This window comes from Gymnodraco acuticeps, unplaced genomic scaffold, assembly GCF_902827175.1.
Source record: "Gymnodraco acuticeps unplaced genomic scaffold, fGymAcu1.1, whole genome shotgun sequence".
NCBI lineage: Eukaryota > Metazoa > Chordata > Actinopteri > Perciformes > Bathydraconidae > Gymnodraco > Gymnodraco acuticeps.
Genome location: NW_022990424.1, coordinates 36 through 71,869, shown reverse-complemented (window position 1 = coordinate 71,869; position 71,834 = coordinate 36). Strand labels below are relative to the sequence as shown.

Sequence of the window (71,834 nt, the reverse complement as noted above, 5' to 3'; positions counted from 1 at the left end):
GATAACAAATGATGTTCACATGTTTAAAAAGGAAGATATTTTTGGTCTGTTAATATTCAATTATTTGTGTGTGTATCATGTTATACTGAGAGCTGCCTCCTTTCTTTACTGTTATATTGTTTTACTGTTATATATATATATATATATATATATATATATATATATATATATATATATATATATATATAATGTTGGTTGTTTACAGGAGAAAAGCAGAACTTGCAATATATTTTCATTAGATCAACATCTACTGTAGTTTCATATAGTTTATATTCTGCAGCAAGCTTGGTCGTTATACCAAAATTAACCAAATTGTCGGTATCGATGAGAAGAAACCAGTTTTTTGTGTCTTATCTTCCACAGTATAGACACTGATCCTGTTTTTAATGAATTTCCATAATGTTTTCATCCCTTTTTGTTCTCTTCATATCTTTTAATAATAATTTCAATTTTATAGCACCTTTCACGAAACCCAAGGACGCTTTACAATGGGAAGTAACGAAACAAAACAAAACAAAAAGTAATAATAATCATACAGATACATAGGCTGAAGAAAACAAAACAGGAACAGGTTGCTGAGTACTGTATATTAGTTTGATTGATTGATTGAAAAGTTTATTAACAGCTTGTAGCCCTATATTGGGTACATACAGTACAGTACAGCTCAAAACATACAATTGTTAAGGGGATGCAGATCAGAGAAAGACTTTCGTCTTGTTTACATCAGGGTCCCCCATTTCCAATTCATCATATAGTTGAGGCCAAAGGCCTGAGTGAACAGAATAGAGGCTTCTCAATACTCAAATTTCGATAACATATTTGATCCTTCAGTGTTAATGGGGAGACGATCCGAGTCCAAAAGGACCTTTTTTTTTCAACCAGCTGCTTATTTGTAGTTAAATAGAGTTTCTTATTTGTCAGGGGAAAATAATAATAGATTTTTTGTTTCAACAGAACATAAGTTGTATTCGACAATAGTGTTTACTGCATTGAATCGACTAATTGTCACAAAATGTTTATATTTATTGCTTTTTTTTCTGACAAAGTGTTTGTGAGGATGCTGCACCACTGAGGCATGTGGCCTTATTGACCGATGATTGTAAAGAAAACTACTAGTCTTTTTCTGACTGAAGACTGGATCATAGGAGAATGTTTTTGAAAAGTGTTTTTTATTTGAATGAAAGTGGGCTGTACTCTATTTTTGTACAGAACACCAGAGGGCTGCATTGAGAGGTACAGGGTTAAATGTTCATGTTTAAATGTGGGTAGAGTACACTACCAGATATTTTCATTGTTAAGGGAAATAATGTATGTTTTGCAAAGTCATTGTTTGAAAATAAGGATTCGTTTTACTTGGGACTTGACAAGACAAATAAAAGAAAACAATTGCAAAATGATCCCACGGATGGCTTCTCTTTTTCTTAGTTTTTTTCTTCACAATTTGGGCTGTGGAAGTAGATTTACTTGAAGACTATATTTAAATGTCATTTATTCTACCTTGTAATCAGGATGTACCAGGATTCCTTTAACAGTTTTTGATTTTTTCATTCTTCAGTTTTTTTAAAACCAGGTGTGCAGCCATGCTCACAAACCCCATATTATCTTGTCAGTTTCCACAATTCTAACAAAACTAAGATAATTTATAAAAAAATACTGACAGTCCTTTGTTTTCTTTCACATATAACTCTCAAATTAATCATGAAAATTAATAATACATAATAATACTAGATTTATTTTGTAAGCGCTTTTACAGGTGCTCAAAGTCGCTTTACAGAGATAGTGAAAAACAACAACATAATCTAATATATCATAAAAGATGATTGTGAAACAATGAAAAACAAGTGAAAATGTGTCTGTTTTAGATCCTTACAAAACACTTGTACAATTATATATTTTATGGACATTTTTGTGATTATTTAATATAATTATACTATAAAAAATGCAATATTTGATATACAAATAAGAACAATTAAAAAAACAATGAATAATAAGGCATTTAAAACTAATTGTGTATTTAACAAATATTTAATCTGAAATATCAAAATCTATTTTAATAGTGCTAATATATTGTTTTCTATCTGTTCACTGTGTTTTATGCATGGATGTATGGGTTGAGGTCTACGCATTAAAAGCGTCACTACGTTGTTACGTTTAGGCGTTACCCATTACGTCCTTACGTCATCAGATCGCTTCTTCCGCTGCCGGGTAGAGTGAACGTGAGGAGCTGCCTGAGACGAAAAGCAGAAGTGCCTAAAAACGTCGCAACAATTGCAGATACATATTTTTAGGAAACCGAGTGACAGCCAAGAAAAATACTAACACCACTGTGTCCAAGATCTGTTAAAGCCAATCCACTAAAGGTAGGTGTAACTTCGCTGAAACAAGGAGTTATTTAGCGTTATTAGCCACCGGCATGTGAAAGGTGGCTAAGCCCTTTTCAGCTAAGATGCTAGCAAGAACATAACCGTCTGATCCCGAACGGAATAAGCCAGCTAGGGCGAGGCTACCAATGAATATAAACAGCTACTGCTGCATCTGTTTGATTAAATTGCAGACGCATCTAGCGCCTTTGAGCTTCGGTACTTAACGTTTGCCGCATCAGCCCACAGTGAGAAGCTAACTCAAGATAGCGGGGTGCTTGGTGAGTTCAGGGCGGGGAAAACGACTCTGTAATGTCCGCCGGAGCCAGTGGTCGAGATTAGCCGGTGACAGAAACCTAGCTACGTTATTACCAACGTTATATATCGTTAATATGTAAATCGACTACTCATTTGATTAATTCCATTGTGTAGCTTGTTGGTACGTGCTTAAACAGTATGTAGGATAGCCGCATAGCTGGTCAGTTGGCTGCAGCTACCGTTAGCCTTGAAGTTTCTAACCGGGCCCTGTTGCGTTTGCTAACCGTTACTTGCTATCTACTGGAATGTCCAAGTTGCCTAGAGCTGCAACCAACGTTTATTCATTTTGACAATCTTACACATTTTGTTTATCATTTATCAATTGGCCGATGAAACAACAAATGTTGACCAACTGTCAACACATATTAAATTCAGTGCTTTCATTTAGGTATGAGCAGGTGCCACTATGTCAAAAATACTCTGTTAAAGGACTGCATTCAAGCTATTGACGTACTTCAATAGAAATATTAGCATCAAAATAAATCTTATTAAGGAAAAGTATTCACAGTACAGAGTAACCCATTTCAAATATTTACAGAAATTATTAATGTAATAATTGTTTAATGTTGCAGCTGTTAAAGGTAGAGATACTTTTTTGAAATACTTTTATATACTGCCAGGCAACTTCAATTACAATACATCATATTTATAGGTTTATTAATAGTATTAATCTTGCAAATCTAAAAAAGAAATAAAAGCTCTAGAAAGTTGTTATTATAATTAAATACCTGCACTTTATATTGTAAATTGTGTGCTATTTATTAAGTACAGAAGCGTATAGTTAGACATTGCATCCGTGAATGTGTGGCAATGACATTAGTACATTTCAACAGTTTTATTTCATGAATCTGCAACAAACCCTGCATTAAGAACCTACCTAATATGGTGGGTTTTTAATATAAGATTGTTGTTGTTTTTTTACCAACACATGACAAAATATTCTCATTTATGGTGTCATTTCTCATTTACTTGTGAAACCATCTACCAGGATCAGATTGTTGTTAACACAATAGTCAACCATGTCAGAAGGGACCTGTTATTTTTACAGGCTCGCTATATATTACTTTCAGCTGTTGAGGAAATAACTGGATATGAGCCACACCAGTGAATGTGGATGAGCGTTTCGTCTGTAACTGGAGACATTTTTTAAATTATTTATTTATAGAGACATATCATTGTCTGTAATGATTGTAGTGCGTACACGATGACTTGAAGCCTCACTTGCTCTGTTTTTAATAACTTATGTAACTGACAACACTGGTTATAAGAAAATAATGACTGGTTGATGTTGAAGTGAAACTATAAATCATGCTGATAATAAGAATATTCTTTTGGAAGCCAGCATATCGGGGTGTGCCTATGGTGCAGCAGTTCTCCTGTCCAAAAGCCACAGGCTCTGTTGACTAGAAGGTTTTTAACTAAAAGCAAACCTGAAATATGTCAACTTGGATGCCAAGTTTCATGTTCAATGTGATTTATATTACAATAAATCTAAATTCGGTACATATTATGTTTCTGTGTTGCCTAAAGCTGTAAGTTAATTCATCCATTTAGTGCTAGTACTGGTTCAACTTTTCTAATGTTAATATTGTATGCTTTTCTCTTTCTTATATGGTACTAAACTTATGTTGTTGAATAGTCATTTTTGATATTGTAATGAAATGGTACCTTACTAATGGTCACTCAAGAAAATACTTTGAAGATGAATTGATAATGAAAATAATCAGGAATTAAGTTTTGCCTCAAAATAAAAAGTACATTATTTAAAGGCAATTGTTTATCTGAGAACATACAAATAATGTATTAATCAATAACCACAGTTGCATGTATCTGTGCTTTATACAGTTCTTAGTCATATTATTTACAAAGTCTATAGTTAAAAATTCCACCCATTGACGACACAGCATTTATCATGCGTTAACTCGTTGACACCAGCTCTGTTTCTGTGTTGGCTGTGACCAGTCACTGTCACTCTGACCAGTAAACCAGTCATGTAAATCTTTCTCACACTTGCTCTCTCGTCTGTCAGCAGGTGACCGACAATGGCTGTGAACGTGCACTCCACCTCAGTGACCAGTGAAAACTTAAGTCGTCATGACATGTTGATCTGGATCAATGAATCTCTACAGATGAACCTCACCAAGATAGAAATGTTGTGTACAGGTAAGAAATGTCTCATATTGGGGGGACCCGATCCGTCATGACTGTGTGTGTGATTGTACTGGTGCTATGGTGCAGTAAGTCAGTGGTGCTGTCAGTTATCTAAAGAGCACACCAACATATGCATAACTGGCTAAAAGAACTTTAGTGCCATTATCCCTGTAACATAGCATTACATGATAGGGTGTACATTTGCAAATGAAATTAAGAATTGACTGAGTTATTGGTGTAGTCTGAAAGGGTTAAATGTCTGTGCTGAATTTGTACTATCGCTATATGCTACCTTAAGCAGCTTTTCCATCACTATTTAAGATCAACTTTTAATGTGGATAATTGTAATCGTCCAGGTGCTGCCTACTGCCAGTTCATGGACATGCTGTTTCCCAACTCTGTGCCTCTGAAGAAAGTTAAATTTGCTGCCAAGCTGGAGCACGAATACATTCATAACTTCAAGCTTCTGCAAGTTTCCTTCAAAAAGATGGGAGTCGATAAAGTAAGTAACCACACATCTACTGCACCTTACACATTGGAATTACATGAGGCATCCAAGAGATCCTAAGATCATTTCTGATATTGAAGTGTGTGACTTGTTGTTGGTTCAGTCTCGAGCACTTTGATGTTAAAAAGAGACATGTTTTTTAAGAGGCAGAGTAGTTAAAGGAAACAAAAAAGGGCAGCCCATTTTTGTTTTGTTTTTCCTTGTCCTTTATTTTGTTATTTTGAATTGCATAAAATATTGTGACGGTATTTGTAAAGAAGATGTTTGTTCTTTTGTTACATTACACCTGAGCAACATGGCTCATTGCTGCTAGCTTGAAGGCCTCTCATGGAAATGGTTGCAGGCAAACCATCCAACAGAGGATGACAAGAAGACTACAGTTGTCAATGAACATAACTTCCACTATAAGACTACAATAAGTAATATACTGGAAAATGACATAGATGCAACCTTCCAACTGTCATTGAAACTTCCAATGGGTTACTAAGCTTTCATCATGGAGCAGAAGTGGGAAGGGTTTGCATATCATGAATAGTGTCTCAAGTTCTTAACAGCTGTCGTCAGAAGTCCCTGGAAATGAGTCATGTTGCCTTGTTGAGGATTAGTTTGCATTTTATCTGGATTACTGGCAACTTCCTCTTTCTTGTGTAAAAACACTACACCTATACTTACTAAACTCCCCTGTCTTTTGACACTGTAATGAAGACGCGTCCATAGAGCGACAATGGTGTATAAAGGCGTGCCAAATGAATATTATAAATGTTTGTAGAGTAACCTCACTCTAAAGTTTCTTACTGGTATCAGGGCTCGACAGTAACGGTTGCCAGGTTGCCATTGGCAACCATTCAGAAAAAATGTCAACCACTTCTTGGCCTTTGGTTGCCATCAGTGGCAACCAGTTTTTAACATAAAGAAATAAGGACAGCAAACAGCTAAATATGCTCCCCAAAATAGATCAATGTTAAATATTTGTTGTATTAAGAGTGATATTTAATTATTGTTGTGACCAGTCGCAACCTGATACTTAAGTTGCACGTGCATTGGTGTGATTACGGAGCCAGAAAGCAATGCACGTTTACTCGCGTGCGCGGTGCGCCGTGTTTGTTTTACAAAAAATGGCGACGCAAATTAAGTTGTTTGACTGTGGGGTAAAAAGTTCAGCCAACCCGTCAACATCTCAAACGAATGTTCAAAGTGATTCAACTGATGAAGCGCAAGGTAAACCCGAACGAAAGCAAAGAGGAAATGTGTAAAGTCTTGGGAGGCGAAATATATATGTACATTCTGCTCAGTTGTGCATTCACTTCCGCTAAAAGTTCCTTCAAAATAAGAGTCCCGATCTTATTACTACCAAAATAAAAGTGCTAAATGAAACTTTACCATAGAAAAATATTGGCATACAAATATAATCACTTCTATAAAAAGGTAACACATTATAAATATAGTTAGACATATTAAAGGTAATTTACAGCATTAATAATTAATATCTAATTCTTAACTGTGAATGGTTTTCATTTATTTAACATTAGAAATGTATTAGTCTGGCCAATCCAAGACTTCAATGCTGAAGGGCCAGTGGGTCTATGGTGGGGGTCAGCACAAAGGTCAAGAAAACCCACATTTGAAAGGGAGACGACGGATGACGAACCTAGTGACTTGCTCAATTCATTTGTGAGGGATCTGTGAAGAACGTGACAACAGCTGCACTACTGGTATTTTGTATACCAGCAATTGAGGGTGGACAAGTTTACTACCTCTTAGGTTTCAAATAATTGTGTTAATTACCTATTGTAAAGCATTTGAACATTCTTTTGTGTCACATTTTCATTATTAAGTTGATGTATAACTGTATAGTATCTTAATTATTTAAAATATAAGGTGACTAAAAATGGCAACCGTATTTTCAGTTTTGGAAACCAAAAGCGGATGCCTAGTTGCCATCCTGGCAACCACTTTTAAAAGTTAGCGTTGAGCCCTGTGGTATGCAAACTGAACCTCCTGTCGCTCCCTCCCAACCAGCTGAGCTGCTGATCTGGTCATGAGTCATGCTGTTTGTTTCTCTGCACTTTGTGTCACCTTTTGGATATGATTTACTCTCTTTTCATCCGTTACAAATCAATGAGACACCTATTCATAGGCAGATTTACCAATGCTCTACTGTCATTTTCTCAGGGATGTAAGTCAATTAATCTTGGTTTAGTTGACCTAATATGAGCGTAATGGTGTAACACACATTGTTCAGCTGCTGCCATATGAAAAGGCATGAGTTAGACTTTGCTAAGTTTTTAGATATATTCCTTATTTATACACTTTTTAATATAAAGTGCATTTAATAATTGCTTTGAGAACTTCTTGATGCCTCATAATGTCTTGATCTTGCTGACAGAGATTAAAAGGGGCAGGGCAGATGTAGCTGAGTCATATGTTTGCAGACTGAACATGCAGCAGCTTGCAGGACTATCGACAAAGCAGTCATCATTTATTCATGTTTCAACTTCCTGTTTGCCGCCCATTTGTTTGAACTCGCTACTGTCCATCTGCGCTCCGTTTGAAATGCCTGCAGTGTTGATTTATAGATCAGTGTAAGAGATGCTTGAACATGTAGCACACATCAGTATTCATGGCTGTTCAGGGTTATAATCCCCGGCATTGTGCCTGCATTGTGAACTTTGCTCTCGTTCAGGCTCTGTGTATTGTCCACTGATGTCAGCTTCCTGTATCGCCGAGTAATTTGTTTTACTGCTGACGTCGATTTATTTTTATTTTTACGGCTGCTCTCTTTTCCTTTCTGTGGATTTGTTCCCAGCTAAATTTGTGTTTAATGTATGTGTAATCAATGCATTTGCAGAGCTTAGCATCCTCTGATGTCTATACAGTTTTTATTTGTTGTGCTTTCTGTGCTGGTTTCACCTTTTTTAGTAGAGCAAAGTATGAACCCTTGGTATATTTTGGCTTCAGATTCAAGCCATATTATTATTTTTTCTTTTTATTAAAACATAAAGTGTGAACTACGAAGGGATGTTGAATTTTAAAAACTCATTATATATGCATTGTATTTATTTTTAAAGCTAAATGACAGCAACAAATTGAACTGATATCAGATGGACTCAGAAGGGAATCAGGATGTCATTTGTATCTGCAATTTAGCAACTGGCTAACACATATACCTATTTGCTTCCTGGTCTTTACTCTGGTCTCTTTTTGCTTTCAGATCATTCCTGTAGACAAACTGGTGAAGGGCAAGTTCCAGGACAACTTTGAGTTTGTCCAGTGGTTTAAGAAGTTCTTTGATGCCAACTACAATGGGACGGAGTACGACCCCGTGGAGGCGAGGCAGGGTCAGGACACCATGCCCATTCCCAACCCCTCCATGTCGGCTCTCTCCAAACCACCTAAAAAGGCCATCAGTCAAAGTCAGTCACAGTGTGAAAATAAATAGAAAAATGCTGCTGAGTTAAAGTTTGTCTCTTGTTTAAACTTTATTTTCTTGCCTCTTCAGCTACTCAGAGGCCACCCGTTGCAAAGGTAGCACCCAAGTTGTCTAACGTCAGCGCGAGGAAGACGGTTCTTGGTGGAGGGGACGAGGAGAGGGCGGAGCTCATGAATGAGGTCAGCACACCGACGGTTTTTATGTTCTGTAAAATTTAGTTGCCTTAACCTGTTAAGCAGCGGGGGCATGACGCAACATCTTGCAAGAAACTGCGTCTGAGGGCTTCTTAACATTTAAAAACTATGAATTTGCTAAATGAGCCCTGAGCGAAAAAATGCTAACGCACTTAGCACAGAACTCTAGGTATAAATAATTTATTACTTATCTGCACAAACAATATATTAGCTAGCAAGCTGAGATTCCACAGATTCCAGAAATATAAGTATCATCACTGAGAGATCAAAACTCAACAGGAGAAGCAAAGCCAGACAACACACGACGTTGCTTTATGGAGCAAAATCGGGACATTTGTCTTTTGCTGTTTCTAATCAAAAGTTGTGTTCAATAGCATTAAAACGATCCATAGGTTAATCCAGTGTGTGTGTGTGTGTGTGTGTGTGTGTGTGTGTGTGTGTGTGTGTGTGTGTGTGTGTGTGTGTGTGTGTGTGTGTGTGTGTGTGTGTGTGTGTGTGTGTGTGTGTGTGTGTGTGTGTGTGTGTGTGTGTGTGTGTGTGTGTGTGTGTGTGTGTGTGTGTGTGTGTGTGTGTGTGTGTGTGTGTGTGTGTGTGCTGTGTGTGGTGTGTGTGTGTTGTGTGGTGTGTGTGTGTGTGTGTGTGTGTGTGTGTGTGTGTGTGTGTGTGTGTGTGTGTGTGTGTGTGTGTGTGGCCATTTTGTGTGCGAGAGAGAGAGCGCACCGGTACCGGAGATCGTTGTTGTTAGCTTCTGGTGCTAGCGAGCTACGCTAACGGATATAAGGAGTTTTTTCAACAACAAAGTGGAGGAGAGTCCTCTCCTGTCAGACTGAGAGGCTCAGTGAGCTAAAGGACTCTCTCAGTGTTATCTCAGTGGGTCTCAAACGTTTTGGTCACCATTAATGTAAACAATTATTTCCGAGGCACACGTTTATAATGATCATTATAGTTATAAAAAAATAAGAGAATAAATAAAAAAACAGCTATGAAATACTATATGACAGTGAAACAAGAATAAAGTTTAAAAGGGTGATTTGTAAAAGATCCAAAAAGTAAATCTGTTTACAGTTCTGTTTCAAATGGGTGTTGAGAGATGTATCCATAGATCTCTTCATTTTGCTCTAAAAGTGCACCAGATTGATGCTTTTAACTTATATAAATAATAATAAATAAATCCTTGCCCCCGGACCCCCCTATGTGAGGTCCACACGCCACCTATAAAAATAGCACTTGACCCCTGCTTACACCTATATGCCGTGAGCTGATTATCGAGCCTTCATTGTAACAGTTGCGGGTACACTGTGTATTTGCGTGGGGAGTGTTGCAGTAGAAAATTCCACTGTAGCGCCCGGTACATTAATGGGAAACCCTAAATGTTTGAGCACCCTCTATGAAACGTCAAGCTACCCCACAGCACCCCCAAAATAAATCTCTGGCGCCGCCACTGAGCTTGACTTGTGTTGGGGGGGGCCCGACTTTTTTTTTTCTCCAAAGGGGGGGCCTGACAGAAAAAGTTTGAGAACCACTGGGTTAATCCAATGTGTCTGTCACTTTGAAATGATTACTGATAATCGTTCATTCCATTTTGATGTCAATAACGGAGATTTCATATTAGCTGCCTGCTACTAGAGTGTATGACAGCTTCCGATTTTGGGCATTCTGGCTACGCATCACTCATTCACCAATGGGTAATGTTTAGATGGATTTTAGGAACCTCCCCTCGATTCTATTGGCTCTAACGGTTAAAAAGAGGTGTCAATCATCAAAATCGACCGAGGGGGGGCCAGAGATATGGAAAATGCACCCAAATGACCCCAGAAGTTTTTTATATCTCTCTAAAAAGGTCACATGTCACTTGTTTTGCATCAATCTTGATACAGGGTACTTATTATGTTATAGTTTGGATTCCTAAAGCTTTTAGTCTGCCATCCCATCATTCAAGGGTGGTTTTCACTATAAGTAATGGTTTATTTTTGGACGGACACTATAATATACATTTTCTTTACTATGTTCAATCTGAATTTACTTTAAAATAAAAAAAAATCTATATTGATTCTGACTTTTCTACATCCAACTCACAGGTTTATCATTGCTTTGAGAAAAAAGATTATTAATTTACCCCTTTTTAGAAGTGAAGATATAGTCATTTGTTCTGGGAATGTCATTTTCGAGCCTGAGACCTGAAAAACAGGCTCGGGGCTTAACTGGTTAAAAGAAAGGAAAGTAATGTTTTCTGACCGTTTTCCCCCCCAGGTTGAGCTCCTGAAATCTACCATTCAGGACATGGAGAAGGAGAGAGACTTTTATTTTGGAAAGCTGCGGAACATTGAGCTGATTTGCCAGGAGAAGGATGGAGAGGGCGACCCCACAATGCAGAGGATCATCGACATCCTCTACGCCACAGACGTGAGTTAATCTGCTGTTCTTCATAACATTCACAGGGTTCCCGCGGGGTCTTAAAGAAACTTACATTTGATAATCAGAATTTAAGGCCTTAAAAAGTCTTAAGTATGATCAAAAAAAATAAGAAAGGTCTTAAATATGATTTAGAACTTAAAAATGATCGGATTTGAAAGGTACTTCTGTGTTGCGATTGCGTCTAAATGTGTTTTGGGGCAAATGTCTGGGCTGCAAAGTAACCAGTATGGTAATGGCCTTTCAGTTCCCCTAAACAATTTGTATTGAAATAAATCAACATGGAACCAGTAATCACTAACTTTGTTTCCCCCGGCCCCTTATCGGAGAACACCCAGCTAGTAACCTAGCAACCAAGCTTCAGCTAGTGGCAGTCATAAACTCAGGTATCTTCTAATCTACTTACAAATAAATATGGGGAAGTGTAAGTTCAACCGTATTTGGTAGAAAAACGAATTCAGTGCTTGGTTGAAACCAGTGAAGGGGAACGTGTTTGAAGCCCGCTGCACCCTTTGCACAAAAAAAATTGCGTTTGTTTTGCTAATGCAGCGTTAGCTAATGCAGCGTTAGCTAATGCAGCGTTAGCTAATGCAGCGTTAGCTAATGCAGCGTTTGCTAATGCAGCGTTTGCTAATGCAGCGTTAGCTAATGCAGCGTTTGCTAATGCAGCGTTTGCTAATGCAGCGTTTGCTAATGCAGCGTTTGCTAATGCAGCGTTTGCTAATGCAGCGTTTGCTAATGCAGCGTTTGCTAATGCAGCGTTTGCTAATGCAACGTTAGCTAATGCAGCGTTTGCTAATGCAGCGTTTGCTAATGCAGCGTTTGCTAATGCAGCGTTTGCTAATGCAGCGTTTGCTAGTGAAGCATTTCCCGCAACAACACCGGGGGACCTCCGGGCGATGTTTGAGTCTACGTCAACCCTAAAAGCTGAGGTGCTGTGGACGCTAAATACCGTAGCTAAACACCAATCATACAACAACATTAAGACAGCAGAGCTCTGACTATAGCTCTTGTGACACACACACACACACACACACACACACACACACACACACACACACACACACACACACTTTTTGTCTAACACACTGACACAGTTCTGTGTACTGTTATGTTCAGTCATCGTTCTTATGTTGAACATGAATACATTTACTTTGAAAGTAATTATGGGACGTATTTCTTCTTTCCTAGCAATTTTCCTTCATACTTTCTTGCCGTGAAATAGGTCTTAAATTCTATTCAAAGTGGTCTTAAAAAGTCTTAAATTTGAGTTGGTGGAACGTTGCATTCAGTGGAGCTGTATTTGGATCCAAAGTCCAAGGAGTTTATGGATATAAAAACTTGTCTGTCATTTAGTCAGACTATTTAACAGAATTTTTAAAACTGCCATCATTAAAAAAAACATTTAGACAGTTACATTTTCTTAATCTTAACCATAGAACATTACATATACGTAAAGCAGATTTTAAACAATAATAAAAAATATTCTTCTACACATTTTCTTTTTTAATAAATCAACAAAGACCAAAACTAACAGTATCTACCAACAAGTTTGTGCGTGTTCATTAAAGCCTGACCGGATAGTCACTAGGGCACCAACTGTAGATAAATCTGCTGCCGAAAATAGTCTTTAGTCCTTAAGTTTGAGAGATGGTTTGACAATAACGACTATCTGCACTTAGCCAGGCTTATGCTTTTAACATTTGCCCTAAAATAAACCATTATTTTTAATAAATGTATTTTGACTTCAATGCCAGATTAAAGCCCATTTGCTCTGCTGTTAACAACTGCTGACTCCATTGTAAATTCCTGCAGAGGAATGGCATGCAGCTCACTGCTCACTGAGGATAGAAGCTTTACTGGTACTGGCTGCTATTTACTACACCATTATGTCACTTTGCTCGTGGGTGGGTGTAGCTGGCCTTTGACCGTGTTGGTATAACACATTCTCTAAAAAGGTGTGATTGTTTGTTTGAACATTCAATAAAAAATGACTCTTTATAATACTGGACAGTGAAAACAACAGGCTAAATAATACAAATGTTGTCGCTCAGTCATGGTTTAAATATGAATATATCATTTTATGTAATGAAGATTTCTGCTGACTTAGTTGTTTACTCAAAGTAAATGTAAGTAATGTAAAAACCACAGGCTTTCTTTTGCACTCCCATTGACAGAATGAGTTGTACTAAATCTATTGGATGTTAACACAGGGGGTCCGCGGGGTCTTAAAAGGTATTAAAAGTTGATAAATCTATTTAGCAAAAAGTATTAAACGGCATTTTCCAAGGCATTACATTTTGTAGCTTGTTTTCAATAAGTATATAAATTGTCCAAAGAGGTTGTATTCTACAGTCTGCCTGAATGTAATCATTGCGTAGGTGTGTAGTGTGATTCTGTGTAGTTTATTTGTGGCATCCCGTTGGATTTGACGTCATCTGAACAGGACATCGCACGCTCACTGCTTGATAGCGCGTGAAGGTCCGTTTACGCCGGTTGTTAAACATCGTTATGGGGAAATGCAAGTTTGCGTCCAAATGGTTGGAAGATAAGGAGGAAGGACAATCAATAGGCCCTGTATATAGCAGGGGTGCCCAATAGGGGTGTAACGGTATCCGTATTCGTCACGGTTCGGCACACGCAGTCACACGACGAATACGCCTTTTTTTATGAGTGGGAAAAAAGTGTCATTCAGGGCAGTATCCACTACACTATTTATAATCTAGGGGGTGGTATTGCGCCTAAAAGCTGTTTGCCAGCCGCCCTTAAACAACAAATGAAGAACAAGAAGAAACACAACAACAAAACGAACAAAATACAAGAAGAAGAAAAGTTAGTATGGCGATTTCAGATAACACAGGAGCTAGAACCCACCTGCTTCTTTTAAATCAGCTGTGTGGGAACATTTCGGGTTCCCTGTGGACTACAATAACGATGAAGTGTACGAGTGGTGGATCGGAAGAGCACGGTGTGTCGCCGTTGTTCTACAGTGGTGCGGTATGCTAATGGTACACACGCCAAACATGCTAAATCATATCAGAAGCATAGACTGTATATATAGATCAGAAGGCATCACCCAGATTTGCCAATCACCGGAGCCCAGCAAAGACAACAGCAGTTCAACAGCTGAATGCCGGTGTCGGACAGACACAAGCACACCGAACACACAGAGCTGAGCACACACACACACACACACACACACACACACACACACACACATCATGCGCCTTGGTGACTGGACATCTCCTTCATAAAACGAATAAAAGGGGGAGTAATCGGGCAGTTCGATGTGTCACTCTGCAGTCACTCTTAAGCTGTTCTGATGAAGGTAAACACAGCGAAGGCGGTGCGTAAAAATGCACTTCTTTACCCGCTGGTGCTGCACTTCTCAGAGGCGGAGTTACACGTCCCGCTGCCTCCTGATGCTGCAGCCATTTCCTGAAGTGAAGGAGGTTTTCCTTCTAAAAAACAGCTGCGGGCAAATACTGTGAGAGTCCCGGACATGAATTCATAGATCAAGGCAGACTGGTTTACTCTCCTGTTTTGCCAATCCGGTGCTTAAACAAATAGCTCTACACCCCTGGCCGACATGTCCTTAAAATGAAGTCAGAGTTTGAAATATATCTCAAATAATGTATGCACTGCCATTTCCCTACATCAACATAACAGTCTGCAATTAAACGGTTGTCTCCTGTGCGCTCCTCTTCCTACTTTCTCGTGCGCACGAGAGGCTGAGACCAGGCTGAGCCGCCGAATCCCTCGGAACATCATAAAAGCCATTTTCAATGGTTTTCTGGTGAAAGATTAACTAGGCTACTGGATGAAATAATATGACTGGTATAGGTGCGGAAATTAATTAAAATATTTTTATATATTTATAATTCTGCAAATATTACGATAAACTCACAGCTATTTCGCGGACCGGGGGTTGGGAACCCCTGGACTAGAGTGCTGACGGAGAGCACCGGAATGCCGCTCCAGCTCTTCAAATATTGCAGTACCCATAAGGAGCCGTACACATGCTGCAGTGTTTGCGTGGCTGTGTCTTTAGTTGTAAGCACAGTGGCGATCTGTTGTTGTTAGCATCTGGTTAGCTAGCTATGCTAACGAATTTAAAGAGCTTTTATACAACCAGGTGGAAGAGAGCTCTCTCCTGAGAGGCTCAAATAACCTCAGCTCAGTGAGGTTAAGGCACACCTTGATATCATTACAGTTATTAATGAGACATTAGAGACTAAATGAAAAACAGGAATAAAATACTATATGACAGTAACAAAAAAGTTGTTAAAAATAACAAGAATAGAGTTTAAAAGGGTGATTTGTAAAATATCCAAAAAGAAAAATCTGCTTACAGTTCTGTTTCATGTGGGTGTTTAAAGATGTATCCATAGATCTCTTCATGTTGCTCTCAAAGTGCACCAGATTGATGCTTTTAATTTCAATATTAAAAAAAAATCTTCCCAGGGGAGCATGCCCCCGGACTCCCCTAGAGGAAGTTAGGTTCCCCCCACACTTAAATCATGTTCAAGTTTTTTTAAGCAGGTTGAGTTCAATAATTTTCACGGCCCTCGGAGGATGTTGTAAGAATTGAAAGGAAAAAGGTTCCCCACCCCTGCTGTAAATAATAATAAAACCCTTGATTTATAACTTAACATCTCTGTCTCCTATTGATCTGAGTATATTATAAAGATTAGCCAGTTAATTGAAGCATTATAGCACAGGCCTTTGTCAGACGGTATATTACGCTGTCTTTTTTCTGCTTCGAATAGTTCTCTCTTTTCACCATACGTGTGTTTGCATCACTGTAAAAGGCATTACATTTGACTTCAGGATTCCTGCATATACCCTGTAACAGGGAAATGTCTCAGCTTTAACCTTTATATAAGTTACAATGTCAGTTTGACATGTTAATCTGTATCCCAGCAAACACTTGCTGCATTTTTGAAGTCGCAAAATATCTTGGCGTTGGGATCACTTTAATTTCTGGTGTAATAGTTGAGGATGAGTAATGAGACCAAACATGGTGCTGCACGATCGTTTTGGTTGTGTCTCATTGTCTTTCACTGTTTTTTAGAATAGTTCTCCTTCCTCTTTGTCTTTTCTGCATGTTCTCCTCTTCTTGAGGAACTATTAAGCCTCTTAAAGGTCCTCAGTGTTTCCCATTAGGAGCTTTAATAAGGGCTTTAGAAGTAACTTCTTCAAAGTCACTTTCTGTGATGGTAAAGCTGTTTGTTGTGCTGCTCATTCACCCCCCCCCCCCCCCCCTCTCTGTGTCTGCAGGAGGGTTTCGTGATACCGGATGCCGAGGAGCAGGAGGAGTTTTAATATTCAAGACTGCAAGCAACTTTTCACTCGGATGCCCAGGTCTACAAACCACCTCGAGATCCTTCTTCAATTCAAGACAGCCAGTTTGGTTTAACGTCCAACAGCAAACCTGATCTCGACATGCCCCCCCCCCCTGTACCCATCCTCAACCCAAATCCCAACCTGCCGGACTTCTAGCAGACGTACAGCTCCCTCTGTCCTGAACCATCTTTTATCAATAATCTACAAAGCCTCGGTCACTGCCTCGCAACCAGCCCCCCCCCCCCTGTAACCCCACCCACCCTTAAAACCAGATTGTGCAGAACATATCTGGTTTCTGTAACGAACTTGAGTGTGGAAAGCGCGGTGATGTTCTCTGTGTGAGTGTGTATTTGTGTGCGTGTGCGTGTGTGTGATTGTATGTGTTTAATAATCCATTTGAAACAAATCAAACATGAAGAACCTCCTCTGAAGACCCGGCTGTCCCTCTGTCCCAAACTAACACACACTTTTTGTTTGTGTTTAAAGACACTGCAGCCATTTTGTGCCTTCCTGTTGACACTGATTTGTATTCAATTGGAGGAAAATGGAAAAGCTGTAGTTTTGCATAATTTCAAACCAAATCTGAGGTGTACTTTTTGCTAACTGTTGCCAATTTTAGTCATTTGAGTTGTGTTTTTTGAAATAAAAAATGTAACTTCAAGCCTGTAGGCATTTAGAAAAAACCTAGAATTCCAGTTTTATGTAGCTGGTATATTTCTAAGATAATGAAATGAGGAAAAGCAACTTGTGACGCCAACGGGCTCTGGGTTTAGTCTGGGACAAGGCAGCAGTCGGTCTTCTCATGGCCTTTTTTGTTTCCACCAGGGACATCATCCTGATTTTGTCCCGTTGAGCTTCAGAAGCTTTTGTAAATGTATGCTACTGTTTTATCTCATTTTCCCGTCAACTCTCTTTTGACCTTTTTTCAGGCACCTGTCCGTCATTGTCTCAGCTTTATACAACTGTTTTCTGTTACGGTTTAGTTTACTTCTCACAATAACTTAAGATTTTGGTTTTTGCTCCCTCAACCTGGGTGTCGATGTGAGATGGCCGCCTTTTGATCAACATGCCAATTAGTAAAAAGTGGAATGACTGTATGATCAACGGCGTTCTGTAGGTCTCTGTTTTATATCAGTGGCCCTTACTAAGACCTGCAGAGCCTCCTGTGCTTCTTTCAGGCTGTGTGATCAATGAATACTTTGCTGATTGCTAAAGTTGGATCTTTTTTGTCCCCTGAATCTGTTAAAAGAAAAAATTGCACGATCAATGAGTTGCCACCGTGAAGGCATATTCCTCTGGGAATGCAAGTCGGGTGTCGTCTTCCTCTTTTCTTTTCCAATCTCCACTCCTTGATTGACCAATTTTAATACTAATAACATGATGTATTGTGGATCTGAATTAAGACCAGTTTGTTCCACTGTACTCTAAGTGCTTAATCTGAAACAACACATTACTGTTAATGCCACACAAACTGTTAACAGCAATGTGTTATTCGAGTACTAAACTATCAATGGCCTTATTCATAGCATTTTCTTTCATAAGAAAACATTGTTCTTAACTTCTTATTTTATATTTTTCTTTAATGTAAGTTGCTGCTGTTTGGGCAAATGTTTGTACTGTTAGTCATATTTTAATGTGTTCTGAAAATAAACAACATTGGAGGTATTTTTGGACGAAGATGTGTCGGGGTGCAGCAGAGTCTCATAAAGCAGAAACATTTATGGTGTTTCGCAGTAGCAGATTTTAAATCAAGGATTTCCAGTAAATGATTTGTTTTTCTTGCAACAAGTTGAGCAGAAAATGCATCACTACGACTACTGCACAATATTCTGCAGAAGTCAATTAAAGATGAAATACTGAGTTGAGCGTTTTTCTCTGTGGACAAACGGATCAGCTGATCAGTCATTTTAGACGTGCAGATATTTGATATTTAAGTGTTTAATTTCACTATCTTACAAACACTGCCGTGAGGGTTGAATGTTGCACATAATCAAAGGGTGCCTGGGTATTTCATTTGTATTTTCTGATAGTTGCCTTCATTAAGACCATCTAAAAAGAAACATCTTTCTTTGACTTTTAGAAATAAAGCTCACTTTTTATAGAATGTATTATTTTCTACTCTACATCCGTTCTAAGACTTAATTGAACTTAGGATCCGCTTTTCTTCTAAGCACAGACAACCTTGGCCGTGCGCTGAGCTGCAAGAATGCAGTACACTTGCAGTATTTTGGGTTTTGAATCCAACTATGAGGTTAAAGTTCGGGCTGACTTTCAGCTTTAATTTAGGAGCTTTTACGTCGAATGTGTGTGAACACTGTCAGACTTGTAGCCTGTTTTACTCGCAGCCACCCAGTTCTTGGGGTACACTGCAGGAAACTGATCATACTGACGACGAGTCAAAATGGTTTGTGGCCTCTTCGGTCTTATCGTTCAAATTCTAAAGAAATAAGCTGGAAGTGAATCCGGCTTGTGGTGAAGGCCTGATAAAGCATAATCACCTTAAATCTGATCTTCATATGAAACATTTTGGGCACTGAAATAATGAAAACCTTCTTCCTCTATTTTTTTAGACAAAATCTTTTAAGTTCATATGTGCAGTACTCAAAAACTGCTCCTTACTGTCAGGGTCTTTGGCCCTGTTAGAGTTTAAAGGCAAGGCAAGTTTATTTATATAGCACTTTTCAACACAAGGCAATTCAAAGTGCTTTACAAAAAATGAAAGACATTAAGAAAATGGCATTTAAAATCAGTCATTAAAAAGAAAAGATAATAAAATAAACATTAAAAGAAAAAATACATGGATAAAAGTTACAGTGCAGTCTAAGATATGAATAGTTCAATTAAATGCAGCGACAAAAAGAAAAGTCTTCAGCCTGGATTTAAAAGTAGTCAGAGTTGCAGCGGACCTGCAGGTTTCTGGGAGTTTGTTCCAGATATTTGGAGCATAATAACTGAACGCTGCTTTACCATGTTTAGTTCGGACTCTTAAAGATTTACTTTAACTTAAAATCTACTATTGGATAAGAGACACAGCTGAAACTGAGCTTTTTTTAATGAGTTTCTACAATTTATAAACATTGTTTTATGGCTTAATCTGCTGGATAGTTTTTTCATCGATAAAGTGGCAACATAACTTTTCTGATAATTGGAAAGTTGAATATTTTGTTTGACCAACAGTCCAACCAGAAAAATGTTGGGTTTATATTTTCATTGAATTCCTAACAATTCAAGCTTTTTGGAAATGTTTTGTTGACCATGACTTAAAGAAAACAATTGTTTATCAAAACAGTTTACATAGGGTGCTTTAATTGCAGAAACGCAACCAAACTAAACGGTTGACAAGTCACATTTGATATTGGTAAAATCCCACTAAGCTGGTGCTACATGCAACTTAAAATACATGCTCCCAATAAATTACAAATGCTGTTTTACTTACACCATCCACTCCAGGCCTCACATATGTTACACAAGTCATATTGAATGACTTTGAAGCTCCATATTAACCAGTTTCTGAGGAAACCGATTCATTCGTTAGGTGTTTTTGATGCCAAGACAAATCGTAGCACACTAAGGACAAACACTGCGTGACGTAAACACTTCCTCCTCTCTGCATACTGTGAGCCAGAACAGCAGCTTTCCTACCATTTGTTTTATTTCCTCAAGCAGTGTGTTTGGTCGGGCCTTAGTGAATAAGTGCTTTTTGTTATGCAATGTTGAAGAGGAAAAGGATGTCCCTCTTTTATAGTGGCCTCTGTACCGAACCCAGCGCCAATGTAACCTCCGAACTCCCTAAAAGTTTTTTATAGAGTCCAAAAACAAACTGTTACAATTAAATCACCTGTCAGGGGTCGGTGGTTTTCCTGACAAGTATTTGAGGTCGTGTGTTGACTCCAGTCTGGTTGTAAAAATGTATTCTTGTAAGTGTTACTGAGGAGGAGGACTGTGTGTTGTATCAAACTTTGGTACAAGACGTTTTTCTGGATGTTTTTCAGTCACACACGCCTGAAGGAGTTCATGCTCAGGACGTTTAACGGCGCTTTGGGGATCCATATTATCTCTAAGTACTTGTGCATGATTACATTGAAAATACATGTTGTCTGAAGTCATGCAGGTGTATGTGTTTATGGTGTGTGTTTGAAGGTAATGGTGGTGCTTGTGTGACCTCTGACCTTTTCCCTCTCAACAATCAGTGGTGAAAAGCGTGTTCACTGTGAGTCTCTTTCCTCTCATCTACAGTTTTTGCTAGACTTTAATGTGTTTGTTATACTCTTGAAAACAAAACAAAAGTTTGGTACAGACAATAAAAAAACAGTATTCCACGTCAACACGGTTCCGCTCATTTTTTTACAAGTCTGCTTTGTACATATTTTCAAACACATGAGGTTCCCAACTCCCCGTAGATATACAGTTTATGTTTTCTATATTCAAAGAACATTTCAGATAATCTGCATTAGTGAAATAACTAACAGTTGGGAATCCTCCACTAGAAGTAAACGCTTTACAATCAAAACCTTACTTAAGTCAAAGTATGAAAGTATTACTAGCAATTTTCCTTGTAAGTTTTGCTTTAACTTTACAAATTATGTTTTTGATTTATACTAACTGCTGAATTAATGTGTGAGTTGCATTTACTGCAGTAGGTTAGGGCTGCACGATGTAAGAAAAATATCGTATTTGCATAAAAGTAACTGAATATTTTGATAATATTAAGAGTTGCGATAAATCAAACCCGTATAAAAGTGTACTCAGTTCTGCTTTTTTCTGCTGCTTTCCAAAGTAATGGACAATTATACTTTGGACCTGATAATCAAGCTAAATTAAATATGAGTATCAAGAACTTTATTACAAATGATCCTGATAAGAATATAAATATTTGTACAACATTTAAGGGAAATTAATCCCGTAGTTGTCAAAGTGTCAAACAAAAGTTGTTATTTTCTGCTGCACTTTTGAAATAGTCCTTGTCCATTGTAAATATGAAACATGCAGCAAATCAGAGAAACTTCAAGAAAACCACGTTGAACACAGAAAACAAAGCAGTCTTTGTGAATCATGCATGATCCTTCAGTCCGGGCCTGAGGTTGACCTTTGACCTTCAGCGCTCCAGAGCTTTGACATCAGAGATGGCCGGAGGGACTTCCAGAGTGTGGAAAAGATGAAGTAAAAGAGCAAAAAACTATTTAATGATGACACTCAGTGGTAAAATACTACACATTTTGAGTTGCTGGTATTTGAGTTGCTGGTATTGAGTATTCTTAACTGAGATATTTCCTTTTAACTTTAACTCATCCATCAGACAGCTTGAGTTACTTAAAACAATTGATTTGTATTGTATGCAAGCCAACCATTTACAAATGTACAAGAAAAACTGAAACTGAGAATGAGTAATCTCCTGGATTAATTGGACGATGTTTGTCCATTATGCCTCAATTTCCCTTCCAAAATTGAACAATATCGCCACCTGCTGTTTGTAGGGGCAAACGTCACTTCCTTACAGTACTGTACAAAGACTACTGTCAACACGCCCCGTATCACAGCGTTAGATCGATCGATAGTTATTTAACATGTATATATATATCGATGTTTGCGGAGACGAAGATAAATTCTATGCAGAAGTGGAAGAAGTTTTCTACTCAGATATTTAATAAAGTGTAAGTAGTTTAGTTATACATCAGCTAAAAATGCTTTGTTACAAGTAGAAGTGTTGCATTCAAAGTCTTATTAAGTTAAACGTTATATTATAATATAACCCTGTTAAAGGTTAAATATGCTTGTCATGTCTTGGAGATAAAGTGGCCTGTTAAAGGAAGTTAGGGTTAATGGCTGTTTTTCACCATTAAGTATTTACGACAACCGTGACCACTTGAACGCAACGAGGGGTCGCATTTACCATTGTTAAAAGTGTGAATGCGGAGCGTTTGTGGAGTACGCGAAGGCACCGTGCGCTCTGATTGGCTGGCGGTCTGAGCCAAACAGAGTTCATCGTTGTCAAAAGAAAAGAAGAAGAAGAAGGAAAGGAGACGAAGAAGAAGAAGTGTCACCGCTGGGACAAAAACAGTTCAATTCAGCCTCCAGGGCATTATTAGAAACCCCTCTGCTGACTGAGTGAATATCTTAATTTGATAATTAAAAACACGTAGAGTCTGAAAAGCTAATACAGAAGGGCCTCGTCTCAGCGCGTGTCCACCTTCTACTGGTGTGAGATAGCTTAGCCTGTTAGCTTCACTGGACACCCACTCAGCCGTGTCCTTGTTTGCGGGACTTCACACGAGAAATCCACCGGAGCTGCACGCAAACTAATCCGGACTTTGCTTCACAACTGCAGCTGCACGTGTTGTGTCCAAACGCGGCTTTTGCACGTAAAGTATTACGGAAATCAACAAGGAAACATCCTGCAAAACAAGGAAGTCTGAATGAACTTTGATGCAGCTGCATTGCTTCATTGTGCTGCTCGCTCCTGCAGCTCCTGCTCTCCCGTCCTGCATTGCTGATATTGATTATCTGTGACAGCGTCTGTGCGTGCAGTCAATATATCGATTGACATTCAAACGAAGCTGGGCTGCAAGCGTGCTAGAGCCAACGTGGAAAAGTATCAAACAAGCGTTTCAGAGATGATTCCCGAAAAAGTGCCGAAGGAAGACGTCTTCCACGGGTCTGAGGAGCTGAAGAAGGAAGCTCACATCCCCAGCTTTGAGAAATATAAGGAGCTCTACTTAAAGTCCATAGAGAATCCTGATGGTAAGTCAATGCTGTCATAATGTAATTAAGTTGTTAAAGTGGTAAAAGTACCTTTACTGTACTTAGAATTGAGATATTTTTACTTTACTGGATTATCCTATATTTTCTGCTCCGATTTACTGTATCCACGATAAGTACTTATTTTTGATTTATTGGCCCTGAAATAATTATAATTTAACTATATTATTGTCATTTTAAGAACATTGTATGCCTTTGATTTGATGATAGTATAATAACAAACTACATATTTTAAAAGAGATATTACGTTGTAATTCTTAAGAATAATCAGGCTTTGGAATAAGATTTTTTAAAACAGTATTGTCACATTGTTGTTAACAAACTATTTTATTTTTCTGCACAAAATGTTGTTGATACATTTATTAACTATTAGACTGATACAAACTAATCAACTACACCAATACAAGATAATTTGTAGATAAATAACTAAGACTTAATTGTTATCCAGGATAACTATAATCAATAATATAATACAGTGTTCTGAAATGAGCCGTTTTTCATAAGTCTTATGTATTTGATTTAAAAATATAATAGGTCTATGTCAGAGGTGCCCTAACCCCTAAAGCAGGGGTGTCAAACTCAATTTAATCGCGGGCCACATCAGCATTATGGTTGCACTCAAAGGGCCGGTTGTGACTTTATAACCAGGGGTGCACATAACTTGTTTGCCCTGGTTCTCAAAGGAGCACCTGGAGATGTTGCTTGGTGCTCATCTTTAAATTGAAATAAATAAACCGGTCTTTATTTGTCAGACACACGGCACAGAACACACAGAGGTGAACACAGAACACACATGCAGAGGTGAACACAGAACACACAGAGGTGAACACAGAACACACAGAGGTGAACACAGAACACACATGCAGAGGTGAACACAGAACACACAGGCAGAGGTGAACACAAGACAACATTAGCACGAGCAGTAATCCTACAAGCTGTCATCACTACCCTCCTCACTGTTCTCCTCACTGTCTTCCTCTCTGTCAGACATGGTAGCTGATGATGTAGGCCTACTTCTTCCTCTCTGGTTGAGTCTGCGATTAGCTGCTTGCATCCACAAGTCAACAGCTGGTTTTGGGTCGAAAGTCCAGTTTTAAAAGGATATGTTTGGTTACTGTCCTATAGTATACATTGGAATTATTTCAAACCTGTTTATCCCAATAATTATAAAGGAGTGGAAAATATGTGTTTACATAAATTGTGACCAAACCGTTTGAACTTAGACTAAAGTTAACTATCTAAACACTCAGAGTCCTTTACCTCACTGAGCTGTAGTTATCAGCCTCTCAGTCTGACTGGAGAGGACTCTCCCTCCACATCATTGTAGAAACATCTTCTTCTTCCGTTAGAGCAGCTAGCACCAGATGCTAATAACAACAGCTCTCTCCCTCGCTCTCTCCCTCGCTCATTCGCATTTTGGCTGTGAGCTGCGGGCGCCAGATAAGCCAACATCCCCCATTTTCATCACTTACAGCGCCCATCGTACAGGGCAAATGAAAAGTGTAACCGGGGTGAAAAGGGTGTTACATTTACTTAATTATAATGTTGTTACATCAAGGCCGAAAATTAGGATGAGCACCAACGGTCAAAAATGTTTTTTTCCCTCCCAGAGCTGCCAGCGCAGCGCCTCCACAGATCTGGCGCCCTAGGCGAAAATCAACGCCAGCGCTACGGGCCGGCCCTGAGTTCATATGTCTCTCTCTCTCTCTCTCTCTCTCTCTCTCTCTCTCTCTCTCTCGCTCTCGCTCTCGCTCTCGCTCTCGCTCTCGCTCTCGCTCTCTCTCTCTCTCTCTCTCTCTCTCTCTCTCTCTCTCTCAATGTTGGTACGCAAATGCGCCTTTTTTCAAATGACCCGGTGCTCTTTTTTTGGCCGAGGTGCGCATGCGCACCAGTTATGTGCAGCCCTGTGTATATATATATATATATATAAAATAATGTATTATAATACATAACTTCCTGTGCATTGGATTATTATCGGATAGGGTAATAACTTCATAATTAACTACGTCTGAAAGCAGAAGTCCAGGGCAAATAATTGCAAGTCTCTTCAGTGCGCATGTCACAAAACAAGATGCATTGTGGGACATGTAGTTTATGGGCAACGTGCTCCTGTAAAGTGGCGTGTAACCGTATAATAAACGTATTATATTCTTTGCATGCTCTTGCGGGCCACATTGAATTAATTCGCGGGCCGGATTTGGCCCCCGGGCCTTGAGTTTGACACCCCTGCCCTAAAGTATACAGAGCAGAAACCCTCCACAGTGTTTTTTCAGCCGAGGAAAAGGCATTCAAGTTATTCAGACTTTACTCAGACTGTGACTTAAAGCTGCATTTCAGAATATTATTATTTTAGGGGTTGTGCCAAGCCCTCAGGCTCAGCCCTAAATTAACAGTGTAAAAAAATCCAATTGAAGATATCTCTATTCCGGCCACTTTTGTCGATGTTACATGTTGACATGTTATGGAAAAAAACAACAATTCAGGAGTAAAATCAACATAATAATAATCATTAAATCAAAAATAACTTACATTTTAAGCCCTGAAAACCTATAAGTATGGCTTGTCAAAATATTCATTCATTGTTTTCCTGCAGACAAACGTGTACGGCTGGATTATGTCAGGGTTTTCTGGTCCTTTGGGCGGGACATGTCTCTGCTGAACTTACCAGACCAGATTCCATATCTGTGCAGTTATTGTTAATCAAACACTAGCTAATTTCATTTCCTTGTGAAGTGGAGTCTATGTGTAAAGTATGTAAGAGACATTACACAAGTTTTTCCTGCAGGTGGAATCTGATCTCTGGCTCTGGGCTCAGGAGTTTATAAACAACCGTTATTGCATTCTCCATAGCTGTGCCATGATGAAATAACCATGCTGGGTTATCATGCCTTATCTATGTTAATGATATACAGAGAAGGCTAGCCCATAAACGTTTCGCAAAAGGAACTTCAACAAGTGGGACAAGTTACAGTGAGATGATTATTAACCACCTTGAGTTGCAAACACATATGTTGGCAGGTTTTGTTTTTGTTGAATGCTGAAATAAATATTGTATTTAGCTCTTCATGAGCTCTGCTGGTGGTTCAGTGAAACACTCAGTCTTTCAAAAGCTTTTATCTGGTTGCATTTTCCCTGAAGGGAAGGTTTGCTGCCTTTCTGTTTGAAATGATGACCTTTGAAGCACCTTGGTAACTCAACTGGTTAAACGAGCAGCACTAATGTAGCAAAGCTCAGTCCTTTCCACAGTGGCCTGGGTTTTTAAAGAAGCAACAAATACAATCATCTTTTAAATGTAATTGCTCAAAACAAGACATTTCAGAGCTTTAGGAAATTGACTTTCCAAACATTTCTTGCAATTCATAGACAAACTGCTTAACTTATAAACTGAGAAACAATCTGTGTTATAACGAAAATCATTTTGAGGTGTAGTTTTTAAATTGAACACATAATCAATTAATTTCACCTTGTTCTGGTGATTTTTGGTGGACCTCTGTTGTTGTTTTTGGACTTTTTTAAGTAAATTCTAAAAGTGGTTGCCACAATCCGAATCCTCTTTCAACCAAATGCATCTTGCAACATGTGTGGCCTGACTGCAAGAGCCACACAGGCCAACAACATACAAGCTGTGATTTGCAACATAACTGTCTTTCCTGCTAAATCTGAAGCATTGCATTAAATAAGACGATACGTGAGACCTGTAACTTACAAATGTATCTGAGATGAAGGCAAGTTTATTTATATAGCACTTTTCAACACAAGGTAATTCAAAGTGCTTTACAAAAAATTAAAGACATTAAGAAAATGGCATCTAAAATCAGTCATTAAAAAGAAAAGCTAATAAAAGAAACATTAAAAGAAAAAATACATGAATAAAGGTTTCAGTGCAGTCTAAGATATGAATAGTTCAATTAAAAGCAGCGACAAAAAGAAAAGTCTTCAGCCTGGATTTAAAAGTAGTAAGAGTTGCAGCGGACCTGCAGGTTTCTGGGAGTTTGTTCCAGATATTTGGAGCATAATAACTGAACGCTGCTTCTCCATGTTTAGTTCTGACTCTGGGGACAGAAAGCTGACCAGTTCCTGAAGACCTGAGAGATCTGGATGGTTCATAATTTAGCAGGAGGTCAGAAATGTATTTTGGGCCTAAACCATTCAAAGCTTTATAAACCAGCAGCAGTATTTTGAAATCTATTCTTTGACACACAGGAAGCCAGTGTAAAGACTTCAGAACAGGAGTGATGTGATCCACTTTCTTAGTGTTAGTGAGGACTCGAGCAGCGGCGTTCTGAATTAGCTGCAGCTTCCTAATAGATTTTTTAGTGAGACCTGTGAAGACACCATTGCAGTAGTCGAGTCTACTGAAGATAAAAGCATGGACAAGTTTTTCTAAATCCTGCTGTGACATTAGTCTTTTAATCCTAGATATATTCTTTAGGTGATAGTAGGCTGATTAGTAACTGTTTTAATGTGACTGTTGAAACTCAGGTCAGAGTCCATGACTACACCTAGATTTCTGGCTTTATCTGTTGTTTTGAACATTGCAGACTGAAGCTCAGCGCTAACTTTTATACGTTCTGACTTGGCTCCAAAAACCATTACCTCAGTTTTATCTTTGTTTAATTGGAGAAAGTTCTGACACATCCAGTCATTGATTTGTTCAATGCACTTACTCAGTGTTTGAATTGGAGCATAGTCTCCTGGTGAAATTGTTACGTAAATTTGTGTGTCATCTGCATAGCTATGGTAACTTATTTTGTTGTTCATTATCTGAGCCAGTGGTAGCATGTAGATATTAAAGAGAAGAGGCCCCAAGATGGAGCCTTGAGGAACCCCACATGTCATATTTGTCAACTCAGATGTGTATTACCTATAGAAACAAAGTTGTTTCTGTCCTTTAAGTAGGATTCAAACCAATTTAGAACTATTTCCGAAAGTCCCACCCAGTTTTCCAGTCGGTCTAGTAATATGTTGTGGTCAACAGTGTCAAACGCAGCACTGAGATCTAATAATACTAACACTGAAGTTCTGCCACTGTCTGTGTTTAAGTGGATGTCATTAAAGACCTTTACAAGAGCAGTCTCAGTGCTGTGGTTTGGACGAAAGCCTGACTGGAACACATCGAAACAGTTATTTAAATGCAAGAAATGACTCAACTGTTCAAAAACAACTTTTTCAATGATTTTACCTAGAAATGGCAGGTTTGATATGGGCCTGTAATTGTTCATTACTGAAGCATCTAGATTATTCTTTTTTAAGAGCGGTTTAATGACTGCAGTTTTCAGGGCCTGTGGAAAAATACCTGAGTAAAGAGATTTGTTTACTATATGAAGTAGATCTGAGGCCATGCAAGGAAAAACGTCTTTGAAAAATCCTGTTGGAATAATATCAAGGCAGCAGGAGGAGGATTTCAGAAGTTGTATAATGTCCTCTAGGTTTTTATCATTAATCTGATGGAATTGTGTCATGATGTCTGAATTGATTTTAAGTGGACATCTGACAACACATTTGCTGTTCCTGATGCATTTTGTCAGTGAAAAAGAAGGCAAAATCATTGCACGCCCTGGTGGATAGAAATTCAGAGGCTACTGACACTGGGGGGTTAGTTAGTCTGTCGATGGTAGCAAACAAGGCACGTGCGTTGTTTTTGGTAATGATGTCAGAGAAGAACGATTGTCGTGCGTTTTTCAATTCCAAATTATAAAGGCCAAGTCTCTCTTTATAGATTTCAAAGTGAACCTGGAGATTTGTTTTTCGCCACCTACGTTCAGCTTTTGGGACACTCTCTTTTTTCTGCTCTCACGGTCATGGCCTTTCTGCATGGAGATATTTTCTTGCCAGACACTTCCTTTACCTTAGTTGGAGCAATGGCATCTATAACATTTTTGAATTTTTGAATTATTGTGCGTGGGCTCCGTCACATGCTGAGTCAGTCCATAGCTATCAAGAACACAAAACCGTTCTTTTGCCCAGTATGAAGACGTATATTTACTATTTTGTGTCTTCTCCCGTCCTGCAGAGTTTTGGGGCGACATTGCTAAAGATTTCTTCTGGAAGACCAAACACTCGGGTCCGTTCCTCGAATACAACTTCGATGTGACTAAAGGAGAAATATTCACCAAGTTCATGGAAGGAGCTTCAACCAACATCTGCTACAATCTGCTCGACCGCAACGTCCACGAGAGGAAGCTCGGAGATAAAGTGGCCTTCTACTGGTGAGTGTGTGTGTGTGTGTGTTTGCGTGTGTGTGTTCACAACAAGTTCACAACACAACCTCTCCATCTCTTCCTCTTGGCTGACCCTCTTTACTGAAACACTGCACGTGTTCCTGTTTGTCTTGAAAGGCTCCTCTTCTCGCTCTGCAGCATCACTTATTTTCTTTCACTCTCTCTTCTCCCTCTTTGTGCCTCTTGCCTCCGGGCTCTGATGTGTCCTCATGTGAATGCTGAGGCCACAGGGAGGAATGCAGTCAGGCCACACAAGGCTTTTTAAAGCGGTGCCATCCAGGGAGAGGATGGGGAAAGTGGGAACGTGTGATTAAAATGTAGCGGAGATACCAGAACATGTGAGCCCTCGCTGACTTTAATGTGCAGGACCATCTCTGAAAGCAGTGCTGCAACTTATCATTATTTTCATTAATATTAGGTCATTTTCTCTGTAAGATGTCTTGTAGTGTAACATCTTGACTACAGTTTCCCTGAGCAAAAGGGACATTTTTTACACAAACAAACAAAAGCTAAACCAGTAAATGTAGACTTGTATTGATTAAATCCAACTTATGCCAATCTTTTTGCCGATCCACTAATCATACTATCTGCTAAATGTTTCCTCTGTAACAAACAGTTATTCTTATTCAGATTTGACTGCAGATTATTTTAGCCATTTAGCAAATATTTAATTTATTAACACATTTGACAAGGAAAAGCAGAACACCTGCATTCATGTTAGCATTTTGCTTGAACAATACAACAATGAACAGATTGTCAATATTGTTTTTGGATTTAATCTGCTACTTCTTAAGCTTTATAAAAGCCTCTTAGATCAGCTAAAAAATGCATCTTTTAAAATCTGAAAACAAGGATTCTTTTGGAGAAAAGCTGATTCTTTTACAGATTTTTGGTTCTCACAGAACAAAGCTACAAACATATGATCATCTATTAGATTAAACTAACCAACAGTATATTGAGGAGTTAAAATGAGAAGAACTTAAAATATCTACTGGAGTAAAAACCAGTTATCCATAAAGGGACTTCTTACATTTCGGTCAAAAAATTCAAAATGTGTTTTAGCACATGACGTTCAGTGTTCAATTTATGGCTTTGAATAAAAATGAGTTGTTCTTTATTTAGTTTTATCACTATGAATGAAATGATGAACTAAGCCACTTTAACTAGGGATGCACGATATTGGTTTTTTGAAACCGATACCGATAACTTCCTGCTTCTCAAGACCGATACCGATAATAATATATATATATATATATATATATTAAATGTACCTGTAGTTTTTGCACACCTGGTGGTAAAAAAAAGACTAGTAGTGAACAAATGACATGAGCATTACTACTATGAACAAAACTAACCCTGGGGTCGTCTCTGGCAAACTTCTTGCCTTTTTCAAAAGCCTCGTCGATAGGTAAAAGCCCCGGTGCCTTTGCAGCTGGCTTTGGATTTGCCGCTAGTTTAGCAGCGCAGGCGTCTTCCTACGCTTTTAACACACCATCGTAGCGATGGCGATGTTTCAGGTCACTAATCAGGTTGGAAGTATTATAGCTCGTTGCCTTTTTCCCTCCTCGTGGAACTTCTGCATTGCATTTGTTAATACAAATAGCAAGCGAACTATCTAACTCTGAAACTTTGAAATAGTCCCATACTACCGGCGACATGTTTGTTTACTGTCCTGGCTTCACGGCCGCACACCATTTACGTCAGCCAGGCAGTTAGGGAGCGCTGGATTTGTGAAAAACTCCCCTCTTCCTAAACCACTAATACCACAGTACTGGCAAAACGGGAGGAGCCGAGTGAAAAACAAGCGCCCCTCATCCCAATCCACCCACACCGCAGTATTTTTTTCTTTTTTTTACCCCAAAAATATATTGTATATTATCGGGGCTATTAATACTGTTATCGGGTTTATCGGGATGACGTCATAATTCCTAATATCGGACCGATAATTATCGGGCCGTTAATTATCGTGCACCACTAACTTTAACTCAAACTAAACGCTGATACTGTTTTCACCCTGACCTCGAGAAGTCACTTGTTCCATTAAGAACATATAAAAGAAAGCAGTTTTAAAATGTTCATGTGTTTATTATCATTTGATACGCTGGCCTTTTTTAGTTTTAAGTGATGTCGTCATACTAAAGAACCATTTTGTCCTCCTCGGTCCCTGACATTCAAACCCACAGTGTTGAAGATGTGTGTCATTGTTTATTTATAGGCGTGTGTGTGTGTGTTTATTAACGTGTGTACGTGCTATTATCGCTCTTAACATTTGCAGTAAGGATAGCCGGGCCAACTTGTCTGATGACCTTCAGCGAAGTGTTTGTTACCAGCATGCAAAACATGTTTCTCCTGCATGCTCAACTCATTTATTTATAAAGTGTTTTAAAAAAGTAGTTGGCTTGTTTTGTCTTACCAACAGTCTAACACGAATACAAGTTTTTAGTTGTTTTTAGTATTCTAGTATAACCAATTGATCTGCCACACTTATATAACAATGTATATCATCTAATGTCAGATATCTCTGCAGTTGCATTTCAGCCTATACGTTACAATGAGCTGCGAAAACAAACAAAGGTGTGAGTTAATGAAGATACAGTACAGAGTTTTTTCTCCAAAGAGCACTGACAACATGATTTTACTCTGTCCTGTTAATAATAATAATAATAGATTTATTTTGTTAGCGCTTTTACAGGTGCTTAAATACGCTTTACAGATATAGTGAAAAGAACAACAAATAAATATATATAGTTAAAGTCAAATAATACAAAAACAATCGCACATTAAAAGCCAGATTGAAGAGGTCAGTGCAGTCTCTGATGGGTTGTGGGAGTGAGTTCCAGAGGGAGGGGGCAGCGACGGAGAAGGCTCTGTCCCCCCAGGTCCGGTGAATGATGCGGGTGGGGATGGATAGGAGGTTGGCTTCTGATGAGCGGAGGCATGAGGGATTATACAAGGGTTCTTATCAGGATTGTATGTATGTAAAAAAAAAAAAAAACATTAATATATTTGATTTGGTTATCTCTTACATATCTGTCAGTGTCTAAACTATATAACCGCTGTCTTTATTGTGTCCTGATTACACACACACACACACACACACACACACACACACACACACACACACACACACACACACACACACACACACACACACACACACACACACACTGCAGCTCAGATGTCGTATTGTAAATGATTATCGATGTCAGAGCTCTAAAACAGTATCAGTCATTCTGTGAACTCCCATTAGCGCTCGGTGCCAAGCGGGTCACAGAGACCTTTCAGCTCTGCCAGCTCCCCACACACACATATACACACTATACTGGAAGAACCTAAAGAAACAGTGTGTGCCACTATTGAGACACTCCACTGATGGCAGCAGTGTGTTTCTGGATCAGTTGCTCACTGCTGCTTAAAGAGGTTGTTTTGCAACAGTTTCATACGCTGGATGCCAGGGGAGGGCGGGGCTTATGTTTGTGTGTGTTCCTTTTTAATGCTGGTCTTATCAGCCTCAATCAGTTGGGCAATAAAAAGAGAGACCGAGTGTGACACAGTCATTTTGGATTTAACGCAACACATCTGAAAGTGATTTTACTCTGCTCATTAAAGTTATGTGACTCTAATGTCAAACAAGTTGCACAAAAACAGCTCGGTTTCCTTCTGGGATTTAAACTGTGCAGCTTTGTATATGTGTTCTACTTTATGGTCCATGTACACATGTTGGTAGACTGAGAACACATTTAAACTTCAGGGAAGGAACCTTTTGTGACGTGTTTAAGCTTGTATTCAATGCTCATAAACGTGCGTGTTCATGCTTACATATTTTATAATGTTGCTCAAGATTTGCAACAGTTTTGTCCCCATGGTGGATTTAAAGTCCTCCGAAGATTGCACTCTAGAAAAACAGTCTTTCATAATGCTCTCTCATTTCTCGGTCATGTCTTTTTTATTTACTTCTCCTCATCTCTTACTTGTTGACGGATGTTTTTCCCTCAGGTGTTTTTTACTTTTACTCCTTGAGCTGTGTCCGAGTTCCACGGCACATTACTATCTCATATGAAAAGTATTCAAAAGTGAAAATGTGTGAAATAATATGTGTGTTTTTATAAATGTGCACTTGTTGTCCCCTCTTACACATTATATTGCAAAAGGGGAATAGAGCTTTTAAAGCAAAAAACAGACAGACTTGAAGGAGTACATTTGTGACATTTAGTTTGCATTGGGATAAAGAAGTTGCAGGTTGATTGACGTCAGTCGGAAAATGTTATTGCATCATTTTCCTGTTAACACAAAATGGTAAAGTACATTGCCTCAAACCTGGCTACAATGACATTTGTTAAACTATACTGTACACAAAGGCCTTAAAACTTTGTCAACGTCTTTGTCAAAATAAGTATTTGTCAACGTCGCCTCGCACATTGAGATGGTTATCTTTTCCAGACATATTTTCAAACTATTATTTGGTTGACAAATGAATTGTAAAACATATTTTCTGCAGTGATGCTGCAACTGACGATTATTCCCTCAATTAACTGAGTAACTGTTTGATCTGAAATGTAAAAGAAATAAAGTCCTATTTTCCTGAAGCCTAATGTTTCCTAACCCATTCATTATTCTAGCTCTAATTGTTCAATAAATTAATAACGACAATATTCCAGAGTTGAACCCCGTCCCTATGAAACTCATTTGGTCTAATTAAAAGCTTTTATTCGAAAGGTTCTGTATTGTTGGTTTTGCATAAATGATCTATCCAAGAATGTAAAGGGTTAACAGTATGACAATAAGAGGCTTAAGTAGAGATGAATTTAATTATCGTGATTCGTGATTCATTAATATAAATGTAATAATAGTGCAGAGTTGGGTCCCAGCTCTCCTCTCCATCACTAACTGTGTGTCTCGTCTCTGTAGACTCAGCTGTGACTCCGAGAGACGAGATTCAGGACACGGCTTAATTTAATAATCTGGAGAGGGCAGCGCTGTCACAAACTCATTCATCTCTCTGTGCTCTCGAGACAATGCTATTCATCTAGAAGCCTTAGTCCAGCTGTGTGTGTGTGTGTGTGTGTGTGTGTGTGTGTGTGTGTGTGTGTGTGTGTGTGTGTGTGTGTGTGTGTGTGTGTGTGTGTGTGTGTGTGTGTGTGTGTGTGTGTGTGTGTGTGTTGTGTGTGTGTGTGTGTGTAGTGTGTGTGTGTGTGTGTGTGTGTGTGTGTGTGTGTGTGTGTGTGTGTGTGTGTGTGTGTGTGTGTGTGTGTGTGTGTGTGTGTGTGTGTGTGTGTGTGTGTGTGTGTGTGTGTGTGTGTGTGTGTGTGTGTGTGTGTGTGTGTGTGTGTGTGTGTGTGTGTGTGTGTGTGTGTGTGTGTGTGTGTGTGTGTGTGTGTGTGTGTGTGTGTGTGTGTGTTCCTTCAACGCCCAGGGTGTAACTGTGTTGTGAAAAAGGGGAAAGTTTAAATCTTTCACAACTGGGCTGAAGTTCTGCTGATCAAAATCTGACTGTGATAAAAGTTCCGGTTTTTAGATCTTTATTTTAGTACCGAAGGAGTGACAGACCGGGGTGGTGGTTCCCCTTTTCAAAAAGGGGGATCAGAGGGTGTGTGCCAATTACAGAGGCATCACACTACTCAGCCTCCCCGGGAAAGTTGACTCTAAGGTACTCGAAAGGAGGGTCAGGGCCGATTGTCGAACCTCAGATTGAGGAGGAACAATGCGGATTCCGTCCTGGTCGTGGAACGACGGATCAGCTTTTTACTCTCGCAAGGATCCTGGAGGGGGCCTGGGAGTACGCTTATCCGGTCTACATGTGTTTTGTAGACTTGGAGAAGGCATATGACCGGGTTCCCAGGGAGTTACTGTGGGAGGTGCTGCAGGAGTATGGGGTGAGGGGGGTCTCTACTCAGGGCCATCCAATCTCTGTACTCCCAAAGCGAGAGCTGTGTCCGGGTCCTCGGCAGTAAGTCGGACCCATTTCCGGTGAGGGTTGGCCTCCGCCAGGGCTGCGCTTTGTCACCAATCCTGTTTGTAATATACATGGATAGGATTTTGAGGCATAGTCATGGGGGAGGGGGTCTCCAGTTCGGTGGACTAAGGATTGCACCACTGCTTTTTGCAGATGATGTGGTTCTAATGGCTTCATCGGTCTGCAACCTTCAGCACTCACTGGATCGGTTCGCAACCGAGTGTGAAGCGGCTGGGATGAGGATCAGCACCTCCAAATCTGAGGCCATGGTTCTCAGCAGGAAACCGATGGACTTTAAACTCCAAGTAGGGAATGAGTCCTTACCCCAAGTGAAGGAGTTCAAGTATCTCGGGGTCTTGTTCTTGAGTGAGGGAACAATGGAGTGTGAGATGGGCCGGAGAATCGGAGCAGCGGGAGCGGTACTGCAGTCGCTTTACCGCACCGTTGTGACGAAAAGGGAGCTGAGCCAGAAGGCAAAGCTCTCTGTCTTCCGGGCCATTTTCGTTCCTACCCTCACCTATGGTCATGAAGGATGGGTCATGACCGAAAGAACGAGATCGCGGATACAAGCGGCCGAGATGGGTTTTCTCCGCAGGGTGGCTGGTGTCTCCCTTAGGGATAAGGTGAGAAGTTCAGTCATCCGGGAGGGACTCGGAGTTGAACCGTTCCTCCTTCGCGTCGAAAGGCGCCAGTTGAGGTGGTTCGGGGCACCTAGTAAGGATGCCACCTAGGCGCCTCCCTAGGGAAGTGTTCCAGGCACGTCCAGCTGGGAAGAGACCAAGGGGTAGACCTAGGACCAGGTGGAGGGATTATATCTCTTCGCTGGCCTGGGAGCGCCTTGGGATCCCCCAGTCAGAGCTGGTTGATGTCGCCAGGGAAAAGAAAGTTTGGGGCTCTCTGCTGGAACTGCTACCCCCGTGACCCGACCACGGATAAGTGGAGAAGATGGATGGATGGATGGTTAAATTGAGAAAAAGTGGTGACTCGGCTGGATAAACCTGCTTCGAAATATGTACACCTCCCATGCTGGAACATTAGTTATTTGGTTAAACGTAATATGCATCATATACACACACACAGCAATAATAATGTACATCTCTGTCTAATGAGATGAGATTTCACCCCCTGCTTGTAAAACATACAGTATGACGTAAGAAATGATTAAGCATAACATGTAACTCATAATTAGGGATGCTCCTATCGCCAATTTTGGGGCCGATCGCCGGAATCAGTATCGCCCGATACCGATCACCGATCGAGTGGGCGGGGCCTATGGGGATCTTCCATTTAAAGTGATGTTTACAACTCAGTTAATGGGGCTCATTCACTGGTGCTTCCACAAACAAAAACCAACATCATTATTACTTTCAAATGAAGTAAATTATTCAAGTTTACATTAACTTTGGATAATAACACAGGAGAAATTAGCGGATAGCGCTCTCTTTTCCTCTCTCCCTCTCTCTCCCCCTCCCCCTCCCCTCTCCCCCTCCCTCTCCTGACAGCCTGTCAGTATCTCATGCAGCTCGCTGATCCAGTAATGAGTGACCCGACAGTGAAGAATAAATATATTTAACTAGTTTAGCTTGTTCCAGAGGCAGATAAAATAGCTAAGTGTGTTAGGTCTAAGTCTGTGTGTTTTGCTCACCGGTCCGTCACAGCGGGCGGAGTTGCAGGATTTCTGCTTCACACACGTTGCATAGCGCTATTTTATTGTCATTTTCGGACACCTTAAAATAATGCCAGACCGGTGAAGCCATTTTGGAGAGCTTGTTTTGCCGCGCACAGAGAAAAGTGTCATGTATTTTACGTCATGTGATCGGCTCTCTCGATCGGCCTTTATAGAGAGCACCGATCGATCGGCCGAGAGTGAATATCGGCCGATATCGATCGGCGGACAGATCGATCGGAGCATCCCTGCTTATAATAATTGGGATGTATCAGAAACCCTTTGTAAGAAATGAATAAGCAAAAGTGGCTTGAACTGAGTATAAATTGAGTATAAGAATGCAATGATGTATAATGATTGTTTTAAATTGGCATCATTTTAGCAAAAGGAGTTTGAATTGAATATAGATTCATTATAATTAGGGATGATTAACGAGTGGGATTATGTTAGCAGTAGAAAACCAGTGTCAGAAAGGATTAGGCAATAGTGTTTTTAATTGAGTATTGATTGATTATATGAATGAAGAAGGAGCTGTAAACCCATGCACCTCCATGTACAGCAGTAACAGTCAGTTTACTACTTTTGTTTGTTAAAATAAGATGTTTTTTCTCACACATTTCTCTTTATGTTTGATGTGTTTTCAGGGATGGCAACGAGCCGGGGGATGAGCTGACGGTGACGTACAGAGAGCTGCTGCAGAGGGTCTGCCAGTTCGCCAACGTCCTGAAGTCTCAGGGTACGTCAACCTGTTAAATCTACCGGATTTATAAATACAACTGTGTAATTAAATAGGGCTGTGAAGACTTTGCTGATCCTCTAGCAAAACAGGAGTAAATGTGATTTCTCCTTTTATTCAGCATTTAATAATCATAACAATCTTTATTTATTTAGCACTTTTCAAAAAATGAGTTTACAAAGTGCTTCACAGAAACAAGTAAAATAAAAAACTATTAAGAACAAATCAGGATTGCTCCTTTTATTTAATATAACACTCAATACAACTCTATTCATATCACAGAAACATCACAATTAGATAAAGTACAATGAGAACAAATATTTGGAATAAAATAATAGAGAAGAAAACACAACCTCTGATAAAAAACACTTTTATAAAATACATTTTTAAAGAGGACACTTAAGAAGCCTGTCTGATACTAAAAGGAAGGTTACTCCACAGTTGTTGGCCCCTTAAGGCAAACTTCAGTTGTATTTGACCTGATCGCACTGCGTCTTGGTGTCTGTAGGAGTGAAGAAGGGCGACCGTGTCTCCATCTACATGCCCATGGTGGTGGAGCTGGTGATGGCCATGTTGGCCTGCGTCCGCATCGGAGCTGTTCACTCCATCGTGGTGAGTTAGAGAAGCAAGATTGCAGAATAATCCAACACTACATGAATGCAGCACAAAAGACCTATCTCACATTTAATGAAAGTCAAAGATAATGCTTGTATCCGCTCCATTATTCGGATCCACTTCACACTAAATGAAATGACTTAAACACCCTTTACATTTTCACAAGGTTTTAAAAGACCGTTATTTTCTGTTCACTCCATCGTGGGTAGGGATGGGTACCGAGCCCCGGTATTAAACGGGCCCCGGGGCTGAATTATTAAAGACCGTGGTACCGTTATTAAGCTCCGACGTTATCGGTCTTTTTTTAGCGGTACTGGAGACATGTAAAAATATGTCATGTGTTATTGCTACACAAACATTATATTGCAGTTTTAGTGTCGCCAACTCCGTTTTTAATATGCAAAATGCGTCTATGATTATTTTAGATCTTTCCATCCAGACGAGAGATCTCTCTCCCCCGCCTGCTTGCGAGGGGGCGGGGACAGTTTACACACACGCAGCTGCTACATGCAGCAACACACACAACACGGAGGAGATGGCGGAGAGAACGCACTCCGAGGGGTGGTTAAACTTTACCCATCTCGATGTGGAGAATGCTCGTTACCAAAAGTGCAATAAGAGTTTAGCATGTAAGGGCGGTAACACGAGCAATTTGTCTAAACATTTAGCAAAAGTGCTCCACATTCAGACGGAGGAGGAATGCACCGGGTTCGACTGTCTTTCTAGTAGCTCTGTAGCCCCGTCCACGAGTAACGTTTCCACGTCAGGTGTTATGTATGCTAGCAGCAAACACACGGAGTTAACTCAATTAGATTAGAGGTAACTGAGTTACTCTTTATTTAGTTAAAGTTTCAGCTATTCTGTTTACAGTTCTGTCATCACATTATTAATACGATTTGTTAAAACGTTGTTGTTTCTTTTGATGTGAAATATTATGTATTTAATTTAAATAAAAAGCAATGTTAGTTTTGTTCACAATTTGTTTAGTTAGTTTTACCGTATTTTTTTCTCCAAAAGAACCGATAAAAGTACCGTTAAAAGGCCGGATCGATAAGCGGTATCGATAAAAGTAGTAGTACCGTTAAAACCTTAACGATACCCATCCCTAATCGTGAGTGAGTTAGAAATACAACTTAGAAGAGGGCACATATCCCAGAGAGCTCACTTGCTCCTTCGATGGTCTTATTTCCAGAGAAGGAAAAGTTGTACTACTGACTTTGTTGTCTTCTTGAACAGTCAAGTCTCAGTAGAGAAACAACATGGATGCTACAAAGAATATTTGTTGCATCAGAGCGTTTAAACATCCCATTGGTAGCTGATAGTTTACACAAATACTAATCCTTGTATCCGCTTCCTGATTTGGATCCACTTCACACAAAATGAAATGCCTTCAACACCCTTTAAACAAATATAAATAGTGCATAAAAACATATTTTTCCTTAGCAGAGAAAAACATGTTAACATAGTAAATTATGGTTTAAGATACAGTTTGTATTTGTAATACTTTAACACTGTGTGTGTGGGGTTTTGTTTCCAGTTTGCAGGTTTCTCAGCAGAGTCTCTGTGTGAGAGGATCCTGGACTCGGAGTGTTCGCTGCTCATCACAGCAGGTGGGTTTTAAAAACACTAAAACAAATCTACACGGCAGAATATCTGAAAGGCCTTTTGGGGTACAGGGAATGAAAAAAATACACCACTGGATAGATAAGCAAATTGTTGTGGATCTATTCTGCTACCTTATCAAAAAACGACAAATGTATCATCAAATTACTACTGGGTCATTGGGGTTGTAACCATTCTTATTCTTTTTTCATGACATTTTTTCAGTCTCTCAAACATGGAGATTTCCTGCATCTCTGTTTTTTGGTACAGCAAATATCTTCTGGTTTTGGACTAACAAAACAAGCTATTTTAAAACATTATTTGAACGCTGACAAACTCGGATGTACGTCTTTCAAAATGTTCTGACATTTTAAAAATCAATGTATTTATATACAATATCATTTGCAATGAAAATAAACTTCAGTTCCACTCTCGGCAGCTTTAGAAGTGAAATGACAGGAGAGATAACATCTGAGAAATTGAAATGGCGTTAAAATGTTTCAGGTCCCTGAACGCGCCTTAGTGAAGCTGAAAGCAAATGCAGAATAAGTTGAGACGAGCTGTTGCGCTGAGCCCAGTAATCAAAGTCTTATTAGCCGGATTAAAGTCTGGGTAGATTAATCCTGTAAATCTGCAGTTGGTTGGAGTTCACACATTACTCATTCATAGAAGTCGTGTAATTGGATCAGAGGCCTTTCCTTCTGACCGGCATGTGTACTCTGAGAGTTTTAGTAGCTTGTTAAGAACGTAATTAGAGCGTGGATGTTAAAACAGCTCTATTCTTCACTGGGTGTCGTTGAGTTTTACTACCCATGGTAAAAGTTTAGTGAACTATCTCAACTACCTTTGAAACTGCAGAGGGGTGAGGCCCATGCTGTAAAACACGAGTGCTTAACATTAAAAAGCATGACATTGAAATGTAACCAATGCCTGTGCACCAAATGATGTGAGCCTAAAAGAGACTTAGTATCAGATAGTGTACGTATTACATTAAAAAAAAAAAGCTACCTCCAGACATTGATGGGGAAAAAAAAGTGCATTTACTTCAGTACAATTTTTAGGAACTTGTATTTAATGTGAGAAATTACATTTTCTCTTTCTTTATACTTTTATTTCATTACAATCCAGGGACGAGTATTGTATTTTGTTTTATTTGAGAGCTAAAGTTACTTCAATCAAATATAATCAATACATAAATTAGGTTGCGTAATTAAATGTTAAGAAAAGACGTCTTTAGACTTCATTTATGTATCGATAGGCTCCACTTTATAATTGAATGCACATTATTGAAATGGAAATTCTTCATGGTGACTTCTTTACTTTTAGTACTTTAAGTATATTTTGATTCTTATGACATTGCAGTTTTAATATAGATTTTGAATTCAGGACTTTTAACAAACTAAGTAGTACACTGAAGTACAATCCATGAGTTAACTTCTTCCACTTCCAGCAGCTTATGTTCATAACTCCTGCTCGTACTGTATATCCAGTCCCGCCCGAAGTTAGCTGCCGTTATCAGTTCTTTCTTGCTCAATCTGGTCTGAATCCAGATGTATTTCTTTATCTTCTCTTCCTCCTCCCTCTCTTCATCACCTGTCACTCTCTCTTTGTCCAACTCATTTGCTCAGATGGTTTTCTACCGAGGAGATAAGCTGATCAACCTGAAGCTCATAGCTGACGAAGCACTGCAGGAAATGCAGAGCCAAGTAAGATGTCACACACACACACACACACACACACACACACACACACACACACATACACACACACACATACACATACACATACACACACACACACACACATATATCTATTAATATAATAGTATACAGTACTTTAGTATTATAAGGTTAATAATGATTGTTAATGCTGCAAATAATATCTTTAAGCATACAGCGCATTCAGAGAAACATGTCTGTTATGCTCAGTGTGTATGACGTGGTGATGATCTAAACTAAGTCTCTGTGTGTGTGTGTTTGTGTGCACAGGGGTTTCCCTATACAGAAGTGTATAATGTTGAAGCACTTGTCTAAAGAAGCAGAAGAGACTCCTCTGGGCTCTCAGTCTCCTCCTGCCAAACGCTCCTGTCCTGATCTGCAGGTAAACCATAAACTAAACCATAAACTAAAAGATGAAAACCCAAACCGGGCCGTTCCAGACCGGGCCAAAGAGTTCCTGCAGCGCTAGATCGATCCTCTACGGTCATACTGTCTTATCATATCATGCAGTCCCATCATGGTGTGTCCTTTTATGTGTTTATATTTTAATTTTAAGTTTCACATTTCCCTAAGAAAACATAATTGCTTTGCTACTCCCTTTTTTGGCAGAAAACTTAAAAGGGGTCAATTTGACTAACTTGTGAATAATACCACACTAATTACATTTCTCAGTATTTTTTTAAGAAAACGGGTGGTGGTATTCTGTATTTTTCTAACTTGTCAATAAATCTCACTAAAAGCTGAAAATAACACGGGTCGTTTGGACACAAGTGTTTCTTTTGGACATCACGGTTTGCAAATAATTTTGCATAATCCTTTTTTTTAAATGAGAAATAAAAGAAATGTAATCAATTTCCCCTGCTGATGGTGTAAGAACAAACTACATTTAAACTACACTACCACTACAATACAACCTGATTGTTTGGTTAAATACTACACTTTCAAGCAGCAAAAGTAGATAAATTAGATTTATCATTTTAAACAGTCTTTCTAATTGTAATCCTTACATCCATTATATTAACAAAGTAAGACACCTATAAAGACTTTTACTGACTTCTCTATAACTGGTTTTGTGGTTTGGGTCTTTTTTTCAAAAACTACAATTGTTTTAAACTTGAAAAGCTCCCAAATCCTCTCTCCATATCAACTTTTGGTGACGTTATGGACCCTGGTTTTTCTTTTAATTTTGTGTTTTTTTAATTTGTTTTTAATAACCACTCTCTCTCATTAACTTCTCCTTCCTCCTCCTCCTGCTCTCCCTCCTTTCCTTTCCTCCGCCCAGCAGAAGAAACAGGACAGGGAGGGTAAAGAAAACTCGTCCTGTTCCGCAGGTATTTTCATTCCCTCCTCCCTCCACTAAACCCCCGTAACACCCTTTCTTCTTTTGGCTTTTTAGAAGAATATTTGTCCCACAAGTAGACCTGTCATATTGCTGCTGCAGAGTGAAAGCAATAAACGAAGAAAGAAAAATCTTACTCAAGTACATTTTTTGTTGGCTTCATAAATTATTGGCATTTTAATCTATTGCTTCTCTATGATACATATAATATTTTTCTTTTGAATCTGATATAATTGAAGACATTATTATTGCTTATTGTTTTTACCCAGCAACAGCAGTTTTAATGATGTGATTGTGACGGTTCAGAGTACATTTGTGAACATCAAAATGTATCATTATTCCCCTCCTGGTTTACAAACAAATGTAATTGTGATGAAAATGTTCTTTCTGATATCCGCTGATATTAAGACAAAACATTTTTTTTTGTGTCAGTAAACTTTTATAGGAAAAAATCTGCTTGGAAAATCTGAATAAGACCGGAAAATTGCACTTAAATGAAATGATACGATAATTTCAGATGTTTTCTGGGCCGTCTGTTGAATTGGTATATAACACTGTTTTCTCTCTTTGTTGTGAACATCACCCTTTGTGTTGCAGTTTTACACTTTCTACTTACTTTGACACAGCCCAATGACCTGCTGTCTCTGAAGATTGTTGTGATGTTCTTACTAATCTTAATCTAAACCGCTTTTTGTGTAATACTGTGTGAGTTGTGGGTTTGACTGGGACGGATCAGGATCGATTCACTCGTCAACAGAGGCTAACTTGATTCTTTGTGGCAGAATGAAGGCGAATGAGATTAATCCAAAACACGTTAAGCTCAGTTTAATTCAATTAACCAGATGCATTTCCCCTGTAGTGTTCATGTTCTCCTCAGAGCTACCAACATACATCTGTTTTTCCTTATCTTGATTTATCGCTTATCTGTTATCTTTCCTTCGGTCTTATATTTACCTTATATTTGAGATCTTATTTTATATCAGATGGTAAGTTATTCAGCTCTGATTTTCAGAAAGGAAATCATTTGGAAAAAAAGGACATTCGTTTGTTTCCATAATGCACTTAATTGATTGCTTCACAGTAACTGAGATTTACAGATTTCATGTTTTGCACTCCTCTCCTAACTAGTTTGTCAAACTAACTTTCTTTCCCTTTGATTTTAGCATATACAAACATCTGTCATTTCAATGTAAATTACCTGATGACAGGATCATGAATATTGTATTCACTTGTCCTGTCTGTGCACGTTTCTGTGTGTGTTTGATTGCAGGTCCCATGGAACCCCAAGGTGGACTTGTGTTGGCACGCTCTGGTACGTGGAGCTTCAGACGAGTGCGAACCAGAGTGGTGCAACTCTGAAGATCCTCTCTTCATCCTCTACACCAGCGGCTCAACCGGCAAACCCAAGGTAGAGTAGACACACACTGCACACTGCACACTGCACACTGCACACTGCACACTGCACACTGCACACTGCACACTGCACACTGCACACTGCACACTGCACACTGCACAGCACTCATCCGTACAGATACACTGTTAAAATGTAAATGTAAAAACTGAAGCGAGCTGTCGTAGATCTTAGACACCCTTCAACAATTAAATATCATTAAATATGTTTAAACCTTAAAGAGGTTTGAAGTTATTAAATAATAAGTAAAAATAATGGGATAAAATATACATATAACATAATTTGAAGCAATACACATTTTTCATTCTCCAGCAACAAATATAAATATCTATCATTTTATTCCATCACGCAACAAAAATATGCTTTTTTCTCTTTTAAATCACAATGTTTTTAAATCATCCACTGCGTCAAATCCTTCCCAACGCTCCTCTCGCCTGCAGGGAGTGCTCCACACCATCAGCGGCTACATGCTCTACACCGCCACCACCTTCAAACTGGTGTTCGACCACCAGCCCGACGACGTGTACTGGTGCACGGCAGACATCGGCTGGATCACCGGACACTCCTACATCACCTACGGCCCGCTGGCCAACGGGGCCACCAGCGTCCTGGTGAGTGAGGGCCGCTGCCATTACTCCACTTCCTGGTGGCTGATTCTATCTGCAACTAAAGAAAGCTTCATTTAAATATGATTTTTATTTATAGGATTTTGCATAGATGACAATAAAAGCCTTACAGGTGGAAAACGCTTTTTAGTTTTAATGACATTTGTCACTGTCTTTTAAAATGTTTCCCTCAGGGGTCTTAACAAGTTGTACAGCATACGATACTCTTTGTCCTTAAAATACAATTATTTATAGATATACTTCTTATTTTATTAATTATATAATTTCCTCCTGTTTCAAATCTCTTTCAGTTGTTTAAGTTCTTATATAATTACGATTTGTTATGTGTGTTTCAGTTCGAGGGCCTGCCTACTTACCCAGATGTGAGCCGTATGTGGGAGATTGTGGACAAATATCATGTTTCCAAGTTCTACACGGCTCCCACCGCCATCAGGCTGCTGATGAAGTACGGCAAAGAGCCGGTGCACAAGTGAGTCGCCTCAGACCATCATAATCTAACATGTTATTGGTCACGCAAGGGAGCCGTTCGAATGGTTTCTGTGGTAAGTGACGCTCTCTCTGCAGGTATAAGCGGGAATCTCTGAAAGTGTTGGGGACGGTGGGAGAGCCGATCAACCCCGAGGCCTGGCAGTGGTACTACAACGTGGTGGGAGAGAAGAGATGTCCCATCGTGGACACTTTCTGGCAGACAGAAACTGTAAGTTATAATATTACATATCCACTAAGTGGCATCCAGTATGTCTTACATTCATCAATGTTAAATGGGTAGGAAAGGATGGCCTTCTCTACAGTCTTGACAATTTAAAATACAATATTTATTCTGCATTTTGTTTTTCTTATTTATTTTATTGCATCTTTTGTTATCATATTTGTATGCATGCTTGTTTGAAGTGTGTGATCACTTAGAAAGCCACTATTCAAATTAAATGTATTATTATTAATATTATTCAGTAGTTGCAGAGTGTGACTGCCCTCTGCTGGAATCACAGGTTATTCACACGCTGTGGGATAAAACACTTTTCTAACTGGATGTTTTCTGGCCTTTCAGGGTGGACATGTGTTGACTCCTCTACCTGCAGCCACACCCATGAAACCTGGATCTGCTGTGAGTAAATAAAATATAACACAGTTGTGCTTTAACACTTTCAAATGGATTAGAACAAACTGTGAATGATTGAATTAAATAAATGTTCAACATGTTTAACAATGTTGCATGAATGCTATTGGAAAATAAAAGACACGAAAGAAGAAGAAAGAAGTGATAGAAAAAACATTTAAGACAATGAAAGTGTATAGAATCAGAAATGATTTAAGAGGCATTTGATTATTTACACAATGTTATCATACGTGTATTATAACACCAAGTTTAACGACAATTGTACCAGGCACCTATCATTAATCCTGCTGACAGACAGACTAAGCTACAAATATAAACTCCTTGGTGGAGGTAATTAAACACAAATCCAATCCACTTTTATTCACCATCACTTCTGTCCTCCAGACATTCCCGTTCTTCGGAGTGGTTCCGGCCATCTTGAATGAGTCTGGAGAGGAGCTGGAGGGACCGAGCGAAGGGTACCTGGTGAGCATCATCATCATCATCATCACCACCACATGTTAATGATGTTTGATGTATTCACTGGTCATGTGTTTTGATCGGTTTCTGCTCCCTCTGCTTTCAAACAGGTGTTCAAACAGCCGTGGCCCGGTGTGATGAGGACGGTGTACGGGAACAAGCAGAGGTTTGAAACCGTGTACTTCAAGAAGTTTCCGGGATACTACGTCACAGGAGACGGTGAGAGATAAGACCTACTTTTAATATATTTTGTTCTTTATTTCATTTTTATATCTTTTTTTCTTGCATTTTTTATTTTAAATTATTTTATTATTCATCCGTTACAGGTTGCCGTAGAGATGAGGATGGATACTATTGGATTACAGGGAGGATAGACGACATGCTGAATGTCTCCGGTAAGACCGACCGCTGAGCCCTCTGTGATAAATGGGGAATATCTAAAAGCCAAGATTCATTAAACACCTCCAGTGTGAGAAAAGTTTTTAGAGAGTACTTGTCCATGGAAAGTGAGTTTGGCAATTTACTTGTCCGAATACATTTTTCACTTGTCCAGAATGGACAAAAATTGGGGCCACTGGAATCTTCTTCGTCGTCATCGTATTTTACATTTTCCCCACGGTTTTTACGACACCGCTAACGTAAGTGAGCGGTAAGATTTTACTGGCATCACACATAGGGTTGGATATCGTTTGATTTTAACGATCCGGTTCTGCTTTTCGATTCGGGTTATTTTTGGTTCTCGATTCCGGTTCTTTGAGAGGGTAAAAATAAGTCAAACTGGGAGAAAAATATATTTATGAAAACATTAAGTCAAATCTGTATTCCTATTTACAAATCACTCTTCATACTGTTGAATTTCTTACGGTTATTGAATACAATTATATAAAAATAATCTCTGCATTGTTTAGTTAGGTTCTAAGTGTGCAGTTTGAGAATGTACAATTGGCCCAGTCTCCTCTGATGTTACACTGCAACCTGCCTGTGAGACAGAGTCCAACCACACATGTCCAACACATAGGACATAACCTAATCTAATAATAATAATGACACATTAGATGTATAGCCTAAGGCCTAGCGCTTTTCTACAACTCAAAGACGCTTGCTTTACTTCATAAAGGCAATGGTGGTCAATAATTAAACAACATAAGAGTTAAAACGGCTTAAATAACCTTCATTATGTGGTAGAGAAAGAACATAAGAAAGTTTGACAAAGATGAGGCTGTTAACGGGGGGGCAGCGGATCCGCTTGTGTAGAAAAGAGGAGGAGAGAGACGCTGAGCTGCACGGCTCGCACACCATGCAGCGATCAGCTGATACGGAGCATAGAGAGGGAGAGCTGCAGTCCGCGGGGGCTCGGGGCTCCCGGCCTCGCCCCTCCTGTGCCTCACACCTCTTATTAATCCCCGTACCGGACAAATTGGTTATTTTTTTCCTACTCGGAACCGATTTTTGCTTCCCAACCTTGCCATAGTGCTACACTTCTCACCACGCTCCGCCCCGCCCCGTCTAACAGTAACAGAAAGCGGCGATATGCATTTCCTTAGGAACGACAGCAGAACCAAAACTAACACTTCTAAACGAACAATGGCTGACCACGTACAATTTGCGAATGAGTTCTGGCCTTTTGTAAACTGAATGTATCAATAATTGTCAATAATCAGGCCGAAAAACGTCACTTGTCCGCCGGAACAAGTCAATTGAAAGATCTACTTGTCGATATTGTAAATAACACGTCCGCGGACGGTGGGACGTGTGTTTTCGCACACTGACCTCCCTTTCCTCCTCTCTTTCCCTGAAGGTCACTTATTGAGTACAGCGGAGGTGGAGTCGGCTCTGGTGGAGCACGAGGCCGTTGCCGAGGCTGCGGTGGTGGGCAGACCTCATCCTGTGAAAGGAGAAAGCCTCTACTGCTTCGTAACTCTGACTGATGGACTGACCTTCAACCGCACGCTGGAGGCCGACCTCAAAAGACAAGGTCGGTAAACACAACCTGGTCAGGGAAAGGTGCATACACGTTTTTTTGACCTATGGTGATGAAGGATGGGTCATGACCGAAAGAACGAGATTGCGGATACAAGCGGCCGAGATGGGTTTTCTCCGCAGGGTGGCTGGTGTCTCCCTTAGGGATAAGGTGAGAAGTTCGGTCATCCAGGAGGGACTCGGAGATGAACCACTCCTCCTTCGCGTCGAAAGGAGCCAGTTGAGGTGGTACGGGCACCTAGTTAGGATGCCACCTGGGCGCCTCCCTAGGGAGGTGTTCCAGGCACGTCCAGCTGGGGTAGACCAAGGGGTAGACCAAGGGGTAGACCAAGGGGTAGACCTAGGACCAGGTGGAGGGATTATATCTCTTCGCTGGGGGAGCGCCTTGGGATCCCCCAGTCAGAGCTGGTTGATGTGGCCAGGGAAAATAAAGTTTGGGGCTCTCTGCTGGAACTGCTACCCCCGCGACCCGACCACGGATAAGCGGGAGAAGATGGATGGATGGATGGATCCTCGTCAGGCAGAAAGATCTGATAGGAATGTAACTATTTATTGAGGCAGTTCAATAGCAATGCAAACATATAAAAACAGTCAAATAAAACATAATCATTGTAGCTTTTTTATGAACAGCAGAGGGCGCTATCTATTTTTTTATTTAGTTCTGCCTGAGATATCTTTCTTTTTATGCATTTTTTTCTCTACTCACTATTGATAGTCCAAATCTGATGTGATTTTGTCTTTTGTGTTCGCAGTGCGGGAGAAGATCGGTGCCATCGCTACACCAGACTTCATCCAGAATGCTCCAGGCCTCCCCAAGACCCGATCAGGTATTTACCAAAGTTACACAGAGCTGGTTGAGTAATTGTCAGAATAAAGTTAGCTGTTAGCTGAACTCATAGAGGAGGAAATTCAGAGCAAAACCTGACTGCTGAAAAACACTAGTATATTTTGAGATGCAACTAAACCCTTGTTGCATTACTGTTTTAAAGGATGAGTTATTTCAAGTTGTAAAAAAAACTCTCCTTTTCACTTCCTGCTTGCCGTAAGGGGTTTTAGTTTTCTGTGGTTTTTATATTTGAGATATTGGCTCCAAAATGTCCCTCAAACACAACATATGTGACTAGAACTTGGTTCGAAAATATCACAGCGTAGAAAATGACTTTATTTATTTGATTATATATTGTAGATTAACATTATCCAGTTTTTTTCCTTCAAATATTCATTCATTTTCGGATTTTAACCTTTTTAAATGCCAGTTTGGTTACATAATGCCGCAGTATCAGTGACATGTAATCTGTATTTTATTATGTGCAAGAAAACCAAAAGAAAATGGCATGTATTTGCTCTATTTAGCAACCATGATGAAATGAAATCAATCTACAACTAAAATGTGGAAACCAGGGCTCCAGATTGAGAGCCTGATATAATATAAAGGGGATTTCATGCTGTGATGGCAGTGGGATTGAACATTGTAGTTTTAATGAGTTTCAATGACATTTTGTCCTTAAGGTTCTGGGTTCTGAAGCAAAGTTTCAACTGAAAAAAAAAACTAAATTGTCTTGGTTTCAAATGAACAAAGCCAATGTCAACAAACAAAAAAAAGAGTATAAAGCTCTAAGTCAGCTTTACATAAACAAATACATCCTCTCTGCCTCTCTGCAGGTAAGATCATGCGACGGGTGCTTCGCAAAATCGCTTGTGACGAACGAGACCTTGGCGACATCTCCACGCTGGCCGACTCCTCGGTGGTGGACCAGCTCTTCCAGAACAGATGCTGCCCCAACGTGTGAGGACCTCCAGGATCCTCGCAGTGAGGCTCAGATAGCAGCCGCATGCTAGCGGCCTCAAACCCAACCAGCGGAGAAGAAGAGGAAAAGGAGAACCTACATGAACTTGGTCTTGTCCAACAAACAACCTTTAGCTCCTGAGAAGTATGAGCGGTGTGCATCAGAGCTTGTATTTAACCCCATTGTCCTTTTATTGTAAATAAGCAGCAGGTAGAGACACAACATCTGTTACTGGTGGAGGTTTCACTCTTCTGTAGAAGAAGTAATCATTTTAAAGCAGCAGACAAAGGGTACAAATTAAACCCGTCTGTATGTTGAAACGTTTTCCAGAAGTTGACCGATTTGCTGCTTTTTCAAAAACGAACAAGGCACTGGTGTGTTCGAGGGCGAGAAGCCAGAGGCTGTTTGGTGAAAGACCGTCCCTGAGTCCAACGTGTGGAAGAGGTCGAGCAGGGAAACACTTACTTGTGTTTTATCCCAGTGTTACGCCAATGTAACATAACAGTATGTGCTCCTTTAAGAGAGAGTTCGTCTTTTTTGTTTAAGGTGGGGTTGTATGAAGTACTTACCAGAGATCAGTGTAGAACCTACTGCGGATGTTAAGCCCCCAGTTTGGTGAAAGAAACATAAATTGCAGCAGCCAAACATATGAATACAATATAAACATTTGGACAATTTCGAAAAAAATCAATATCAGCCTGAGTGTATGCTATATCTAGAATATTTGCACAACTCTATCCTGCTGTCAGACACCTCTTTCTTACAGGAAACTGAAGTCATTTTGCTAAAACATTTACTTTGAAGAACACAGGAGTTGCTGATTTACCGCCGCCCGATCAGTTAGTTGTTTGTGTTATTTTGTGACTATGGTGTTTCTAAGGGTTGATTCAGATTCACCAAAGTCACACAATATCACAAACAACCCAACTGATCAAGGCAGCATTAGACCATCAACCTTCTTGCCGTGTGAGGTCAAATGACCTCACCGCACTTTCTGACAGACGTGTTTCCTTACGCTTAAACTGGTATTGATGTATTAAGGTGGCTAGCTGCCCCTGCAGTCCTTAGCTTATCTTCCTGCCGGTTCTTCTGTTTCTTTCGCAAACTGGTAGTGTACCATACGCCATCTTCTCTAAGTTATACACTCAATATTGATAAATCCCTCAAACAACCCTACTTTCAAACTATCTCTTTAAAGTGTTTTCACACTGAAATAATGCTAATGTGAAGTGCTACCTGCTCTGTAGTTAATACAAGTTATCTCCTCCCCTCGCTCGCTGCCATAGTACTGTTAAGTAAACTGATGATTACGCTCAATATTTCTACTAGTTTTAATTTCTATTGTCATTTTCTAAAAACATGTAGTTTTGTGTCACATTTCTTTGGTTTTTGACATAGGATATGTTGGGTTTGTCCGTTTGTGTGTCTGCACGCTGTATTTTCTTTTACTTCTATATGTTGAAGTTGCAGAGAAGTGCTTGGGCTATTTCATTTCAGTCTGGTGGAAATTAGGAAAGTGTGTTCAGTGTCACGTAGCTCAGGACACCAAATGCTCAGCTCCTCCCAAAGAATCTGCAGGTCTAATGTTAAAAAGGGAAAAAGGTGTCTTGAATTTCCCAATAACAGAACACATTTGTTTGTGTTCTTATGTTAACAAATTGTAATGTGTCTAAACTCTGTGTTTAATTATTAAATAAGACTTCACATGAGGTACCAAAGTCAATCCCAAACGGCTGGAAATTATGCAAGAGTATGATTTTAATTTGGTAATATAATCGCAACCATTTTAGAATTGACAGAATATGTGATTTTCCACAATCTGTGCATCAAGTCTGCATCATGATATGGTACCATTCAAAGTCAAATATGGCACGGTAAAGTCTGTTCAATCATAGCTAATACTCAGTTAAGAATAAAACATCAGTGGTGTCTTTATTAACAGATTTGTTTATTAAACAGATTATTTAAACTCTGTATCCCAAAAAACACAACCAACATGTTAGTCTTCTTTCATTACTTTGATAGTGGCTCTCAACTCAATGTCTTCATTGATGGTTTGGATCTTTTTATGGGATTTGTTAACAATAGAAACACTTAAAATATCAGCAGACCTCCTCCATCCTTCAATATGTTTTTAGATGGAAGGGAGGAGAACGTGTTATTGATATTTTAAGCAAAAGTCAACATCTTTAACTTTATTGTTCTTGTGCTGAGAGACTGAAGACAGAGCATTAACACCATAAAACTGATCCAAAATCTAATAATAATCTAAATATTGAGCTCATTTGAAAATGTAAATATATTAATATTTCCATCTTTTGAAGATCTTGTGATATCATTTGTAGGAGATGAACCAAAAGCAGGACGTCATACAGATTTCATCAGCTTTTCTTACCTTTTGAGTTTATTGCCGTTTGTGTATCAATGTGCCAACCTAAGTAACAGTTGAGCTGGGTGTGTAAAGCTAATAATTGTATTTAATGTTCAAGAAAAATTGCAGCTGCTTTGATTTAGAAGCTTTTTTATTTTGTTTGTATAATAATTTCAGGTGATGGGATGAGAATTTTGCTGTTTGTATTTCTTTTGTTTTTCTCTGTTTATCCTAATTTTTGAGTTGTATCAAAGTGTATGCAATGACAGTAAATGGACATGACTACTGCCTCTAATCCTCTGTCACAGGCTGGTCTTTTAAATAAATATTGAAGCCTAATTCCTAACGTTGACATTTGAAACCTAAATCCACATTCAAATGCTGCGTGGCTTTTTGTCTTTATTAATTATTCTCTATTTATTCGGTCTAACCTCGGTATTTCTGCACAGTTGCAGATTAAGACTGGGCTACATTTATATTATTATTTCACTATTTGTACAATTAGATTCCAGTGGTAACTGTGTTGGATTGTTTTATGACTTGTGATTTGAACGTTTCAAGTAACTCGAGGGCGTTGTAAAATCCTAAATTCAACATTTGATGGAAAAAAAATACATGTAATAATTTCCAAATAATATCTGTTTTATCTCAAATATTCTTCTTCAAACCATATTTGTTCTAATCTAGATAACCCACTGCTGTAAAACAAATAAACAGTTTGCTCTCCTGCTTGCAGCTTTTGGAGGCATGCATCAGTCTTAACAAGGCACTACCAGCAATCTAAGGAAATGCACTACATGCACAGTGCATGTTGTGTATTGGTGATTTATTTGAATTAAAAATAACAAACTCAAAACTTTTTTTTTAGGTTGATTACTTGACCTGTCAATCTCAGGTACTACTGCGTTTTTTGTTATAACAGAAGATTTTTGTAATATTCCTTTGATCAGATACTTAATTATTTAACTGGGCAGCTCTTAGCTCCTTTCAGAGAGGGAGGAAGAAAAGGAAAGGTGTCATCCGCCATCTTGGATCTCAGTTAGCTCGCTGGTGTAGTTACCTGCCAACTTTTGGAGTTTTTATTGTGTTCCTGACATGGAAATATTCAATGCAAATCATTGAAATGTTGCTGAGGACTTCACTTTCCATTCGGCGGTCCATTACATTACATGTCATTTGTTAGACGCTTTTATCCATAGCGACTTACACACATTCAGTACTGTGGACAATCCCCTCAGGAGCAATTTGTGGTGAAGTGTCTTGCCCAGGGACACAACGACGGGACTCAAACTTGCTATCCCCTGATTCAAAGTCCAGCACACTACCCACTGAGCCACAGCCTCCCTAGCCTCAGGTCCGCATTATAAACTTTGGTCTTATATTAGACTTATTTTATATTAAAGTGTTCCGGGCTTAATTGAGCTACACATTTTTCTAACGTTAAGCTACATGGCAAAGTTAGCTATAACGGTAGTTACCAGTGCCAACCAACGGTTGATGGTCGCCGAGGGAGCCCTAACTTCACGACCAAAATGTGTAACTGTTATAACGGGAAAACTGATGTTTTACTCATATGGACAAACGGCAAAGTGGAGTCTCATATAAAATTGAGATTGACGATAAGGAGACGAAGGTGGCGCGGCGGCAATTTGAAGGGCACAACAATGGCGTCGGAGAGTCAGAACTATCAGTGTGTGGCTGTCAACCAGCAACAATATTTCTAACTTCAAGACAATGCAGAGTTATCATGGAGCAGGCTAAGAGTTAAACGGACTGGAAAGGCTTACTAAATCCTGCACTAGGTCGAGTAAGAAGCTCATCTGAAGGTAAGGCCTTTTTATAATGAATTGTTTTGTGACTGGATATGCGTTTGTTATGTATGTTTTTTCCTGTGATTTTACTCCTTAGGCTAACAGCGTTTAAGAAGTAATTGTATGGCCTTTTTAAAAAGTGATTTTAGGCTTTTTCTTTATGTTAAAGGCCCCATGTCATGCTTTTCCGGTTATCACCCGTCCCATTGGCGCTTTCACACCGCAGTACTTTTCCCACAAAGGTTCATCAGAACTTAGTTCATGAGAACTCTTTAGTTCTCATGAACTAAGTTCAGATCGCGTTCACACCGGAATAAGTCCCTGGGGGAGGATTAGGCAAATGAAGCAGCTGATGTCACTTCTTCTTCTGCTTTGGGTTTACTGGCAGGCCGCAAACAACTACACGGCGTATACTGCCACCCGAAGTCCCCGGCCGGAAGTTCCCGGAGTTGGGGACTGGCTTCAGTAGAAGCTGCTGGGAAATCGCCAGAACACCGACACCTCCTCATCTCCCATGTTTTCTTTTGTGTTGCCATAAGTTAGTCTCTCTGCGTTTGCGCGCGCTGGGCTAATGCTAATGCAAGGATAATAAAATGGCGGCTTCACAAAACTTTTTGGGAGTTTTACAGGGCATGGTTTGCAATTCGCCCAGCCAATCATAAATAGGAACCTTTTTCTCCAACGAAATTCCCTGCTCTCTAGCAGGGACGAAAAGGGGGTAAAAAGGTTCTCATTAACTAATTTTTGGTCCGGAATTTTTTGTTGTGAACGCAACATTTCGGAACTAAAGTGGGAAAAGTACGGTCTGCAGAGTCAAAAACCCTCAAAGTACCCTGTAGCGAGTAAAATTAACACAGAAAATACCTGTCTATGCTGCCCCAAAACGCCTCGTTGGAGATTTCTCATTTTCCATTGTTTGCTTCCTGGGTTCTGTGACGTGTGAACACCCAATCAACAACAAATGACCGGATTGGCCCAAATGGACCAATCTGCTAGTGACTTATCCGACCGGCCCACATCAGTACCGGCCGATGGCCCTGGCTCATGATGAGTTTCGCTTGTTCTCGCTGTATCGCCGACCCGGAAACCTGTCCGCTCCTCGCAGCAGCAACGAGCCTCGCAACGTCCCGACCAATCAGAGCACACTGGGTTCACAGGGAGGGGGGGCAGGAGCTCCAACAAGCCGTTTAGGACAGAGAGTGAATACACATACTATACAGAGATGCTGTATGAGAAACCAATGTGATTTTGGAAAATTGCACAATTTAAATCTATTCTAGTAGACCTCAACAATGGAAATATGATCAGTAGAACTGGCCATGACAATACCATTGAGGTTACTCAAGTACAAACATCAAAATTACAAAGAGGATTCTACTTACATTGGTCAATCAAAAGACACATGGCGAACAGCTACCAAACACTCAATCCTGGGCTGCGTTTGACTTCTCTTATTTTTCATTTCCTCCTCGCTCCTCGGTCTCACCGGAAGTTGATTTGTCTGCGCCATCTTGAGTAGCGTCCCAATGGCCTTATTTTTGCCGGAGGATCGAGGAGCGAGGAGCGATAATAGAGGAGCGATAACCGAGGAACCACCAGACCATCCTCCGATGAAATCCTCAGACACTCGCGCCGCCCCCTTACTGTGTATCGCTCACTGATTGGACGATGCAGCGCATGCACTGATCTGATGCTTCTTGACATGAGAGCAGTTTCCCAGCGGCGTGAAGAAAATACATGAACCTCACGAGAGTCACTCCTCAGTCTATACCATGTTTTGTTTCAATTAATGTATAATTTAGTCACAAATATGTGATATATCTGAACAACAAAGTAGTAAAAATTATTTTATTCATTTTTTGGAAACATTTTCATGATCACTTTTTTCGTTTTACATTTTCATTTATTGTCATTTCCATTCAGTCAGTCATTAAGTGCTATTTAAAATGTTAATTTGCTACATATCCACACAAACAACAGTGCAATCCAATGAATGTTAATCTAACTGGGTTTTGATAGATAATATATCTCTTTTTCTTCTCTCAATTATTTTATTTCTATTGTGCACTCTAATCAATATTAATCAAACTATTGTTCGTTTATACATTTTAAGAATGGCGTTTATCTTTTTTGAGAATTAGTTTGAGAATTCTGTGTGGAAATAACGCAGACAGAGCTGCTGTCAGACGATCAGCTGTGCAGCGTCATCACAAATGGTACCGTCGTGTACTGTCCGCGGCCGCAGCTAGACCATATTGAAAGGACGTCCCATTGCTCTTAAAACTCATTTCCCTACTTCTCGTGGTTTCCATGCTTCCCTAGTGGGAGGGACTAGTCGCAGGGAAACGACGCAAGTGAGGGAAGCAAGGATTCCATTTAACCGAAGTGAGAAGGGCCCCTGGTGTGGGTGTTTGAGGACAAAGCGGAGGAAGTCCTCATCCAGGCCTCTATTTTATTTATGTCAGGAACTTCTACCTGCTTCCATACACAGTGCCTCTTGTGGACAGGAGGGTTACACACATGCAATTTCTAACATCTTCAATCCAATTTTTTTAAATGATTTATTAGCATCAAAAAGTTTCCTTTCCCCTTTTTTATACGATACACCTATTTGAAAATTATAAAAGCATATTAACCTTTGGCAAAACTCTAAAAAGATTTTAACACTGTAGCATCTGGTTCATCTTGAGAGACAGACATACTTTGTCTGGGAAATAATTGATTCACTGACTTTGAATGAACTTTAAATCCATACACGCCAATTTTATTCACTGCCTCAAGGCTCAGGTCATGGCTACTTTTATTTTATGAAAATAAAAAGGCAAAACTCAAAAGAATAACAATTCAGGTTAAGAAGAATACAATCCAGTTTACCATTTAAGATTTGGTGTTTTCCTTGGTTTAGGCTGCAGTGGTGTTACGTCCCCCTCTAGGGGTAGAGGAAAACAACACACACCATTTGGAATTGGTCTAATGGGTTTATTTTAGATAGCAGGGTAACAAAATAATAGGACATGCAGCCTGGCACAAACAACGGCCAAAAAGGGCGCAGAATTAAATAAAGTAGGCTACCAACAAAAGGAGGACTCTAAAACAGGAGTCTAATTGCATATAGGGGAATAAACACTATTACACTAAATAAGACCTCACTTTAAAAGTGATACAACTAACAAAAAGAGTCTGTACAAAACCACAGCTAAACTAAAGGCAGCAGCAGTCACAAAATCCTAAGACTCTAAACACTAACTAAGCTACTCTCGACACTACTAATCACACAAGTTTAACCACAGTTAACATAATTCTCTAAGGAGCAAGTAGCGAGAGGCATCTATCCACATGTCAGAGCCTCCAGAGTGATAATTGTCCCCAGGCTTTGTAGTCATCTCCAGCAGGTGTGCGCCGGCTGTGCGCTGCGATTGGAGTGCATCGGGCCCGGCGTGCTCCAATCATAATCTTCAGGGGGCGGACCAGGAAATGGCAGCAAATGACGTCAGGGCAACCGCACAGCTCATTTGCATATAACACAGTTTAACAAAGTTAAGACGACCACCGTAACAAGGGGTGTGATGTGTTTTCTCATGAGTATTTGCTTTTACAACCAAGTGTTGTATTGAACAAATCATTTAATTAAGCATATATTTGTTTAAGCAATGAAGAAAAACAAAAGAGCAATATGATGCTCACCAGGGGCGTTGCCTGGACCTGGAAACATTCGGGGCTTAGCCCACAGTGGCGGCACTACAGTCAAATGTTCTACTGCAAGACTCCCCACACGCACATACACAATTGCGCCATCTAGTGTCACAAACGTATGCCTGCATTAGCTTTGTTATGGCAATAGATTGTGGGAGATTCTCATAGCACGTGAGGATCTCTTGAGGGTAAGGTGCCTGTATTATATCGGTGGACAAAATGTATGTTTTTATTTTATAAGGACAATAACGTACTGTTGTGTTTGTTTAGTTTAATTTTAATTGTTTAATGCTCACAGTCACAGCAACATGTTTTTTGTGTGATTGGCTATTTGCAGTGGCGAGCCGTGCACTTATACCTAGGCCCTCTGACCCCCACCCCCTTCCCTCGAGTTATTATGTCATAAAGTCCGCGATAATAACACCCACCCATTTAGAAGGAAGATATGATTGGTCAATTGTACTGACATTTCTCTCTCGTTTTAGTTACAATAGCTGGCCCTCTGTGAATTCTAGCTGGACGTCCAACAGCTCCTGTCTTCACACTCACAGAGAGGAGCTTCTTTCATTTAACCCTTCACATTCCAACAGAAACTGAACAGGCAGATTCGAAGGATTTATTTCTTTGGAAATGTTATTTTAAATACAATTAAATCAAGTTGGTAAAAGTAATGAAAAATATAACTAAAATGTTTTTAAATATTATTTTGTAGAATATCTTAGGCCCTCACAGTTTTTTTAAGTTTAATGTTTCACATCGCTTGTGAAAAATATACTATCACTATACGATCACTGATATTTTGTTGTTGACTGGACACTTCTTTTTTTAAAGAGATAGCATGTGAGGATCTCTTAAGCAATGAAGCTCACATGTCCTTTTTATGCTGTCAATTGAAATGCTGGAAAGTAATCACCAACTGTGAGTGATCTGTTGCCGAGGGGACAATACACCGGAGTTACATAAGCAGAGGTAAAGTACTATTTTGGGGGAAACTCCCCCAGGAAGATTTTTTTTAAATATTGAAGTTAAAAGCATCAATCTGATGCACTTTGAGAGCAACATTAAGAGATCTATGGATACATTTCTCAACACCCATATGTAAAAAAAATCTCAGAATCAGAAAGGGGTTTAATATTTAAAAACACTTGATTTTCAAGTCACTTTCTGCTTCCTTCCTCACTTGCCGTTTCCCCTCATCACTTGCTTCCGTCATCACTTGCTTCCTTCATCACTTTCTGCTTCCTTCCTCACTTGCTGTTTCCCCTCATCACTTGCTTCTGTCATCACTTGCTTCCTTCATCACTTTCTGCTTCCTTCCTCACTTGCCGTTTCCCCTCATCACTTGCTTCCGTCATCACTTTCTGCTTCCTTCCTCACTTGCCGTTTCCCCTCATCACTTGCTTCCGTCATCACTTGCTTCCTTCATCACTTTCTGCTTCCTTCCTCACTTGCCGTTTCCCCTCATCACTTGCTTCTGTCATCACTTGCTTCCTTCATCACTTTCTGCTTCCTTCCTCACTTGCCGTTTCCCCTCATCACTTGCTTCTGTCATCACTTGCTTCCTTCATCACTTTCTGCTTCCTTCCTCACTTGCCGTTTCCCCTCATCACTTGCTTCCGTCATCACTTTCTGCTTCCTTCCTCACTTGCCGTTTCCCCTCATCACTTTCTTCCGTCATCACTTGCTTCCTTCATCACTTTCTGCTTCCTTCCTCACTTGCCGTTTCCCCTCATCACTTGCTTCCTTCATCACATTACCTTTCATTTGCTTCGTTTTTCTCCCCATCATCACTCGCTGTCTTCAGACTCTTTATTGTTTTGTAGGTGGAAGTGTTAGGCTGAATCGCCTTGGTTTGACATTCGCAAATTGGTCGATGACCTCTCCATGGGCCACATTAGCCAAGACCTCCTTCTCAATGGAAATGATGGCCAAATGACTAAGCCTCACCTGGCCCATTGTACTTCTCAGCCAAGTGTGTAGCCTTCACAGGGCACAGAAGGACCTTTCACAACTGCAGCTGGTGACTGGGATTGTCAAAGCAGCTTGGAAGATGGCCTTAAGAGAGGGGAACATATCCTCATCCAAAAGGGAAAATACAAAGGGAAAAAAAAAAAGGTTTTAACAACATTATTTTAACAACATTATTTATTGACTTTTCATTCCGGTATAATCATTTTGCGCAAAGATGGCACTGTTTGTCAGAGCACTTCATCCTTCTGGGATTTCATGAAGAACAGCTCCAACGCCTGTGTGTATGGGAATGCCTCTGGTGCTGGTCCATTAACTGCCAGTGTTTCCCACAGATCTGAAATATACTTTGGGGGGTGGTGGTAGCGGGGGGGGTTGAGGTGACGTGCAACAACATTAACCTTTCTGTTGGTCGCTTGTTAGCAGACCCTTCACGCGATGGCAGAGCGAACAGGTACAGGCAGGGTCCATAATGATAGCCCTATAGTTTAAATCTACTACCCACACATGAACATATGGAAATGAGTTACTATTTAAAAAAATAAATGTATTTATTAATGTATTTAGGAACCTATCCATGTGATTTTTAGTGGGGGTCGACCTCAAATCCTCTAGGGGGGTCCAGGGGCATGCCCCCCCGGTAAGATTTTATTTTTTATTTTGGAGTTAAATGCATCAATCTGGTGCATTTTGAGGGGAAAATAAAGAGACTAGATCTATGGAAACACCTATATTTAACAGAACTGTATACATTTCAATAATCATAAAATCAAGGCCATAACCAATAACATACCATTTCCAATATGAAAAAAACACTGAAACTTGTTTATTAATTTAGTTTTGGTTCATTTATAGTTGTGAGTGTGTCTGAGCTCCTGAATCAGCCTCTCCTGTCTCCCTCCTCTCCCCCTGCTCCTCTTTGAGGCAGCAGCAAAGACTAGTTTTCTCTCAACAAGTTTTAAAAGTGTATCTTACCTTTTTTCACCTAGTTAACTTTTTATTTATTTATTCATGCATATTTTACTAATCACATTACATTTCATTTAGCTGACGCTTTTATCCAAAGCGACTTATAATGACCGATTACAGGGACATTCTCCCTGGAGTAACTAAGGGCTAAGTGCCTTACTCAAGTGCACACTAGTGGTGGTGTTCCTGGCGGGATTTGAACTCACAGCCTTCCGATCTTCAGCCCACCTCACTATCCATTAGACCAATCACTACCCTCTCAAATGGAAATATGTGTTTACATAAATGGTGACCACACCGTTTGAGACCCACTGAGAACTTAGACTAAGTTAACTATCTAAACACTCAGAGAGTCCTTTACCTCACCTGAGCTGAGGTTATCCCGAGCTTGAATGACACACAGAGACCAATCAAGGGCTTTGATTTATGATCTGTATGACAGTGGCCATGTCGGCAGGCCACATCATGTGGACAGCCAGTGTGAGGCAGGCCACTTAACAGGCCAGAAGGAGGCGAGATCAGAGCAAGGGAGCGAGGGATCATTGTCTACAAGTTAATCGATCGCAGATGGCGTCGTGGTCACGGACGAATAAAAAAAATATATATAAAAAAAAAAGGATAAAAAAAAAAAAAAAAAACTAAATGGGTCGCGAAATATACTTGGGCGGCCGGTAATATACCTGGCGGCCCGCCCAAGTATAGTCTATGTGTGGGAAACCCTGCAAATGTAGTTTGAGTAATTCACATCCATATATTTCAGTGCTACATTGATGCTTAGCTAAGCTAACTATGAAACACTTTAACTGACAGGACTCAGGAATCAGGATCAACTGTACTACTGTAAAGTAGCTTATAGCTTCATGTCGAACACTGACAGTAAGTCAACATTTCCCAGAGAGCTTTCTTTGAAATCACCAGGTAACGCTAAAAAACACAACATTTAGATTGTGACAAAGTGTTTATTTAATCTGGCTAGCTATAGCTACTTGCTAACGGTTTAGTTTACCCGCGCGATTCAAAGTAACGTCAACGTAGCTGTATTTTATGCTTTGCTTACATGTTCGCATAACTTGTAAGTTTACTGACAGGTACATACCTTGTTCACCTGGCTCAGGTGGTGGCTCTGGGGTTGTTGTGTGAGCCACCACTTGAGAATTGCCGTCTTTTTTATTAAAAAAACTTCTAATGTCATCTTCAGAATCTCCGCGTCCGGGGCTGACAGTTTAAAGTGTAAACATTGTCACAGAGGAGAGGTACGTACCTGTCAGCCAATAAAACACGTTTATTTCCATGCAACTCTCTGATTGGTCTGGTGGCGTCGTCTTGCCTCTGTGTTGCATTCACTGAACATGGGAAATTACATTTCTGCCGTCCGTCCTATAGGTAAAGTAGGTTAATGTATTATATTATTGAGGGAGAATTTGTCCGGGGCTAAAGAAATAAAGCCCCGGATGCCTACCCTAGGCGACGCCCATGATGCTCACGAATGTAGTGAGCTTTGAAAGGAAAGTAAAGAAGCAAACTCATGACCATCATCTTTCTTTGGAAGAGTTCCAAACATAAACACTCATTCTTTTTGGGCTATGATGCATTAGTATAGTTGTTGAAGCTAAAACTTGAACTGTTTGCCTGTTAATGGGGGGTCGTGTGGCGTAGTGGGTTGTCCGGTGTTCGTATCAGGGGGTCTCAGGTTCAAACCCCACTGCAGTCAGCATGTTGTTGTGTCCCTGGGCAAGACACTTCACCCCAATACTGTGGGGATTGCCCACAGTATTGAGTATGTAAGTCGCTTTGGATAAAAGCGTCTAACAAGTAACATGTAATGTTAATGGGAAATAAACCTCAACTTCTGTATTTATTTGGCATGTGCATATGGTAACTGTTTGCAAATTTAAAAACTATATTAGAGATGCACCATTGTGACATTTCTCAGTCGATACCAATGTTTTAAGTAACAATTTTACTGATGCTGGTGTTTTGTGCTATTTATTCTAACAACTATAATAGCAGCTGATATTCATTTATCACACTAAATCTGGGTAAGCACAAATACCTATAAAGTACCTTTTAACAAAGTATTTCTAGTCTTCGATACAATTACCTACTGTAGGAAAATATTTTTAGTACCAACCGTAAGTGGTTGCATTTGACTCCTGTCTGTCATAATCCATTATCACTCGTCATTTTTATAATTATATTCTTGTCTTCAATAGGCCTTCATAACAAAAGCCAAGTTAAGGTTTTTTCACAGATACTCACATGTAAGTGACCTCGTTCACTTATCATCACCATATCCAACGAACTGGATAAAAAGTGCGTGGCGGTATTACGAAAATAGTATTGTGACATCGAGTCAGATGAGCAAAGGGTGGTGGGCATAAGGGTGGCCCTGGTAAACATGGCACATTCTGGTCGACTGTCCCACATAAAAGACAAATGTTAGGAGTAAATAGTGCCAGGTATTGAATGAATGCATGCCAACAGATTTTATAAATGGGGTTATTTCTTATGGACCTGGCTATGTACACAGTAGTTATCTGTTGGCTTGTACTTAGGAAGTACAAAAGTATTAAGAACACTGTTGACTAAAATATCATTATATGCTTAATCATCAATATGTCCAGGATATTGGACGATATCAGAGCATCAAAGCCAGGAAAGGCAAGTTAATTTATAAAGCACCTTTTAACACAAGAACAGTAAACAATGATCACTGGCCGCTAACCTAAAGTACACATACGTTTGGAGGCAGGGATATATATACACATACTGTGAGAGTTGTATCGCAGAACTTCCTTCTGTATTTTGCATTTGTGTACCTGAAGGTTATAAATGATTTGTTTCAGTGTGGGTCCAGTAAGAACAATGGTGTCTTGAGGCGAACGTTTGCGAAATTATATTATCTCAGTGAAACACATGTAAAGAAAAGGTATAGTGGGATGAAAATGTACGCATGTTGTTAATTATTTTTGAAAATATTTGAATATGTTGGAGTTTAAATTTGTGTTGGACATGCTGTGGCTGATAGCTGAACAGGCAGTGGATCAATATCTTGTTTAAAGAGCATTCTGGTTTTCCTCAAGTCTGAGCCAATAGATTACACAATATTTATACAAAGGACTTGCTAACCAAGTATAAACTCTGGATTTCCCTCTCAAAGTCACCCTGTTACCTGCTGCAAGTGCAACCTCAACTGATCATCATAACAAGGTAAGGCTCTCATACTTGTCTTTCATTATGGCTTCATCTGTTTTGATACCTACAGAAAGAGATATCATAAATTCATTATTACGTTTAGTTTTCACTTCTGAAAAAGTGAAATCACCTTTTCATGTCTGGTGCTTTACAATGTCTTGTTTCAGTAAAACCTCCAAACTTTTGTGTATATATTTTTTATTGTCTTCTCTATTTCTGAATTAGAATCTTTTTTAATTTTAATTTTGTAATTGAGGTACACATTAAGACATTAAATATACTTGTAAATGATGCAATAACTTATTAATAACTTCTTTACACAGATGGCTTCATGTCTTCATTTCATTGTGGTCCTCTGTTTGACCAGTGGACTGTGGAGTGGAGCAAATGTAAGTTTTACGCACACTAATACATTTATATACCACGATCTTTAGGGTTATAATAAGGTATTGAATAACACACAATAACATATACAATTAAGTTCCTATTAATCCATTGATAATGATGTTTTCTTTGTGTTCACAGGCACAGAAAGAAGGTTGGTAATTATAAAGTGACTTGTACTTTCTACCTGCTGCTCTAACAATTAATTATTTTCCCAAATTAAGGTTTTAGTTACATTGTTAAATTGTTGAGCTGCTGGTGAGGAATAGTAACACAAAGAGGGGATTTCTCCTAAAGGATTATTACTTTAAAATATGTTTTAGTCACTCCACCAATATGGAGAGGAAGAATGATTACTGCACTTCTTTGAGGTTTTAAATTGCTCCCAAACTATAAAATATCACTTTAACGCTTTTCCTCTCACACTTATTCCATGCCAGATTAATGAATGTCCTTATCATCTTTAGAAAAGCCATGCCATGACCCATGTAAGACCTGCCCTTCTGGATGGACTCCGTTTGAAGATCACTGTTACATGTACAAGCATGCTGCTAAGACCTGGGCTGATGCAGAGGTACATCGAGGAACAATACGAGTTATAACTGACCAACATGTTTATAGAGTTCTCACTTCTATTTCCTCATTTAACTCTCGCTTTTCTCTCACTTGCTTTATGTTATTTTATTCAATCCACACGTTGCATATTAGGTGGACTGCATTGCCCTTGGTGGAAATCTGGCTTCAATCCCCAACAAGGTGTACACATTTATCAGAAAGATCATAAACACAGCGACTAACGCAAATGAACAGACTTGGATTGGAGGCAATGACTTGGCAAAGGTGAGTAATTTAATATTAAACACGATGCAATGGGTTCGTCTCCTTTAAGCCTGACCTTGAATATATTCGTAATTAAATTTGCACTTAACTTTATTGTTTAATATAATAGAACCAAGGTAAAGCTGACATCTGGACACTGAACTATCAGCAGGGTTGGATGGGGTAAATAGTTTTTTTTTATTGGATTGAATTGATCATTAAACTTTTTTTTAGGAGGGCGTGTGGATGTGGATGTGGATGATGGTACCAAGTTTGTCGCCAAAAACTGGGCTCCCGGCCAACCCGACAATAATCAGGTCAAGAAAACTGCTTGTCGATGAACTATCACGGTATGCACTAATAATCTGTTTACCACCAGCAATGTCAATTTAGCTGTTAAAATTCATGTTACAAAAGTCATCTTTGGTAACTGATAACTTATATAATCTGGATTATGAATTTCATTTATTTATACATAACATTAGGAGTAGAATCCTCTAAAGTATTAGATTGATATACTATTATGTAACTTTTTAATTATTTGATCTACCTGATCCATTCAAATGTACTTGTTAAAAATGTGAAGTTAGGCTTTAGAAAACTGTGACCATTTCTGACATCGTACACATCAAATAATTGTGAGATTGATTGATATTTGCTTGTTTGTTTCCTAACTCTTAAACTCTAGATCTTATCAATGATTCTCCTTGTACCCATTTGAAACCCTTTGTTTGTGGGGTGCGCCTGTGAAGAACCCTGGCCCCCACATGCTGACACTATGATGTCACCACCCCACTCGCGATGTCTCTTCCACCAGGGTGTCAAGCCTCGATGACATCACTGCTGGAAGCCATTTTGAAATTTCTGATTTTATTTCAGCTGATTTAATAAATGGATACATCCTGTCCAACAATCCATCTCATCTCTTTTAAAGCTAAATATGTGTTCATTTAAAAATAAAATCGAATCAATCAACTGGTTTATACGACAATAGGGAAAGGTAGAAGAAGTAAATCGACAGCCCAAACATGAACCGTAGCCACAAAGCAGGAAAATGCACACAAGTATGTGGACAAGGGTGTCAATCTTTTGACACAAGTACATAATCTGCTGGCCTATTTACTTATGATCACCATCATCTCCCCGTTGAAGTTTGTTATCTTTGAAGAGCATATATTTTTTCTCTCAAATTCATGCCAATAATATCTTATATCTAATAAAACTAGAGACCATTTTGCAAAGGGAAAACACCAGCTGCAACGCCAAACTGGGCGAGGGGAGTTAAGTGGGGGTACATTTTTTGTGATATCAAATGGGGACAGGGTTTAAATAAAACCCCTTACCACACTGTGCTGTGACCATACTTGTTAAAGTTTGCCTTCATTTTGATCTTGCAATATAAACACAGGGCATATTTTATAAATGCACATTAGTTAAGTTTAAGTTGTCTTTTCTAGGACTTTTTTGGTGTCCTCCGCGAACCAGGGTCTTGAAACCAAACGGCACACCTAGGGGACTTTAACCCCAATACCGTAGGGGACTTCGACCCTAAAAATAATAAGCCTGAATATATTAATTAAAAGCAGCGGCAAAATGGCATTTAAAAACAGAAAAAAATACATGAATAAAGGTTACAGTGCAGTTTAAGATGTGAATAGTTCAATTAAAAGCAGCGGCAAAAAGAAAAGTCTTCAGCCTGGATTTAAAAGTAGTCAGAGTTGCAGCGGACCTGCAGGTTTCTGGGAGTTTGTTCCAGATATTTGGAGCATAATAACTGAACGCTGCTTCTCCATGTTTAGTTCTGACTCTGGGGACAGAAAGCTGACCAGTCCCTGAAGACCTGAGAGATCTGGATGGTTCATAATTTAGCAGGAGGTCAGAAATGTATTTTGGGCCTAAACCATTCAAAGCTTTATAAACCAGCAGCAGTATTTTGAAATCTATTCTTTGACACACAGGAAGCCAGTGTAAAGACTTCAGAACAGGAGTGATGTGATCCACTTTCTTGGTGTTAGTGAGGACTCGAGCAGCAGCGTTCTGAATCAGCTGCAGCTTTCTAATAGATTTTTTAGTGAGACCTGTGAAGACACCATTACAGTAGTCCAGTCTACTGAAGATAAAAGCATGGACAAGTTTTTCCAAATCCTTCTGTGACATTAGTCTTTTAATCCTAGATATATTCTTAAGGTGATAGTAGGCTGATTTAGTAACAGTTTTAATGTGACTGTTGAAAGGAAAGTAAAGAAGCAAACTCATGACTATCATCTTTCTTTGGAAGAGTTCCAAACATAAACACTTCTTCTTTTAGGCAATGATGCATTAGTGTGGACTGGTACTTGGAGAGGTCTCAGTTCACATCCTGGGCCCTGCCGTGGTGCCCTTGAGCAAGTCACCGGACATCCCCCCCATGCCCCTCACTTCCCATTGCTCCCTGGGCGCTGTACTTAGCTGCCCACTGCTCCTAGTACTAGGATGGGTTAAAAGCAGAGAACAAATGCCAGTGCGTGTGCTGTGTGCTCTGCATGTGTGGCCATTAAAGAGGGTTTCATCCCTCCAGTTCTATAGTATAGTTGTTGAAGCAAAAAGCAAAAACTTGAACTGTTTACCTGTTAATGGGAAATAAACCTCAACTTCTGTATTTATTTGGCATGTGCATATGGTAACTGTTTACATATTTAAAAACTATATTAGAGATGCACCATTGTGACATTTCTCAGTCGATACCAATGTTTTAAGTAACAATGTTACTGATACTGGTGTTTTGTGTTGTTATTTATTCTATTTTAAAATTTTAAAAAATAGAAGCTGTTTTTCATTTATCACACTAAATCTGGTTAAGCACAAATACCTATAAAGTACCTTTTAACAAAGTATTTCTAGTCTTCGATACAATTACCTACTGTAGGAAAATATTTTTAGTACCAACCGTAAGTGGTTGCATTTGACTCTGTCTGTCATAATCCATTATCACTCGTCATTTTTATAATGATATTCTTGTCTTCAATAGGCCTTCATAACAAAAGCCTAGTTAATTAAGGTTTTTTCACGAATACTCACATGTAAGTGACCTCGTTCACTTATCATCACCATATCCAACGAACTGGATAAAAAGTGCGTGGCGGTATTACGAAAATAGTATTGTGACATCGAGTCAGATGAGCAAAGGGTGGTGGTCGTAAGGGTGGCCCTGGTAAACATGGAACATCCTGGTCGACTGTCCCACATAAAGACACGAAAGAAGAAGAAAAAGTGATAGAAAAAACATTTAAGACAATAAAAAAGTGTATAGAATCAGAAATTATTTAAGAGGCATTTGATTATTTACACAATGTTATCATACGTGTATTATAACACCAAGTTTAACGACAATTGTACCAGGCACTTATCATTAATCCTGCTGACAGACAGACTAAGCTACAAATATAAACTCCTTGGTGGAGGTAATTAAACACAAATCCAATCCACTTTTATTCACCATCACTTCTGTCCTCCAGACATTCCCGTTCTTCGGAGTGGTTCCGGCCATCTTGAATGAGTCTGGAGAGGAGCTGGAGGGACCGAGCGAAGGGTACCTGGTGAGCATCATCATCATCATCACCACCACATGTTAATGATGTTTGATGTATTCACTGGTCATGTGTTTTGATCGGTTTCTGCTCCCTCTGCTTTCAAACAGGTGTTCAAACAGCCGTGGCCCGGTGTGATGAGGACGGTGTACGGGAACAAGCAGAGGTTTGAAACCGTGTACTTCAAGAAGTTTCCGGGATACTACGTCACAGGAGACGGTGAGAGATAAGACCTACTTTTAATATATTTTGTTCTTTATTTCATTTTTATATCTTTTTTTTGTTGCATTTGTCTGTATATCCGTTACAGGTTGCCGTAGAGATGAGGATGGATACTATTGGATTACAGGCAGGATAGACGACATGCTGAATGTCTCCGGTAAGACCGACCGCTGAGCCTTCTGTGATAAATGGGGAATATCTAAAAGCCAAGATTCATTAAACACCTCCCTTTCCTCCTCTCTTTCCCTGAAGGTCACTTATTGAGTACAGCGGAGGTGGAGTCGGCTCTGGTGGAGCACGAGGCCGTTGCCGAGGCTGCGGTGGTGGGCAGACCTCATCCTGTGAAAGGAGAAAGCCTCTACTGCTTCGTAACTCTGACTGATGGACTGACCTTCAACCGCACGCTGGAGGCCGACCTCAAAAGACAAGGTCGGTAAACACAGCCTGGTCAGGGAAAGGGGCATACACGTTTTTTTGACCTATGGTGATGAAGGATGGGTCATGACCGAAAGAGCGAGATTGCGGATACAAGCGGCTGAGATGGGTTTTCTCCGCAGGGTGGCTGGTGTCTCCCTTAGGGATAAGGTGAGAAGTTCGGTCATCCGGGAGGGACTCGGAGATGAACCACTCCTCCTTCGCGTCGAAAGGAGCCAGTTGAGGTGGTACGGGCACCTAGTTAGGATGCCACCTGGGCGCCTCCCTAGGGAGGTGTTCCAGGCACGTCCAGCTGGGGTAGACCAAGGGGTAGGGTACCAGGGGTAGACCAAGGGGTAGACCAAGGGGTAGACCATAGACCAAGGGGTAGACCTAGGACCAGGTGGAGGGATTATATCTCTTCGCTGGCCTGGGAGCGCCTTGGGATCCCCCAGTCAGAGCTGGTTGATGTGGCCAGGGAAATAAAGTTTGGGGCTCTCTGCTGGAACTGCTACCCCCCGACCACCACGGATAAGCGGGAGAAGATGGATGGATGGAGGATCCTCGTCAGGCAGAAAGATCTGATAGGAATGTAACTATTTATTGAGAAGCAGTTCAATAGCAATGCAAACATATAAAACAGTCAAATAAAACATAATCATTGTAGCTTTTTATGACAGCAGAGGGCGCTATCTATGTTTTTATTTAGAAAAGTGCTTCAATGAAGGTTTCCAAAAAATTTCTGACAAATGTATTGTTTATAGTTCTGCCTGAGATATATTTCTTTTTATGCATTTTTACTTCTCTACTCACTATTGATAGTCCAAATCTGATGTGATTTTGTCTTTTGTGTTCGCAGTGCGGGAGAAGATCGGTGCCATCGCTACACCAGACTTCATCCAGAATGCTCCAGGCCTCCCCAAGACCCGATCAGGTATTTACCAAAGTTACACAGAGCTGGTTGAGTAATTGTCAGAATAAAGTTAGCTGTTAGCTGAACTCATAGAGGAGGAAATTCAGAGCAAAACCTGACTGCTGAAAAACACTAGTATATTTTGAGATGCAACTAAACCCTTGTTGCATTACTGTTTTAAAGGATGAGTTATTTCAAGTTGTAAAAAAAAACTCTCCTTTTCACTTCCTGCTTGCCGTAAGGGGTTTTAGTTTTCTGTGGTTTTTATATTTGAGATATTGGCTCCAAAATGTCCCTCAAACACAACATATGTGACTAGAACTTGGTTCGAAAATATCACAGCGTAGAAAATGACTTTATTTATTGATTATATATTGTAGATTAACATTATCCAGTTTTTTTCCTTCAAATATTCATTCATTTTCGGGATTTTAACCTTTTTAAATGCCAGTTTGGTTACATAATGCCGCAGTATCAGTGACATGTAATCTGTATTTTATTATGTGCAAGAAAACCAAAAGAAAATGGCATGTATTTGCTCTATTTAGCAACCATGATGAAATGAAATCAATCTACAACTAAATGTGGAAACCAGGGCTCCAGATTGAGAGCCTGATATAATATAAAGGGGATTTCATGCTGTGATGGCAGTGGGATTGAACATTGTAGTTTTAATGAGTTTCAATGACATTTTGTCCTTAAGGTTCTGGGTTCTGAAGCAAAGTTTCAACTGAAAAAAAGAAAACTAAATTGTCTTGGTTTCAAATGAACAAAGCCAATGTCAACAAACAAAAAAAAGAGTAT

General features: G+C 39.6%; 4 protein-coding genes across 5 annotated transcripts; all 4 read left to right on the top strand.

Moving 5' to 3' along the window:
• Window positions 1-2,150: 2,150 nt before the first annotated feature.
• LOC117551922 (microtubule-associated protein RP/EB family member 1-like) lies at window positions 2,151-18,579 on the top strand. 2 transcript variants are annotated; one of them, XM_034225001.1, is made up of 7 exons: window positions 2,151-2,360; window positions 4,711-4,841; window positions 5,186-5,331; window positions 8,549-8,750; window positions 8,837-8,946; window positions 11,212-11,364; window positions 16,654-18,579. In XM_034225001.1, exons 2-7 carry the CDS (start codon window positions 4,721-4,723, stop codon window positions 16,696-16,698), a joined length of 777 nt encoding a protein of 258 aa, XP_034080892.1. In that variant the 5' UTR covers window positions 2,151-2,360; window positions 4,711-4,720; the 3' UTR covers window positions 16,699-18,579. The 2 variants fall into 2 exon arrangements, with proteins under 2 accessions (XP_034080892.1, XP_034080893.1); XM_034225002.1 differs by having other exon boundaries at window positions 4,708-4,841.
• A 4,118-nt stretch (window positions 18,580-22,697) lies between these two features.
• Window positions 22,698-53,711, top strand: LOC117551921 (acetyl-coenzyme A synthetase, cytoplasmic-like). Its single transcript, XM_034225000.1, is given in 20 exon segments — window positions 22,698-23,457; window positions 29,489-29,684; window positions 37,960-38,051; window positions 38,560-38,663; window positions 40,204-40,276; window positions 41,242-41,246; window positions 41,897-41,959; window positions 41,961-41,974; window positions 42,257-42,368; window positions 44,596-44,733; window positions 45,177-45,347; window positions 45,698-45,831; window positions 45,927-46,059; window positions 46,411-46,467; window positions 46,864-46,944; window positions 47,049-47,157; window positions 47,265-47,333; window positions 48,737-48,913; window positions 49,671-49,745; window positions 50,581-53,711. Coding segments are annotated over 20 exon segments (2,058 nt in total). The 5' UTR covers window positions 22,698-23,330; the 3' UTR covers window positions 50,709-53,711.
• A 1,062-nt stretch (window positions 53,712-54,773) lies between these two features.
• On the top strand, window positions 54,774-71,382 carry LOC117551920 (acetyl-coenzyme A synthetase, cytoplasmic-like). Its single transcript, XM_034224999.1, has 6 exons — window positions 54,774-54,902; window positions 69,410-69,490; window positions 69,592-69,700; window positions 69,792-69,860; window positions 69,956-70,132; window positions 70,977-71,382. The coding sequence occupies exons 3-6, from the start codon at window positions 69,619-69,621 to the stop codon at window positions 71,084-71,086; spliced, it is 438 nt and encodes a 145-aa protein (XP_034080890.1). The 5' UTR covers window positions 54,774-54,902; window positions 69,410-69,490; window positions 69,592-69,618; the 3' UTR covers window positions 71,087-71,382.
• Window positions 64,678-66,828, top strand: LOC117551919 (galactose-specific lectin nattectin-like). Its single transcript, XM_034224997.1, has 7 exons — window positions 64,678-64,727; window positions 65,036-65,101; window positions 65,238-65,250; window positions 65,564-65,670; window positions 65,805-65,936; window positions 66,150-66,265; window positions 66,604-66,828. The coding sequence occupies exons 2-7, from the start codon at window positions 65,036-65,038 to the stop codon at window positions 66,614-66,616; spliced, it is 447 nt and encodes a 148-aa protein (XP_034080888.1). The 5' UTR covers window positions 64,678-64,727; the 3' UTR covers window positions 66,617-66,828.
• Window positions 71,383-71,834: the final 452 nt, after the last annotated feature.

What these genes read in the sequence shown, in the direction of transcription:
- LOC117551922 (XM_034225001.1), top strand. Translation starts at nt 4,721, where the DNA reads ATGGCTGTGAACGTGCACTCCACCTCAGTGACCAGTGAAAACTTAAGT. An exon ending in AAAAGATGGGAGTCGATAAA is followed by an intron (nt 5,332 to 8,548) that starts GTAAGTAACCAC and finishes TTTTGCTTTCAG; the next exon opens with ATCATTCCTGTAGACAAACT. An exon ending in TAAAAAGGCCATCAGTCAAA is followed by an intron (nt 8,751 to 8,836) that starts GTCAGTCACAGT and finishes TTGCCTCTTCAG; the next exon opens with CTACTCAGAGGCCACCCGTT.
- LOC117551919 (XM_034224997.1), top strand. Translation starts at nt 65,036, where the DNA reads ATGGCTTCATGTCTTCATTTCATTGTGGTCCTCTGTTTGACCAGTGGA. An exon ending in AGACCTGGGCTGATGCAGAG is followed by an intron (nt 65,671 to 65,804) that starts GTACATCGAGGA and finishes GTTGCATATTAG; the next exon opens with GTGGACTGCATTGCCCTTGG. An exon ending in GAGGCAATGACTTGGCAAAG is followed by an intron (nt 65,937 to 66,149) that starts GTGAGTAATTTA and finishes ACTTTTTTTTAG; the next exon opens with GAGGGCGTGTGGATGTGGAT.
- LOC117551920 (XM_034224999.1), top strand. Translation starts at nt 69,619, where the DNA reads ATGAGGACGGTGTACGGGAACAAGCAGAGGTTTGAAACCGTGTACTTC. An exon ending in CGACATGCTGAATGTCTCCG is followed by an intron (nt 69,861 to 69,955) that starts GTAAGACCGACC and finishes CTTTCCCTGAAG; the next exon opens with GTCACTTATTGAGTACAGCG. An exon ending in GGCCGACCTCAAAAGACAAG is followed by an intron (nt 70,133 to 70,976) that starts GTCGGTAAACAC and finishes TTGTGTTCGCAG; the next exon opens with TGCGGGAGAAGATCGGTGCC.